The sequence below is a fragment of the Impatiens glandulifera genome, chromosome 4 (assembly GCF_907164915.1).
Source record: "Impatiens glandulifera chromosome 4, dImpGla2.1, whole genome shotgun sequence".
Classification (NCBI taxonomy): Eukaryota; Viridiplantae; Streptophyta; class Magnoliopsida; order Ericales; family Balsaminaceae; genus Impatiens; species Impatiens glandulifera.
Genome location: NC_061865.1, coordinates 19,260,518 through 19,332,606, shown reverse-complemented (window position 1 = coordinate 19,332,606; position 72,089 = coordinate 19,260,518). Strand labels below are relative to the sequence as shown.

The window sequence follows — 72,089 nt, the reverse complement described above, 5'->3', positions numbered from 1 at the left end:
GACTTTATTACTTCTGCATTGTCGACGGTGATTAATATATAAAGTCTTTGGTAGAGAATTACTAGAATTCACTAGGTAATGCCTCAGTTCTTGGATAGTTGCTAGGATGTTTGGATTGAGGCGACTAATATGATATGTCTACATATTTGAGTTATAATCTCGATTATGTTTTATTGGATTATCTGGTTTGAAATAAACCATTGAACCTTCAATTATTGTAGTCATCTAATGTATATCATCTCTATAGTACTACTATTATTATAATATTTTTTTAGATTCATTTTGAAAAATTGATGGAGTCAGTCGGAGAGTTAATCGTCATTTTCTCTGCAAGGTGTATAATCTATTGGGCAATGTGTTTATTTTCATATGTTGTGACATTTTATTTTATTTTTTATGTCAAGACTTTATAAACTGACTTAACCGATCTTCTAACTAACTGGCCGAACTGACCAATAAATCGAAATAATCATTTAGTTTGAAATTTTTCAAAACTCGACTGCTAACAGTTTAGTTGTGAATTTGAATGAACAAACCGACCAAATCGATAACATCACTACAATACACGCATAATTGTTTTTTATTATTATTTTGTAGATGTACGCTGAGCTGCAAGCGCTATCGTCTTTGATTCCTGTTCGGAAAGTAAAATTTATTCGATTCAGCAGACAGGTTGCAGAGGGAGTATGGGGAATGGTGGATGTATCTGTTGAAAATTCCCATGATATTTCGGAAACAAACCCAATTATAAATTGTAGGAGGTTCCCTTCTGGATGTATTGTGCAAGATATGCCCAATGGTGGCTCGAAGGTAACAAAATGTTTTAAATTTGTCTATGATTTATCTTTAAGAATTGTTTAAAATATGACCATATATACTATAAATACTTTAACTTGAAAGGAATTTATGTTTTGAAGGTAACTTGGGTGGAGCATTTGGACTTTGAAGAGAACGAGTTCAATCATCCATTAGGAGTCATGTGTTGCAGTTCGTCTTTTGGTGCTCAAAGGTGGCTTGGTTCACTCAAGAGACAATGCCTATGCTTGGCGATTATAACGTCTCCTCATGATCGAATTAGCGGTAAAATATATTTATTAATTAATTTTAGCATGAAGGTTTTTTTTTTCCTTGGAAACTTTATCTCTTCCTTTTCTTAGGGATGGTTAATCAGTCCAGGAAGAGAAGCATGGCTAATATGGCTCATAGAATGGTGAGTAACTTTGGATTCGGTGTATGCTCGACTGTGTACCAATGGCAGGTAGTCCAAGTAGGGGAAACAATGGTGACTATACGCAATAATAATCCGGGTGAGCCAACCGGGGTGGTGCTGAGTGCCTCAAAGTCGTTCTGCATGCCCATTTCCCATCAATCTCTGTTTAATTTCCTAAGCCACAAACATACAAGGGATGGTGAGTTGATGGAGGTTCATTCCACCATACCAATAATGCGAGAATTGGTTAGAATCGACAAGAACAATGGAGACCATCTCAACCGTGTCTCTTTTCTTGTCACCAAGGTAAGTAATTAACTTGTGTTTCAAACAATAATCACATTATAATAACATATTCATTTCTTTAATTTGACCAATTCTTTAAAAATAGGTTTTACATGGAAACAATCAAAATTCTGTTCCTATACTGCAAGAGACTCAATCAGATGGGTCGGGTTCATTGTTAGTGTATGCGCAAGTGACCTTAGAGGGGATGCAGACCGTGATGGAGGGCCGGGATTCGAGTTTGGTGGAAATACTTCCGTCAGGATTTTCCATCATCCCGAATACCAAAGTGTGTGAAAATGATGATGATTCGTGTATGATGACAGTTGCGTTCCAACTATTGACCGAGAATAGCCCAGGAAACATGAACATACCCAGGCAGACCATTGAATACATAAACAACCTGATGTCTAGCAGGATTCAGATGATCAAATCTGCTATTTACCGTGGCTAGCTAGCATACATATATTTGACTGTCTGTCTCTCTGTTTCATTACTTTTTTTTACTCAGAAATTTGGTCTTGCACTTTTTTTTCTTTTCTTTTCATGAATCCCGCTACTGCTGGCTGGCTGCTAGAGACATCATGTTTTTTGTTGAACATGCTTAAAGTTTGATGATATGGTTAAGATCTCTAGACAATACATCCTTCTTTTATCATAAGATTTTTTGCTTTAATCTGTGATGAAAAAATTGGGCACACAGAAGCACATTGCTTACACTACAACAAAACCTACTTTCAACCACATTTATATATACCAACGCATATTAATCGTGTTAAAAAAAAATATTTTACCAACCTTTATATACATATACAATCACCTTTAATTTTTTTATATATAAACTTTTTTAAAACCTTATAATTTAACTATTCTAATTTTTAATATTTTTTATATTTTGTTTTTAAACTTTATAAATATTTTATTTCACTATTTTAATTTTATAAATTAAATTTGACCTAAAATTTTATTAACATTAAAATTTAATTATGATTTTTTATATAACATAATTTTTAAACTTTTTATATCATTATTAAATTTTTTATTAATATCTGTCTTTTAATTAATTATTATTTAAATTTAATTTAATTAAAAGTAAAAAATAATATAAACTAAAAATAAATAAATTAAACATTATATTATATTTAAAAACAAAGATTGAACTTATATATTTTTTTTAAATTAGAAATCTTCTTTTCTCTAAAGGTAGAACAACCCAAGCTCAAGCCTAATTAATTTTTTGAAAACAGATCATTCATTTTCTAACCTAATTACCGACTCTCCCCAATCCCTTTCAGATATGTTGTAGCCATTTTCTTCCTCCTATCTCTAGAGCAGATCTTCATCATTATGATATATTCATGAAACCATATTAATTTCTGCTATGTCTTCCTTGTGGAGCTATTTCAAATTCCTCCATCTATCTAACTATGTAATCACTTACGACTCATCATTCTCCTGGACGTTACAATCAACGCACAGAACGACAATAACAATTGAGAGAGAACGTTTCGTCGAAATTTGGACACAATAATATTCCACCGATAAGTAATCATCACTTTTGTTTATCTTCTTCTAATGCTTTGAGAATACACGTTCGGAGAAAATCGATTCGAAGAAATTTCGTTAGTATGTATCGATTTCCCTCTTTTTTGTCAGCAATTAATGCTTAAAACGAAATTCGAGTTTCTTTTTATCTGATGAATTTATTGAATCCTATATTTCCGATTAATTAGGTTTATATTAGCTAGGAGAGCATAAATAGAAAATAGATCTGAGCTATATATATATATATATATATAAAAGAAACTGGACGGTGGTTTCAACCTTTGGTAGTAAGTAGTTAAAGAAATCAATTATCTTCTTCTATTGTTTCATGATCAACGTTTGATTAGTGATTTCTTCTAATTGTATTTGTTTTATGAAATCCATAGCTTCTCGATTGTCCTACATGGGTCATTGCTTATATAATTCTGTTTGAAGCTTCGTGGTTGAAGCAAAACTTTGAATATCTTGATTGTTTATGTCCTGGAGAGGCTTTTTGCACAAAATGGTAAGAGGGTAGGTGATAACTCTTGCTCTCTTTATCTTGAAAACTCAAGTTTTTTATATATTTATGTTCAAAAGAAAAACATAGATCAAACCAAGTCATTTATGGCTGGCTCAGAAACTGAGAATCTATAGTTCTTAAACTAATACTCTGTATACACACATTTATTCAGTTCGACCCAATTCATCAACATGTGTTTTTTGGTGCAGAGTGTTCTTTGCGCAGACACTAAAGATCTAAGATTAGTTTAAAAGGAAGAAAAGTGATACATTTGGAATGAGTTATCTATCATGGTCGAAGAATGAAGTGTCCCACCACCCCCAACATAGAAACTTATAGTCATTATTGATTGATTGTTTATTCATCATCTATACGGAAAGGTACCACTTATAACTATAAGTGGACTTCATCAGTTGCACTTACTCATATTCTTCTTGGCACTGTTTCATGTTATTATACATTTCATGTTATTATACAGTGCAGTTACACAGTTGGAGTTGCAAAACTCAGGGTATTTTAACTATAAATACAAACTAACAAAATTTGTATTATATTACAAAAGGAATGAACTTATATAAATTGTTTTTTATCTTCAAGATCTGTAGTTGAAAAAATTAGGAATCGGAGACTACATCCCTTGACTTTGAATTTTCCACCGGTAGGATTATTATTATTATTATTATTATTATAGGAATTTTGATTAAACGTTTAAAATTAAAAAAATTCTCTTTGCGGGTATGTACAGATCCTTCAAGATTCAGGCTTACCGATGAGACATCATTTGTTCGAGCTCACACTAATTTCTGCGGTCGGAGTCCATTCTTCTTCTATATTGTAAGACATATTTATTATATCTCTTATTGATTTCGTTGGTCCATTGATAACAATATATTGCAGGGATGCTACTTTCAATCATTTTTCAAATCGGTGACTAAGTCTGACTATTTAACGTTGCGAAATGGTTTCACAAGTGTAAGAGTTTCTTCTTTAGAATGAAATTCATTGAGAGAGGATGATGATGATCTTCATTTGTTCTATTGGTGCAGGTTCATGTGGGTCCAGGAAGTAAATTTTACTTTCAAAACTATATCCAAACGTCATTGGAGGATGATTTCAAAACAGTTGTAGGAGTAAGGTTATTATCTAAACAAATATGATTTTTTTAGATTAAAAAATACCTATTTTGCTGAAAATTGTATTGTTTTTAATATTAACAGTCCTGTCTTGTGAGCGTCATTTGTGATCTTCTTGCTCCTGAATATGAATGGTGAGTCATTGTTCTTTTGGGAATAGCTGTGGCTTTTCTTTCCAACATGAATTATGAACTCATAAAAATCTTCTTTTAGCATATATTGTTTTGGGGATCATTGATTCCTGTAGTGGTAAGGATTAAGGAATCTCTTTTTATGAACTTGTCTTGTTTATGAATTTAGATGTAATTTGTGAACTATATTGTAATTTTAAGATAATTTTGGTTTTGGAACAGAGCTTCAAGTTATTATGACAAAAATGGCTATGGAAATCACCCAAAGACATTGCAGACGGCAAAGGAGAATTTTGAGTTAGCCCTGGAGGTTGACAATTCAAATACACAAGCTAGATACTTTTTTTTTTATCAAAGTTACATTTTAAATATCATACACCTGGGGCATGTGTAGCTGTGTAAGTGATAACAAGCTCTAAACCTTTTTTCCTTTGTTTGTTTCATCGGCTTACTTCTTCCTTGATGTTTTTTATATTTTAAGGGATAACAATTGCATTCCCCTTTTTAGTTGAAAATTAACTCCATTTTTTCTTTTGACATTATTATATCAAATAACTGGATAGTTTATCTACTTTATACAAAGGGGCTGCTTTATTGGTTGAAGCTGCAGCATGGGTGATCCAGATGCACAATATGAACTAGGTTGTAAGCTTAGAGTTGATGTAATTTTTTTATTCCTTTTTATTTTTAATTGTTCTAAAGATCAGAAATATGTCCTTATCAAAGTTTTCTTTGTGTTGGAACATAATAAATATGTTCAGTCGGGTCGTCAAGAATTCTATTTGGAGAAGGCTGTTGATAAGGTACATTTTTTTTCCGCAAAGGTACGGGTTTATTATTTTGTTTGGAGAAGGCATACAAAATTTTTCATAGAAAGTTTTTTTTAGAATCAATATGACAAGGAATATCTTATATGTTTATTATTTTCAATAATATCTTATATGTTTATTATTTTATTTGTTTTTTATACTAAGACCAAGGTATGACAATTTTATACTTTTATGTTTGAGCTATAATACTTTTAAAGGAAAATTAAACCTCTGTATTTGGTTTTTTCTTTTGACAGTATTGATGACGGGTTGTAGTATTGTTGTTGGAACTTATTATAAGTTCTATTTTTGGATTTAATCCAATCCAGGTTTTTCTTGTCTATCTTTGTTTGATTGATGATTGATTGAATGTTTCTATATAACATATATGATATCTGTTAGAGATAATTGTTTATAGAAATATTTGTTAGTGATAGTTATATGCACCAAACATCCTTATTAATCGTGATTATCAACGAAATTCGACAATTATAATTGTCGATCTTGATATAATTAATAATATTATATATCAGTGACTTAAGTAGATTCACTAAGGTATTCTACTTTAAATAGTTTATACCCCATGTCTCATGATATTGGTTATTTCAAGTCTTTATTTTGCATATGAATTGTCTCATAGAATCTGAAAACATCTTTAAACTATGCATAGGTCAAGGGACTAGGGAGGTCGATCTTGGGCTCAGGAGGCTCGATCCCAAACTCAGGTGGCTCGATCGTAGATTTGGGAGGTTCGGTCCCAGGTCAAGTCCACCGGTAAAGGTGCTTGATCCTAGGGTTAGGTAGTTATCGGTCCTAGGTATAGGGTTAGGGTTAGTTTTACCAGTCCTAGGTTTATGAGGCTTGGTCCTAATCATCGATCCTAGGTTTAGGAGGATAGGTCCCAATCATCAGTCCTAGGTTAGAGGTTCTCGGTCCTAGTCCACAGTCAAAGGCTAAAGACTCTCAGTCATAGGTTTAAACAAGACCCAGTTTTAGGTTATAAACATTGGTCCTAGGCCAAGGGGGAACTCAGTCTAAGTCAAAAAAACTCGATCGATTTCCACGGTCCTAGGCTAAAACCATCGGTCACGGGGCTCGGTCCTTACTAAAGAACACTAGTCCTAGTCCTCGATCGGAGCTAAAGAACAACAGTTTTTGGTTAGAAATATTGGTCTTGGGATGCTTGATCCTAGGTTCATTTTCTCGGTCTTGGTTTTTGACATGGTGTTCATTTTCTCGGTCCTTGCTGAAGAATAGGACCGAGGATCACCGATCCTAGGCTAAAACCTTAGGACCGAGTGATCTTGTTTTGGTCTAAAATTTAAGAAGTCCATAACTTTTGATTGTGATCATGAAATCATAACCTGTAAGCTACAATAATTTCATATGATTGTGAAGAATAAAAGCCCTAACATAAATCACAATTTTGATGTCCTTACAAGGATCAATTTTAAAAAACTATTTTTAAGTCAATTTTTAGGATCTTTAAAATTAAGCCATTTCAAGGTCTAATGTTTACTCCATTAGCCTTAAAATTATAAAAATAGTTGAACACAACCACAAAATTAACATCATAACATCATTAAAACAGTTTTAGAAGATTGAATGAAAGTCCAAAAAATTTCAAAAACAAGATTTGATCAATCAAAGTAATGAAAAAGTTGATTGGATTTCATCCTAACATATTAACAAATATATAAACAACTAATTGGATAAAAAAATCTAGATTAAAAATAAGAACACAAAATTTTTAAAATTTCAGTTTAGGATTAATTTTTAAAAATTTCAGTTTGACCAAACATGATCAAAACGTGATTACAATTTCTTGGGATTCATTCTAACATGTTAACAAACATATATAGCAACTAATTTGATCAAAAAAATCAGAAAAAATGCAAGAACACATAATTTTAAAAAAAATCAAGTTTTAAGCTCAAATTTCTGATTTTTTTTATATAGGTTGATTTGATCTGATTTCTTTCAACATAAATTCACATATGATATATAGAATGATTCTAAACAAAGAAATTTCATAATTAAGCTTAAAAACAAGATCAAACCGATCAAACTTTAGAAATCTGAAAAAAAAAAAAAATCAAATCACAAATCATGATACAAATAATTTTGAAGCATACCAATAGTTGGAGAACACTTCTAGGAGATGTTGGATGCTTTCCCGAAGCTTGGATCACGACTGAGATCGCCAAAGACAATTTTTACTAAAACTATTCTCGGTCGGAATTTGAATCCGTCGATTGAAGTTGTAAGGAGCTATGATTGTTTGATGATTTGGTAGTGGAAGGGTAAGGGAGTATTTATACTACCCTAATGTCAATCGGGGAGGGGGATTGAAGTCTAATTTTCCCTTCTCCGATCTTATCCCTAATTCGTGGCAGCCTTATCTACGGTAGGATAAGAATGGAAGATAAGAAGTTTTTAGTGAGCCTTAGGTCCCAATGAAGAAGACGACTGAAACAACATCAATTCAGCTAACGACATCAGTGTTCCATCTATGGTCAGCAGTATTGACTATCGGGATTAATCCATCTCGTTATTGATCTGGTGCGGGCGAGCGCACGCGGGTTTTGTTATAGCGGGTGTTTGGCACATTCTGGGATGTTCATAAAATCTGAGCGCTTATATAATATTCTAGGATCCCGCTGCAAAGATTAGAAATAACTTCGACTACAAAGGATCATCAAATTTTATTTCTATTTAAAAGGTTTATTAAAATCGATTTTTTTAATTCCTTTTAAATTCATTTCTTCACCAAAAATTTCACAAAATATCTTTCTGGAATCATAATAAAAATTATGATCATAATTTATTATTTTGGTATTTTTGGGGTATTTTATTTAATTATTTTAAGTTATAAATTAAACATAATTCATGATTAAATCACAATTAAATATTTTTAACCTCTTCTTTGGTCTAATTTGGGTAAAATTAATACAATATTTTTTCCTCAAATTATTTTTAGACTTTTGAATAATTCTCCTAACTCGGGCTCAATTATCACAATAATTAACCATTATTTGGATTTAATTTCTTCTTTAAGTTATATTGAATATAAAAATTCAATATATTATTTTAATATTATTAAAAATAATAATATTATTTGAAAAATAGGGTAAGTCAAATTTTTATGCTTATAGAATGCCCCTCTCGAACCGTGTTTGAATAAAACAAACTTAGTTTTGGGAAAACTTGGGTTCGAGGTTTTATCATACAAATTTGTACCCTAACCAACAGTGAGATAGAAGGATAAAACTTGGATGGAACATGTTGCTGGTGAGGAGTCATAAAAATGACTCATGGTTGGGGATATTATGTGTTCTTCCATTGTCTGTTGTCTTCAACCGGGGATTGACTACCACAATAGTCTTATCATGCATTGAGAATACTACAGGGTGCTGCTGGGAATGAGCATGAGCATGACAATGGCTCATTGTTTCATTTGTTGAATCTTGCTAAGGATAGACTATTACAATAGTCTTACCATGTTGAGGAGTAAACAGGACTCCAACTAGGGATGGATTATTATAATAATCCTATCATAACAAAGGTTGATGATGTCTATCAACAGATAAGACTCACTTGGGAAGTGAAAAGAACTCTTCGTGGGGAAGAGTCTCATGCTAGTAAGACTACCTATCAAGATGTAGAACTCTCCTAAGGAATGCTTTCATTTCATGGGAATAAAATCCCACGGGGATAATGATAATAATCATACCACGTCCATCAACATATAGAATCCACTACTGAAGATTAATCATTAAAATGACTCTTGAGGATGCTTATAATGAGATAGGACTTACTGTAGTAGAAAGTATCCACAACTAGGACTTTTATGGGGAATGAAGAGAAATTTCTACTTAGGATAAAGGAAGATATTTGTGGTGACATGACAATAGTCACGCTAGGTGGTGATAACAATCACGTTATGTGGGGAACGTAGCAACAATTTCTCTATGGGGATGATAATAATTGTGTTGAGGATATAGGTTATAACAATGACCTATAGACAATACATGTGATAACAATCATCCTAATGGGACACGTGATAACAATCACTCTAGTGGGGATTTGTCATAACAATGACCTGCATTGATACCTATCAAGATAGGACTCACCCTTGTAGAGGATAGGTGAAAACACTCACTCTGAGGGGATGGGTTATAATAATAACCCTCATAGCCACCAATCTGCTGGGGATATATTACAACAATAACATATATAGAGTGTTGGGAATGTGTCAAAAATTTCTCTATGGGGATGATAACAATCGTGTTGAGGATATATGTTATAACAATGACCTGTAGACAAGATAGGTGATAATAATCATCTTGAAGGGACATGTGATAATAATCACTCTAGTGGGGATTGGTAATAACAATGACCTGCATGGATACCTCTATGGAGATAGGGCTCACCCTTGTAGGGGATAGGTGAAAACACTCATTCCGAGAGGATGGGTTATAATAATAACCCTCATAACCGCCAATCTGCTGGGAATAGGTTATAATAATAACTTATATAGATGCCTATCGGAATAGGGCTTTAAGAATCATAATCTTTTTCCCTTCAGTTTTATAAAGTGTTTTTTCACAACTTGGTTGACACATCGACCAATTGTTTTATTACTTTGTAAGGTGGGAGAGCATTAACAAAAGCTACTTGAGGAATGGACTATTCGCAATTCCGTCTTAGACAAGGTTTTAAAGTAGAAAAAATTCCCGGTCTTATCCATATAGTAGGGTGACTTGGATTCGAAACGTGTTTGGGGCTAGGATATGAGCATTCCTGTGTTGATAGGGATTGTCTCATTTTTTGAAAGATCCCGAGTTTCTTTATTCCTATGTTAAGATATATAGATTAAATATGTTAGTATAAGACTAAAATGACGGTGGTGGTATATATGAGATTAAAATATGTTGGTATAAGACTAAAATGACAATAATTATTAGATATGCAGATTAAAAAACATTAATAGATTGCTAGTTTGATGTGTTTGATTACATTTTAATAAGTCACTTGATTTGACGTATTTAACGACATTAGCATTATTTTTTTCATCTATAATATAAGCCCACATTTTCAATTTTTGTTACCTTAATTAGTGAAGAATCATGCAAATATTTATACCTTATATATTGCTATAATATTACTCACGGTTCTCATATTTTTTGTGAGTGTTTTGGTTTATACCTTATATAATGAAAGTTTGCAATATCTATGTCCAAGCGATGAAAAACATGCAACAAATTTACTAAATAATTTAAGTGGATGGATGCTTCATAATTTTCATTGACTTTATATAAATAATATTAATTACTTTTATTAATATAATCTTAAACTTTTTCTTATGATAATTTATTAGGACGACCCATCATTATTGACTCCTCATAAATGACCGATCGACTTATATGTAGTTAATTTAATTAGTAATTTGATTCAAAAACTAATATTTAAAACGTTTATCCATTGATATATCTTTGTGGTTTTTAAAATCAACAATATTAAATTTCAAACTTATATAAATGAGTTTTTGTAATTTTAAATATTTGATCAATTTAAAAATATATATTAGCATTAAATTTTAATTTTAATTAATTATATTTGAATAATATTATTTATCTCCAAAATATTTATACATAAATTTTTATTTTTTTATAATTTTACCTATGCAAATGCACATGCTTAATCCTGGTTTATTTAATATGTTTGTATCAAGATTTTAATATGGTTGACTTGATTAATACTTTGGCATGTTGAATATGTTCTTATCTCATTTAATATGTTAACTCTATTAACATGTATTTTACTAGTTTAATATATTTTCAACTCCTCACTTTGTTGTTAGCGTGAATGATATCCATGATGATTTTTTCAAAGGGGAAAATGGGGTTAGACAAGGGAATCACTTTATTCTTACCTTTTTGTCCTCATCATGAAGGTCTTTGAGTGCATTGATAAAACTCTTCTAAAGTAGCGCTAATTTACTCATCATCTATATTGTACGGAAGAAAGCATCACTCATATATGTTTTGTAGATGATTTATTCATCTTGGCGCATGCTGATGTTGAATCCGTCAATACTATCAAGGAGGTATTAACAATATTTTCTAGTGTTACAGATCTTAGCAATAATTAGAGTAAAATTCTGGCCTCCTATGGCGGTGCATATGAGGAAACAAAGGTAAGCATCTTCAACATCATGGGAATCAATGAAGGGTCGTTACTAGTTCGTTATCTTGGTATCTCACTCTCGTCAAAACAACTCTAAATCTCTCATTAAAGGTAATTTATTAAAAGTATGAAGACTCTATCATGGGATGGGCTAAAAAGAGATTATCTTATGCATAGGGGTAAATCTAAGTACAAGGCTGCTCGGACTATAGCCCGGGTAGTCCAAAATATTTTGTTTGTATTTGACAATAGTGACGGTAAATTACCGTCGTTATTGATGATTTCCTATTGTTAAAACTTGGTTTATTTTGTTTGTTTACTTGATATTATTATTATCAAACTAGCCTAGATAGATTTTTTGATAAAGAATTAGCCCGAGTATATTTCAAATTCTAGCTCCAACCTTGCTTATGTAGGACATATTGAATTATCCATGAGAGTTGTTATAAGTATCATCAGATACTGGGCGCAGCAGATGGTCCTCTCAAAGATAGTTTTGAAAGAGTTTGATCAATTGATGAGGAAATTCAGTTGGGGGACTTAAGGGCGCGGAGACAAAAAAGTGAAGTGACTTGATGTTTTTAAGCCAAAGGAAGAAGGTGTAATTGACATTAAAGACTGCGTTAATTTGAATAAAACTCTCACCTATATCATGTATCAAATAAAGAACAATATTTCACAACAATATAAAATAAAAACCGATTGAGAGAAAAGCTCTAGAGATTTCCGGCGAGAATTTTCTAGCGACGGAATCTTGAATTTCCCCCCCAAATACGTGCACATTCTCATATTCAATTAAGAATTGCGTCGGAATCAAGATTGTTGGCACGTTTTGTACAATCAGCATAATCAGCACGATCGACACGTTCGGCACAGTTGCTCGGTTGCGCAATTTAGTTGATTTGATTGTCGGTTACGGGAAACGTGGTTGGAGTAAAGATCGTCAGTAAGTCTGGCACGCTCGGCATGATCGGCACGATAGGTACGTCTGACACATTCGACACATCAGGGAAATATCGTCTAGGGTTTCAATAAATTCGTTTCAAGATTGTTGTTCTGACTTTAATCCCCTGTTCTGAAGTCTTATTGGAATATGGGTAAAAGGAAAAATAACAAGGCAAAAGAAATGGAGGATTTTGTTCTTAAAGGAGTCAAGCCCAAAGAAGTGTAGGACTTTGTTCTTAAAGGAGTCAAAGAAATTGTAAAGAATGAAATGAACAAAATAGCTGAAGAAGTTATTAACGAAAAAGTGCAGAAAATCAGCAAAGACCCAATTTCTGCCCAAAAGCCTTTGGAAAATAATGTAGGGATCAAGGAGAAGAAAGGAGTTTGAATGATATGGTATAATTAAAGGGTAAATTTGTTTGGACTAAAATCAAATCACCAAACTCCTGATGCATTCTAAGAAAGGAGAGATTGTACTCAGCAATGAAAAAATACAAAGCACAACCGTCCAGCTAAACATTCATTATCTCCAAGACTGGAATTTACTCAAAAAGGATGAATATGAAGTGATAGTAAAATGGTCTGGTGTAACAATGAGGGAGTTAACGAATGCTCCTAAATCAAAGACCTATACTATCACAAGTAATTCTACATGCAAAATCAATGAAGTCTGGAAAATCAACATTGGGAAAAAGGTTGAAGATCATGCATATAAAGAAAAAATTTATTTGGGCAATGTACAGACAAAAATGGAGGTACTGAATTCTCCTTTTGAATTTAAATTGTCTGTTATAGTAGAAGAAAATTGTGTTAGGGAATGGGAAAATATAGTGGTGGGAAACTACATAGGAAATAATAGAGTTTCCTTCATAGTCACCAAACAGACATTATGAAGCAATGGTAGGAAAAGGGATTGAAGAAAATTTTAGCAAATGTACATGATCTCTACTTTTTAAAATTTAAGAAAACCTACTATCATGGAAATCATTTATGAGTGGAGACCATACATATGCACTTTATGCAATACCTTCCAACATGCTAGCCCAAATTGTAATTTGGCTAAGGAAGAAGACCAAAAAATTCATAAAGGCCAGAAAGTAAAGATGTAGGAAAATGAAACAGAGGTGTCTATTATCAAATAGTAAAATGTGGTTAAAGATCATAAAATAGAAGATAAAGAAAATTATGTACAAGACGAAAGTAGTACGATGAAGGAGGTGGAACCTCAAGCAAATCATATTAAAGAGATAGTTGAGGATTCTCAGTCCAATCAAGTTGAAGTGGTTGCAAATGAAAATATAGAGGAAGATACTCAGGCTAATAAAGAGGCAGAAGAGTATTGTAAGGTTGATATAGAGGAATCCAAAGTTGCTGAGTTTCTAAAACAGAAACTGAAGAAAATAAAGACAATTATCTTGAAATTCAAGTTGAGAACAACAAGGTGAAGAGCTTAGAATTCCCGAAGAATAATTATTTTTATCAAATTAGAACGAGTTCATATAAAGAAAAAAATCAAAATGAGAATAGACAGTACTCATCATCATCTTTAGTTCACCCCTCTTTCATTACAAGAGGAATGAGAAGAGGAAGGACAAGGGGAAGAGAAAGACAACCTATTGAAACATCAGGCTGGTATGGAAATAAAAATCCTGATTGGGGTAATTAGAATTTAATACAATTTGTAATCTTTATTTGTAATCTCTGTTTTTCGTATGTTTGATGGCTACTAATCAATTTCTTTAGGGTCATTTGATTTTCATATTTTAATCATAGCTAGGGTTTGTCTAGCTTTTATTCTTGACCCTCCAACTTTTGGGATTTTTATGAAATGATTTTAACTGTTCCCCCCCAAAAAAAAACTCACACCTATTGACATTTTTGGGCATTGGAGAAAAAACAAGACTCGCTATAGGTCAGATGAGTTCATTCGAGTTTCATTAGATCATATCCAACCCACCTGCAAACTCAACTCCATTATAGGTTTTAACCCTCCAACTTACCTGCAAACTCAACTGCATTTTTGGTTTTCTTGCAAAATCTCTCCTCCAAACCCAAATATTCAAGGACACTGTTCACATTCTCAAAAGGTTTTCAAAACTTTTATTTCAGTCCTTTTAGATTGTTTTTAATTAATTTATATAACTTATTTATATTTTAATTTATTTATATTTTAATTTGTTTACATGTTTTATATATTTATATTTTAATTTATTTATCTAATTTATTTATATGTTTAATTAATTTTAATTTGTTTATATGATTAACTTATATTTAAATATGTTTATATTTATATTTTATATTTTTTTACGTATAATAAGTTGATTGAAAATAATATGTAAATTATTGACTTATAATTAATTTTATCAAAATTTTCTTTAATTGAATGAGAATTTAAAAGTAATTAATAAGTTGTTGTAAAGTTATGGGTTCAATTTGTAATTTTAGATATATATATAGATAATATTGAAAATATTATAAAAAGGAATATTCTGAAAATATTCTTTTGAGTTTGAGTTTGAGTTTTTGGGTTGGAGATGAATTACTGTTTGATGGGATATTTACTGCATTTTGGGTTTGAGAATATTTATTTGGGTTGGAGATGGTCTTAAAAAAAATCAATATTTGGACGTGTAAGATCAAGATGGAAATGAAATGGTTCCTTAAAAAAAATTTATGGCTCAAGAGATGGTATTGGTAAGATGATCAAACTTTAGATTGAGAATGAGATCTAAACTCTATTTTGGTATGACTATGGTTTGAGGATCACCATATTATTCATAATATTGTTTTCTCTCTTATTCGAAAAAGATGGAAATGTCAATTAGCTACTGTCCAACAAGTCAAAAACGAGGTATGGAATAACTTTCTAAGGGTAATTATAGAAGGTACGAGGATTATCAATACTTTGTCTTCCTTCACTATAACAATTGTGAGGATTCTCGAGTTTGGAGTGTTGAAAATGAAGGTAGGTTTGACTTGGGATCAACATGGAATATTATTCGCAATATAAAAGAGGTGGTTCCATGGTCCCATTTAGTGTGGTCCACACAAGTTATTCCTAGACAACAATTTACTTTGTAGTTGACGTTCCGTGAAAGACTTAACATGCACAATCGAATTAAGAAGTATATGAATATCCTGAATCCCAGTTTCCTTATTTGTATAGAAAATAAGGAGACCATTGACCATCTCTTTGGGGACTTCCCATTTGCTTCCTTGTTTTGGGATAAGTTCTCGACATCAATGAGTCTCCTTAACTTTCCAAAAGATTGAACTAATATCAAGGAAATTGTAATCATCAAGACAAAAAGTAATGACTTTAGTTCAAATGTCTTCAAGTATTTCTTTATCAATATTGTTTATCATATTTGGATAGAGAGGAACACAAGAGTATTTCAAGGGTTTAAAATGATGTGGAGTTTGTTTCGAATGAAATTATCTTTGGTGGAAATTCACTCATTCGAACGTGGAGGTGAATACCCACTTGTGAAAGAAATTTGTTGATTTGTCAAAGATGGAGTATTACATATGAGAAAGTTACCCTTACTTCTAATTTTAAGGCTCTCTAAGTTTTGTTGTTTGTGTTCTTCACTTTTGTTCTTATTCTGATGTTTTTTTTTTATTTTTATCTTGTTGGTTCATTCATTTTTGACAATTGTTCTGTTTGAATCCTGAACTTTTATAATTCTGGCCTTTTTCAAGTTTTTTTTATTGAATGACATTGTGTCATTTTCTAAATAATATATATATATATATATATTATATATATATATATATATATATATATATATATATATTTAATACATTTTGTCATGTTTTAACCTATAGTTAACCATATTAATAAATTTTATTATTTAACATGTTTTTTTAATGGATTAACATATTTGATAGATTAACATATTTTTTATCACAGGTGAAAAATAAATTAATAAATGAAAATAAAAAATATGAAAAATATATGATTTTATTTTAAAAAGGTGGTTGTGTAAATACATTGGATATTGTTTGTCACACCAGTTACCCTAAGATGAAAGCATAACAAGAGAATGTAACATATATGATGTCCATGAAAAAGACTATGATCAGTACTTTATGTGCCAAACATAAGAAAAAAGTAAAGAGAAAAAGAAAAACAACGGAAAAGGATTGAAAGCACGGAAAATATTGTTTATGTAAGCAAAAAAAAAAATAATTGGATTGATTATATGCATAAAGAAGTATGATTTCCCTAAAATAAAATAATGATGTGCTTAATTAATAGGCTCGGTAAATAAACTAATGTTAATTAAATAATTTTGACAAAATTAAAAAAATTATTAAAATTTTAGTATGAATAATAAGAAGATTAAGAAAATTCAAATTTGGTGTAGAAAAAAAAATTAAATGAAAGTGTGAACTAAGATAATTTAAAGCTAAGATTAATATTGATTTTAATGCCGATATTTAAGATAAGAAATGATTGAAAGAGAAATTGAAAAAAAAATAACGTGCCACAATTTAATTAACAGAAAAAATAATAAAATTTAATATCTATTCTCTTTCCTTATATTTTATTTTTTCATTTTACCGCCAATAACCATTGCCACTCCATTCATTATCCAATTTCCTCCCATAAATCCCTATCAGGTTTTTCTCACACAATTTTAATTCCAAGGTGTTCTTTTAAAATTGATGTTATACAATTTTTTTATTAAATATTTGACAAATCTTTGTTATATAATTTTTAAGGCAAATTACCTAGGCGGCCCTTTAATTATTCTGATCGCTCACTTTTAGTCTTTAAACTAATTTTTGAAATAAATCGTCCCTTCAAATTTTAGAAAGGTTACCAATGACCCTTCTGTAAACTTTTTAGTTAAACATAACGATTTAAGCTTAAAATATTATTTTTCAAAAAAAAAACTTAAGATAATTTATTTTTATATATTATCTTTAATCATACTTTTTATATTTATATATATATAATTATTAAATCGCTTATATATAATATATTATTATTTTTTATATTTATATAATTATTAAATCTCTTATATATATATATTTATATATATATATATATATTTATATATAAAATAAAATTTAAAAATAATTTTTATATATTATCTTTAATCATTAATTTTATATATATATATATATATAAATTTATATAATATATATTTTAAAAAATAATATGAGGGTTAAAAGTAATTATAATATATTCAATTATTTTTAAATCTTAAATTACTTTTTTAAATATATATTATATAAATATTATATATAAATTAATGAGTAAAGATAATATATATAAATTATATATATATTATATAAATTATTTTAAAATTTATTTTATATAGATATAATTAAAAATAAATAATATATATATTATCTATATATTATATAAAAGATTTAATAATTATATATATAAATATAAAAAATAAGATATATATATATATTATATAAATTATTTTAAATTTTAATTTAATAATATATATATATATATATATATATATATATATAATATGAGGAGCAATAGAGAGAGGAATAATTTAGTGAGGGAATGAGTTGGCATCACTTTATTGGTTTTGAAAATGTAAAAGTGAGAGGAAAGAAAGAAAAGAGAAAAGAGAAAAATTATTTGATTTTTTCAGCGAATAAAATTATGTCAGTCATTCTCTCACAAAATTCCCTCACCTAATCATTTCTCATATAATATTATATACAAACGATTTAATAATTATATATATAAATATAAAAAATAAGATTAAAGATAATATATAAAAAATTAATATTTTAAACTTAAGCTCTTATGTTTAAAGGTTGTCGGAAGGTTCATTAGTGATATTTTTAAAAGTTGAAGGGGTGATTTGTTTCAAAAATTAGTTTGAGGACTAAAAATAAGCGATCTAGGTAATTAAAGGACTACCTAAATAATTTGCCTATTTTTTTTATGGTTATCCATGCTAATTGACCCACAGTAGTTGTCTATACTTTTGAACTTCCTAATTGTGCCCTAGTAAAAAAAAATTTTATATCAGTCCATTCTAGGATTATCCTTGTAAGTTTAATATTTTAAACTTAACCAGTTATCTTTAATTAAAAGGCGGACAAAAGAGTCATTAGTGACATTTCTAAAAGTTGAATAGGTGATTTGTTTCAAAAATTAGTTTGAATACTAAGAGTAAGCGATATAATTAGAGGACCGCCTAAATTTGCCTATTTTTTTTTTATGATTATCCATGCTAATGCTAATGCTAATTGACCAACAGTACTTGTCTATACTTCTGAACTGATTTATATCAGTCCATTCCAGGATTATCCTTGTAAGGAATAATTACTTTATTAAGAGCAAATAAGTCTCCAACATCATTCTTGATGATTCCGTTCTACTTATTTAAATATTTAAAATTAAAAAAGTATTTATTTAATTTATTATTTAAAATAAAAATATTATATATTTTAAATTATTAATTTAATTTTATCATTATATACAATATTCTTTAAATATTTTAAATAAAATAAATATTTCAACATCATAACTAACAACTTTTTTTAAATAATTTAATTTTCTCACTAATTCAATAACACTAAGCCTAAAAATTAATAATTTATATATTATAACACGATTTCAAATAGATCTATATTTTTGAAAAACCTAAATAATAAAATTAAAGGAGAAAAATATAATAGTAGAACTAGGTGTAAATTTATTAGAGAAGAATATTCAGATATGAAAATATATATTATATTTAAAACACAACCAATTATATGAGTTTTTTTTTTTAAATTGACATTTTCTAATAATTATATCATAATCATAAATATTAATTTTCAAAATTGTTTAAATTTTTTATTATTATTTTATAGTCCTTTTATCTACTTTTCACCCAAAATAAAAATTTACATTAATTTATTTATATCTTTTATATAAAATATAAATAAAATAATTTTCACTTTTGACTTTAATCATTTTCAAATTTTCACTTTTTACTTTATAATTTTTAAAAGTGTTTTAAATAATTACTAATAATAAAAAATATTTATCAAAAACACATTTTATTAATAAACAAAAAAAAACATGTATATGTGTTTTCTTCAGTTATACAATTATTATTATATTTTTAATATAAAAAAATCAAACATGTCCTACACTATTATATGTAGTTAACTTTGGACCCAAATGAAACAACTTATATTATAAACCATCAACTAAATTGGGAGAAGAAGATATTAAATCCAAAAGAAGAAGATAGAGCCTTCTTCCTTCTAGTAGGTTGTCATTTTTTTCTTCTTTGTTTATTTAATTTTTGTATCGATACCAATTTGATAAAGAATTTGTTTGAAAACATCAGGATCCATTGTTAAAAAAACATACTTTTCTTAGCTTCTGAGTTCTTCCATTTCTTTTGTTAAAAAAACATAATTTTCTATGCTTCTGAGTTCTTCCATTTCTTTTGTTAAAAAAACATACTTTTATAGGACCACCGTCTCCTTATTTTATAAGTTGTATTGTTATTGCCTTCTTGTTTCTATTGGCTTACTCGGGTCTTCCATACATCATCTATCTATATAAGATGATAAATGAGGCTAGAGTTTTCCATTTTTTGTGTTAAAAAAAAATAGTTCCCTAGGACCACCCTCTCCTTACGTTATAATTTGTGTTGTTATTGCCTTCTGGTTATATTACAGAGTTTTATCTGAGCTTGAAAAAGGACAATTTGTGTGACTCCAGATCCCGTTTGAAACGCTATGGAGGAATCCCGTTTGAGACTCCAGATCCAACTTTTGAGAGATGAATTAAACAAGACGACGACTTTAGCACAAAGATGCCTTGGGAGGCAAATAACGCCTCTTGACCTATCAAACTCGGCTCTGATTGGACAAGGTCATAGTAACTACCACAACTCGATTGGAAAGTTACCTTTTCTCGATCTAGCTGAGAAAGCAATGAATGAATTGACCATTTTAGTTAATGTAAACAATCCTCTATGGATAGAAATCGTAGGCGAAGGAGGAGGAGTTATGGAATCTCTAAACCTCGGAGAGTACGTCAAGTTGTTCTCTCCTTGTTTAGAAATTAAATCCGACAACAATTCTACCCATTATGCCACCAGGGCGTCTGGCATTATTGCCGCCAACAGCTCCACAATCCTCAGGGCATTGATGGATGAAGTAAGTATATATATGAACTAATCATTTCTTAATTAAAACCATTTATATGTGATTAAATAATTTAAACTTTTATTTGTTATGTATGTAGAATCAATGGTCATATTTATTTCAAACCATAATTGGTACGAGTGCACTTATAGATATAATTCAAGAAGACAATGGAACAAACTTGAAAATGGTTATTTTCTTATTCTAATATTTAATCACATCGAATAGGGTTAGCATATCAATTTTAGCTGTTACAAATGTTTTTATTCTATTATTCTTCTTTATATTTTTGTGAACTTATTGTTGTTTTTTCAATAGAGTGTAGGTTCATTTTATTGAAGTCGTGACAATTCATGTTACAATTTAATTTGTATAGGTGATATTTGTCTTTGATACCTGTTATCTTTACCTAATGGCATTGGTTTAAATCAAACTGAAAATCAACCTAACTATCTGATCATGGTTTATGAATCCGCTAATCATAACCAAACAGTTTGGTTGGTCGATTTAGTGGCAGCCAAATTGTTAAACTCACTTATTAAGATTAAAATTAAATATATAAATATATATAAGTTATGTTATACTTATAATTGATACCAACTATTTTTTATAATTAAGTTTTAAACCACAAAACTTATCTGACCATTTTTAAAAAAATAAATAAAGTTTTTACTTTTGAACTAGAATATAGTTATTTTTTTTCAAAGTGAATTTTATGTAATATTTAAATATATATGCATGAAAAAATACTGTATTACGATAAATCGTTGTCGTATGTGTCAAAAAGATGTGAAATCGACGACTTTAGTACATTTGTATTGTCGATGGTGATTAATATATAAAGTCTTTTGCAGAGAATCACTAGAATTCACTAGGTAATGCCTCAGTTCTTGAATAGTTGCTAGGATGTTTGTATTTGAAGCGAATAATATGATATGTCTATATATTTGAGTTATAATCTCGATTATGTTTTATTGGATTATTTGGTTTGAAATAAACCATTGAACCTTCAATTATTGTAGTTATCTAATATATATCATCTATATAGTATTACTATTATTATAATATTTTTTGAGATTCATTTTGAAAAATTGATGGAGTCAGTCGGAGAGTTAATCGTCATTTTCTCTGCAAGGTGTATAATCTATTGGACAACGTGTTTATTTTCACATGTTGTGACATTTTATTTTATTTTTTATGCCAGACTTTATAAACTGACTTAACCGATCTTCTAACTAACTGGCTGAACTGACCAATAAATAATAATCATTTAGTTTGAAATTTTTTCAAAACTAGACTGCTAACAGTTTAGTTGTGAATTTGAATTAACAGACCGACCAAATCGATAACATCACTACAATACATGCATAATTGTTTTTTCTTATAATTTTGTAGATGTACGCTGAGCTGCAAGCGCTATCGTCTTTGATTCCTGTTCGGAAAGTAAAATTTATTCGATTCAGCAGACAGGTTGCAGAGGGAGTATGGGGAATGGTGGATGTATCTGTTGAAAATTCCCATGATATTTCGGAAACAAATCCAATTATAAATTGTAGGAGGTTCCCTTCTGGATGTATTGTGCAAGATATGCCCAATGGTGGCTCCAAGGTAACAAAATGTTTTAAATTTGTCTATGATTTATCTTTAAGAATTGTTTAATATATGACCATATATACTATAAATACTTTAACTTGAAATGAATTTATGTTTTGAAGGTAACTTGGGTGGAGCATTTGGACTTTGAAGAGAACGAGTTCAATCATCCATTAGGAGTCATGTGTTGCAGTTCGTCTTTTGGTGCTCAAAGGTGGCTTGGTTCACTTAAGAGACAATGCCTATGCTTGGCGATTATAACTTCTCCTCTTGATCGAATTAGCGGTAAAATATTTTTATTAATTAATTTTAGCATGGAAACTTTATCTCTTCCTGATCAAGGTTTGGATGGAGATGTTTAATTTAGACCTTTTCTCAGGGATGGTTAATCAGTCCAGGAAGAGAAGCATGGCTAATATGGCTCATAGAATGGTGAGTAACTTTGGATTCGGTGTATGCTCGACTGTGTACCAATGGCAGGTAGTCCAAGTAGGGGAAACAATGGCGACTATACGCAATAATAATCCGGGTGAGCCAACCGGGGTGGTGCTGAGTGCCTCAAAGTCGTTCTGCATGCCCATTTCCCATCAATCTCTGTTTAATTTCCTAAGCCACAAACATACAAGGGATGGTGAGTTAATGGAGGTTCATTCACCATTACCAATAATGCGAGAGTTGGTTAGAATCGACAAGAACAATGGAGACCATCTCAACCGTGTCTCTTTTCTTGTCACCAAGGTAAGTAATTAACTTGTGTTTCAAACAATAATCACATTATAATAACATATTCATTTCTTTAATTTGACCAATTCTTTAAAAATAGGTTTTACATGGAAACAATAAAAATTCTGTTCCTATACTGCAAGAGACTCAATCAGATGGGTCGGGTTCATTGTTAGTGTATGCGCAAGTGACCTTAGAGGGGATGCAGACCGTGATGGAGGGTCGGGATTCGAGTTTGGTGGAAATACTTCCGTCAGGATTTTCCATCATCCCGAGTACCAAAGTGTGTGAAAATGATGATGATTCGTGTATGATGACAGTTGCGTTCCAACTATTGACCGAGAATAGCCCAGGAAACATGAACATACCCAGGCAGACCATTGAATACATAAACAACCTGATGTCTAGCAGGATTCAGAGGATCAAATCTGCTATTTACCGTGGCTAGCATACATATATTTGACTGTCTGTCTCTCTGTTTCATTACTTTTTTTTTTTACTCAGAAATTTGGTCTTGAACCTTTTTTTCTTTTCTTTTCATGAATCCCGCTACTGCTGGCTGGCTGCTAGAGACATCATGTTTTTTTTTGTAGAACATGCTTAAAGTTTGATGATATGGTTAAGATCTTTAGACAATACATCCTTCTTTTATCATAAGATTTTTTGCTTTGATCTGTGATGAAAAAATTGGCCACACAGAAGCACATTGCTTACATTCAACCACCCTTATATATGTCAACGCATATTAAGCGTGGGTAAAAGTTAAAATAAAAAATATTTTTTCCTAAAGTACGTATACAATCACCTTTAATTTTTTTATATATAAACTTTTTTAAAACCTTATAATTTAACTATTCTAATTTTTAATATTTTGTTTTTAAACTTTATAAAATTTTATTTCACTATTTTAATTTTATAAATTAAATTTGACCTAAAATTTTATTAATATTAAAATTTAATTATTATTTTTTATATAATATAATTTTTAAACTTTTATATCATTATTAAATTTTTTATTAATATCTGTAATTTAATTAATTATAATTTAAATTTAATTTAATTAAAAGTAAAAAATAATATAAACTAAAAATAAATAAATTAAACATTATATTATATTTAAAAACAAAGATTGAATCTATATATTTTTTTTTAAATTAGAAATCTTCTTTTCTCTAAAGGTAGAACAGCCCAAGCTCAAGCCTAATTAATTTTTTGAAAACTGATCATTCATTTTCTAACCTAATTACCGACTCTCTCCAATCCCTTTCTAGATATGTTGTAGCCATTTTCTTCATCGTCATGATATATTCATGAAACCATATTAATTTCTGCTATGTCTTCCTTATGGAGCTATTTCAAATTCCTCCATCTATCTAACTATGTAATTACTTACGACTCATCATTCTCTTCCTGAACGTTGCAATCAACGCACATAACGACAATAACAATTGAGAGAATGTTTCGTCGAAATTTGGACACAATAATATTCCACCGATAAGTAATCATCACTTTTGTTTATCTTCTTCTAATGCTTTGAGAATACACGTTCGGAGAAAATCGATTCGAAGAAATTTCGTTAGTATGTATCGATTTCCCTCTTTTTTGTCAGCAATTAATGCTTAAAACGAAATTCGACTTTCTTTTTATCTGATGAATTTATTGAATCCTATATTTCTGATTAATTAGGTTTATATTAGCTAGGAGAACATAAATAGAAAATAGATCCAAGCTATATATATATATAAAAGAAACTGGACGGTGGTTTCAACCTTTGGTAGTAGGTAGTTAAAGAAATCAATTATCTTCTATTGTTTCATGATCAACGTTTTGATTAGTGATTTCTTCTAATTGTATTTGTTTTATGAAATCCATTGCTTATCGATTGTCCTACATGGGTCATTGCTTATATAATTTTGTTTGAAGCTTCGTGGTTGATGCAAAACTTTGAATATCTTGATTGTTTATGTCCTGGGGGAGGCTTTTTGCACAAAATGGTAAGAGAAGGGTAAGAGGGTAGGTGATAACTCTTGCTCTTTTTATCTTGAAAACTCAAGTTTTTTATATATTTATGTTCAAAAGAAAAACATAGATCAGACCAAGTCATTTATGGCTGGCTCAGAAACTGAGAATCTATAGTTCTTAAACTAATACTCTATATACACACATTTATTCAGTTCGACCCAATTCATCAACATGTGTTTTTTGCTGCAGAGTGTTCTTTGCGCAGACACTAAAGATCTAAGATTAGTTTAAAAGGAAGAAAAGTGATGCATTTGGAATGAGTTATCTATCATGGTCGAAGAATGAAGTGTCCCACCACCCCCAACATAGAAACTTATAGTCATCATTGATTGATTGTTTATTCATCATCTATACGGAAAGGTACCACTTATAACTATAAGTGGACTTCATCAGTTGCACTTACTCATATTCTTCTTGGCACTGTTTCATGTTATTATACAGTGCAGTTACACAGTTGGAGTTGCAAAACTCATGGTATTTTAACTATAAACACAAACTAACCAAATTTGTATTATATTACAAAAGGAATGAACTTATATAAATTGTTTTTTTATCTTCAAGATCTGTAGTTGGAAAAATTAGAAATCAGAGACTACATCCCTTGACTTTGAATTTTCCACCGGTAGGATTATTATTATTATTATTATAGGAATTTTGATTAAACGTTTGAAATAAAAAAAATTCTCTTTGCGGGTATGTGCAGATCCTTCAAGATTCAGGCTTACCCATGAGACATCATTTGTTCGAGCTCACACTAATTTCTGCGGTCGGAGTCCATTCTTCTTCTATATTGTAAGACATATTTATTATATCTCTTATTAATTTTGTTGGTCCATTGATAACAATATATTGCAGGGATGCTACTTTCAATCATTTTTCAAATCGGTGACTAAGTCTGACTATTTAACGTTGCGAAATGGTTTCTTAAGTGTAAGAGTTTCTTCTTTAGAATGAAATTCATTGAGAGAGGATGATGATCTTCATTTGTTCTACTGGTGCGCAGGTTCATATGGGTCCAGGAAGTAAATTTTACTTTCAAAACTATATCCAAACGTCATTGGAGGATGATTTCAAAACAGTTGTAGGAGTAAGGTTATTATCTAAACAAATATGATTTTTTTAGATTAAAATATACGTATTTTGCTGAAAATTGTATTGTTTTTAATATTAACATTCCTGTCTTGTGGGCGTCATTTGTGATCTTCTTGCTCCTGAATATTAATGGTGAGACATTGTTCTTCTGGGAATAGATGTGGCTTTTCTTTCCAACATGAATTATGAACTCATAAAAATCTTCTTTTAGGATGGCATATATTGTTTTGGGGATCATTGATTCATGTAGTGGTAAGGATTAAGGAATCTCTTTTATGAACTTGTCTTGTTTATGAATTTAGATGTAATTTGTGAACTATATTGTAATTTTCAGATAATTTTGGTTTTGGAACAGAGCTTCAAGTTATTATGACAAAAATGGCTATGGAAATCACCCAAAGACATTGCAGACGACAAAGGAGAATTTTGAGTTAGCCCTGGAGGTTGACAATTCAAATACACAAGCTAGATACTTTTTTTTTTATCAAAGTTACATTTTAAATATCATACACCTGGAGCATGTGTAGCTGTGTAAGTGATAACAAGCTCTAAACCTTTTTTCCTTTGTTTGTTTCATCGGCTTACTTCTTCCTTGATGTTTTTTTATATTTTAAGGGATAACAATTGAATTCCCCTTTTTAGTTGAAAATTAACTCCATTTTTTCTTTTGACATTGTTATATCAAATAACTGGATAGTTTATCTACTTTATACAAAGGGTCTGCTCTATTGGTTGAAGCTGCAGCATGGGTAATCCAAATGCACAATATGAACTAGGTTGTAAGCTTAGAGTTGATGTAATTTTTTTATTCCTTGTTATTTTTAATTGTTCTAAAGATTAGAAATATGTCCTTATCAAAGTTTTCTTTGTGTTGGAACATAATAAATATGTTCAGTCGGGTCATCAAGAATTCTATTTGGAGAAGGCTGTTGATAAGGTACATTTTTTTCCGCAAAGGTACGGGTTTATTATTTTGTTTGGAGAAGGCATACAAAATTTTTCATAGAAAGTTTTTTGTAGAATCAATATGACAAGGAATATCTTATATGTTTATTATTTTCAATAATATCTTATATGTTTATTATTTTATTTGTTTTTTATACTAAGACCAAGGTATGACAATTTTATACTTTTATGTTTGAGCTATAATACTTTTAAAGGAAAATTAAACCTCTGTATTTGGTTTTTTTTTGACAGTATTGATGACGGGTTGTAGTATTGTTGTTGGAACTTATTCTAAGTTCTATTTTTGGATTTAATCCATTCCAGGTTTGTCTTGTCTATCTTTGTTTGATTGTTGATTGATTGAATGTTTCTATATAACATATATGATATCTGCTAGAGATAATTGTTTATAGAAATATTTGTTAGTGATAGTTATATGCACCAAACATCCTTATTAATCGTGATTATCAAAGAAATTCGACAAATATAATTGTCGATCTTTATATAATTAATAATATTATATATTAGTGACTTAAGTAGATTCACTAAGGTATTCTACTTTAAATAGTTTATACCCTATGTCTCATGATATTGGTTATTTCAAGTCTTTATTTTGCATATGAATTGTCTCATAGAATTTGAAAACATCTTTAAATTAGATATTTGTATTTCCAATGCTATTATTTTGCCATTTTTACATTGGAAATACTTTTTTTTTTGTCTAGATTTATATAGATAAACTATTGATGGAACTTTTTCGAATTGAAATTATAAAAAATTGGGTTATTTGGTGAACAAACTTAACATTTATTAGTATTTTGGTTGATAAATTAATTGATGAGAGAATAGGTAAAAGTTTTTAGATGATTTAAATAACCCAAATCGATTAGTCATTGTTAAACTGAAAAACTTAGTTATGTTTCTGTCTTAATCTATATACAAAACTAGATATAAAATGTATTTTTAAATTGGGTTATAGAGAATTCTAGGTCATGCATATCATATAATTATTTAGGGCATGTGAAACATAATCCAATGTAGATTCATATTTGGTTGAAATGGTATTTTCAAATCGGTATATTGACCTTCAAGAAATCTCAAAGTTTATTTTTGAAATTTTGTAATAAAAATCTTAATATCTAGATTCCAATAATTGAAGATCAATTCATTTCCCTTTTAGTGGTTTAATTGTGAAGAATGAATGATTCAGGTGTTATATGCTCGTCTTCATCCTTGAGCTGTCAATTGAATGAAGAAGCAACCATGTCTTGTTTTTCAAATTTTGTATCGATTTAATTTACATCAATATACCATTTTCTTTCATATTTTAAAAATAACCTCTTTCACATAATTGCTGTTGGGTCAAATTATTTTGACTAAGTGTTGAAATAATTTAACCACCGAGATTTTGATGATGAAATGACTTATGAGTTTTGATGCAGGTGTATTGAAACAATATTTCATAAGACTTTTCTCTAATGAGGGTCATTAGACCGATTTTGGCATTCAATGCATAGAATTAGACGTACAGTCTAACTCATCGGAGTTAGACATGTAGTCTAATGAATGCATAGAATTAGACGTATAGTCTAACTCATCGGAGTTGGAAGTGTAGTTTAATAGACGTGTAATTAGATGGATGGTCTAATAGATACACGGAATTAGACGTAAGTCTAATGTATTCGAAATTAGACGTACAGTCTAACTAACCAGAGTTAGACGTGTAGTCTAATGAATGTAAAGAGTTAGACGTAAGTCTAATGAATACACAGAATTAGACGTAAGTCTAATATGTTAGAAATTAGATGTACCGTCTACTCACCGGAGTTAGACGTATAGTCTAATAGACTTATAATTAGACGGATGGTCTAATAGATATTCGGAATTAGACATACAGTCTAACTCACCGGAGTTAGACGTGTAGTCTAATATATTTACAATTAGACGGATAGTCTAATTTGTTCGGAATTAGACGTGTAGTCTAATTAGTGAAAGTTAGACGTGCGTCTAACTCCTTCAGATAAGTCTGAGGTAAAACCAGAATTAGACGTGCAGTCTAACTCAGTGGAGTTAGACGTGCAGTCTAATGGTTATTTGATAATTAGACGTGTAGTCTAATTAGTGAAAGTTAGACGTGCGTCTAACTCCTTCAGACAAGTCTGAGGTATAACCGGAATTAGACGTGCAATCTAACTCAGTGGAGTTAGACGTGCAGTCTAATGGTTATTGGATAATTAGACGTGTAGTCTAATTCGTGAAAGTTAGACGTGCGTTGTTAGATAAAATTAGATCGATTAAACAAAACTTAACAAAAACAAATCTCTTGTGCATGAATAGACAAAGAATTCAACTAGTCAGATTACTCAACTGGTTAAGAAACTTAGCCGGTCAAGAAATCAAACCGACCAAAAACCTGACCGAACAAGAAAGACAAGATCGGTCAAATCAGAAGGCCAGAATCACATAACAGTCGGTCAATCGGAAGATATGGAAAAACCGGAAGTCATCCGGTTAGCATAACCAACCGACCAATATAAAAAGACACTTCGGGTATCTATTGAGAATGATACCGAAGGAACAGACTTAGTATTGCCATATTCATACAAGTCTAAGGAAAGTCTGCAGGCTGCAGAAGATCGTCCTACAAGAATTTTCGACTTCAGGATAAATCAGAAAGGCAATCTTCCAGGTACAGGCAACTGTCCAACCGACAGTTGCCATATTGAGTAAAAGACTAACCTAGCCGGTGACTAGACCGCCAGGTCTGAAGACTAGACCGCCAGGTCTGAATCACTAAACCTCTGCTCAACCAATCAGATTCAAGGAAATGAAATGTGACCGTTGTCACATTTCACCTATAAAAGAAGGAGCTGAAGAGGAATAAATGCGGGTCACAAGTTCTGAATTTTCTACAGCCTAAGCAAAAGATTGTGTTCTATCTCTAGAAAGCTTAAGCGCTTATTTGAAGTGTATTCTACAATTTCGGTTAAAATTGTACGGGTGTTATCGAGCAGAAATAAGTCTCGATCGGATTGTGTTTGTATTCCTTAGTGAATATCCTTCTCGTGGTTTCGAGAGGAAGGGGTGACGTAGGAGTTTCATCTCCGAACATCCATAAAAACCTGTCTTGTTATTTACTTTCCGCCTGCTTTACTTTATAACCGATCTGTACTAACCTACTAATACCGCTCCAACCGATTCAACATCACCTAAACCGAATTACTAAGTTCTAAAACCGACCCAGCAATCTCCAAACCTGTCTTATTCAAATCCGGTTCTTCCTTTCTCGTGTGTGTGCTGCTTCAACCTGAAACAAACCACTTCCGCGCTTGAACTCGGTTCAAGGGTTTGTGACAGTTTGTGTAGTATTGAAACCCCGATATTAATCTTTAACCGGATTAATCACCACCTTTGAGTGAGACGCGCAAACCGGCCAACCCCGATCCCCCAGCCGCGACCTAGATCCTAACATGCATCTAACTCCTTCAGACAAGTCTAAGGTAGAACCGAAATTAGACGTGTAGTCTAACTCAATGGAGTTAGACGTGTAGTCTAATGGTTATTGCAATTAGACATAAGTCTAATTCTATTAGACCAGGCGGTCTAATAGACGTTATTATTAAAAGGAGATGTGTGATTTCATTAGACTGATTTTACAATCCGTCTAACTGAAATACGTCTAATGCTCAGTTTAAGCAGTATGCTTGAAGCTAGCATTTCACCTACCCACGTGCTATAGCTGTACTCTACTCATGCTCCACTTTCTAGTGAAGATTAATACAACAACTATATGCAACCAACCAAGGAATGCCACATAAGAGAATTTTCCTCACATTACTTGTTTTGCAGGTACATTCCCGATGGAATATTCGGCGCAATACTAGTGATGTACGACCACGGTCCTTGTGCTCAGAACCTGCTGTGTACAATGGAGGCTTTCCAATGGAAGAGTGTCACGTATCGTTCTTGAAGATTCGACCGTTAGCTCCTAATCAGTATTTAACAAATCTAAAGGACAACGGACAATCTGTCTCAAAAATTTGCCTTAACGAGAAGAACTGTTATTCTTACGAACTTGCCAATCTTGAGAGAATTCAAGCCTTTGAACATTCATACTGTGAAGTTGCTTTCTGATTGTATTGTTTATGAATCAAGAGAGAGCTATAATCAAAAACACTTTTAGCTGAGTGATATTCTTCATCTTGTAATTGAACAGAAAGTGTTCTGTTCAATAGTGAGCTAAGTGTGTGTAAATTGTATTTGATTCGAATCATATTATAGTGAATCCTTCTGGTAGTTGGAAGAAGGGGTGACGTAGGAGAGTTTCTCCGAACATCCATAAACAAACTGCTGTGTTCTTTCATTTCTTTATTTATATTATAATTTGTTTACATGTTTTATATATTTATATTTTAATTTATTTATATGTTTAATTCATGATAATTTTAATTTGTTTATATTTATATTTTATATTTTTTTACGTATAATAAGTTGATTGAAAATAATATTTAAATTATTGACTTATAATTAATTTTATCAAAATTTTCTTTAATTGAATGAGAATTTAAAAGTAATTAATAAGTTGTTGTAAAGTTATGGGTTCGATTTGTAATTTTATATATATATATATATAATATTGAAAATATTAAAAATTATTATAAAAAGGAATATTCTGAAAATATTCTTTTAAGTTTGAGTTTGAGTTTTTGGGTTGGAGATGAATTACTATTTGATGGGATATTTACTGGATTTTGGGTTTGAGAATATTTATTTGGGTTGGAGATGGTCTTAAAAAAAATCAATATTTGGACGTGTAAGATCAAGATGGAAATGAAATGGTTCCTTAAGAAATTTCTAAAGCTCAAGAGATGGTATTGGTAAGATGATCAAACTTTAGATTGAGAATGAGATCTAAACTCTATTTTGGTATGACTATGGTTTGAGGATCACCATATTATTCATAATATTGTTTTCTCTCTTATTCGAAAAAGATGGAAATGTCAATTAGCTACTGTCCAACAAGTCAAAAACGAGGTATGGAATAACCTTCTAAGGGTAATTATAGAAGGTACGAGGATTATCAATACTTTGTCTTCCTTCACTTTAACAATTGTGAGGATTCTCGAGTTTGGAGTGTTGAAAATGAAGGTAGGTTTGACTTGGGATCAACATGGAATATTGTTCGCAATATAAAGGAGGTGGTTCCATGGTCCCATTTAGTGTGGTCCACACAAGTTATTCCTAGACAACAATTTACTTTATAGTTGACGTTCCGTGAAAGACTTAACATGCACAATCGAATTAAGAAGTATATGAATATCCCGAATCCCAATTGCCTTATTTGTATAGAAAATAAGGAGACCATTGACCATCTCTTTGGGGACTTTCCATTTGCTTCCTTGTTTTGGGATAAGTTCTCGACATCAATGAGTCTCCTTAACTTTCCAAAAGAATGAACTAATATCAAGGAAATGGTAATCATCAAGACAAAAAGTAATGACTTTAGTTCAAATGTCTTCAAGTATTTCTTTATCAATACCGTTTATCATATTTGGATGGAGAGGAACATAAGAGCATTTAAAAGGTTTGAAATGATGTGGAGTTTGTTTCGAATGAAATTATCATTGGTGGAAACTCACTCATTTGAACGTGGAGGTGAATACCCACTTGTGAAAGAAATTTGTTGATTTGTCAAAGATGGAGTATTGAGAAAGTCACCCTTACTTCTAATTTTAAGGCGCTCTAAATTTTGTTGTTTGTGTTCTTCACTTTTGTTCTTATTATGGTTGTTTTTTTTTTTATTTTTATCTTGTTGATTCTTTCATTTTTGGCAATTATTCTACCTGAATCCTGAACTTTATAATTCTTGACCTTTTTCAATTTTTTTTTTATTTAATGACATTGTGTCATTTTCTAAATAATATATATATATATATATATATATATATATATATATATAACTCAATTAATACATTTTGACATGTTTTAACCTATAGTTAACCATATTAATAAATTTTATTATTTAACATGTTTTTTTAATGGATTAATATATTTGATAGATTAACACATTTTTTATTACATGTAAAAAATAAATTAATAAATGAAAATAAAAAATCTAAAAAATATATTATTTTATTTTTAAAAAGTGATTGTGTAAATACACGATATTGTTTGTCACACCAGTTACCCTAAGATGAAAGCATAACAAGAGAATGTAATATCTAGGATGTCCATGAAAAAGACTATGATCAGTACTTTATGTGCCAAACAAAAGAAAAAAGTAAAAGAGAAAAAAAAACAACGGAAAAGAATTGAAAGCACCGAAAATAGTGTTTATGTTCCGAAGAAAGAAAAAAAAATATTTGAATTGATTATATACATAAAAAGTATGATTTCCCTAAAATAAAATAATGATGTGCTTAATAGGCTCTTTTAATAAACTAATGTTAATCAAATAATTTTGACAAAATTAAAAAGATTATTAAAATTTTAGTAGGAATAATAAGAAGATTAAGAAAATTTAAATTTGGTGTAGAAAATAAAAAGTTAAATCAAAGTGTGAACTAAGATAATTTAAAGCTAAGATTAATATTGATTTTAATGCCGATATTTAAGATAAAATGATTGAAGGAGGAATTTGAAAAAAAAAAACAATGTGTCGCAATTTAATCAACGGAAAAAATAATAAAATTTAATCTCTATTCTCTTTCCTCACAAATTCCCATCAGGTTTTCCTCCCACAATTTTAATCCCACGGTGTTCTTTTAAAATTGATGTTATACATTTTTTTATTAAATATTTGACAAATCTTTGTTATATTTTTTAAACCAAATTATCTAGACGCATTTTTAATTATTTTGATCGCTCACTTTTAGTTCTCAAACTAATTTTTGAAACAAATCGGCTCTTCAAATTTTAAAAAGGTTACCGTGAACTTTTTGGTTAAACATAACGGTTTAAACTTAAAATATTATTTTCCAAAAAAAGAACTTAAAAAATAATTTTTTTTATATATTATCTTCAATCATATTTTTTATATTTATATATATAATTATTAAATCGCTTATATATAATATATCATTATTTTTTATATTTATATAATTATTAAATCTCTTATATATATAAAATAAAATTTAAAAATAATTTATATATATTATCTTTAATCATTAATTTTTTTTATATGTATATATATAAATTTATATAATATATATTTTAAAAAATAATATAAGAGTTAAAAGCCATCTTCCAACTATATACTCAATTACTTTTAAATCATAAATTATTTTTTTAAATATATATTATATAAATATTATATATAAATTAATGAGTAAAGATAATATATATATAAATTATATATATATATATATATTATATAAATTATTTTAAAATTTATTTTATATAGATATAGTTAAAAATAAATAATATATATATATATATATATATATTATCTATATATTATATAAAAATTTAATAATTATATATATAAATATAAAAAAATAAGATATATATATATATATATATATATATATATATATATTATAAATTATTTTAAATAGATATAAATATAAAAATTAATAAGATATATATAATATTATATATAAATGATTTAATAATTATATATATAAATATAAAAAATAAGATTAAAGATAATATATAAAAAATTAATATTTTAAACTTAAACCGTTGTGTTTAATTAAAAGGTTGATAGGAAGGGTCATTAATGACATTTTTAAAAGTTGAAGAGGTAATTTGTTTCAAAAATTAATTTGAGAACTAAAAATGAGCGATTGAGATAATTAGTGAACCGCCTAAATAATTTGCCTATTTTTTTTAGGTTGTCCATGCTAATTACCAACAATACTTGTCTATACTTTTTGCCTTGTAACAAAAAAAAATATTATATCAGTCCATTCAAGGATTATCCTCGTAAGGAATAATTACTTTATTGAACAAAAAGTCTCTAACATCATTCTTGATGATTCGGTTCTACTTATTTAAATATTTAAAATTAAAAAGTATTTATTTAATTTATTATTTAAAATAAAAAATTTTATATATTTTAAATTATTAATTTAATTTTATCATTATATACAATATTCTTTAAATATTTAAAATAAAATTAATATTTCAAAATCATACTTAACAACTTTTTTTAAATAATCTATTTTTCTCACTAACTCAATAATACTAAGCCTAAAAATTAATAATTTATATATTATAACACGATTTCAAACTGAACTATATTTTTAAAAAAATTAGATAATAAAATTAAAGGAGAAAAATATAATAGTACGTAGAACTAGGTCTAAATTTATTAGAGAAGAATATTCATATATAAAAATATATATTATATTTAAAACACAACCAATTATATGAGTTTTTTTTTTTTAAATTGACATTTTCTAATAATTATATCATAATCATAAATATTAATTTTCAAAATTGTTTACATTATTTATTATTATTTTATAGTCCTTTTTATCTACTTTTCACCCAAAATAAAAATTTACATTAATTTATTTATATCTTTTATATAAAATATAAATAAAATAATTTTCACTTTTGACTTTAATCATTTTCAAATTTTCACTTTTTACTTTATAATTTTTAAAAGTGTTTTAAAAAAATTACTAATAATAAAAAATATTTATCAAAAACACATTTTATTAATAAACAAAAAAAAAAACATGTATATGTGTTTTCTTCAGTTATACAATTATTATTATATTTTTAATATAAAAACAATTAAACATATCCTACACTATTATATGTAGTTAACTTTGGACCCAAATAAACAACTTATATTATAAACTTAGATGGAATTGGGAGAAGAAGATATTAAATCCAAAAGAAGAAGATAGAGCCTTCTTCCTTCTAGTAGGTTGTCATTTTTTTCTTCTTTGTTTATTTAATTTTTGTATCGATACCAATTTGATAAAGAATTTGTTTGAAAACACCAGGATCCAGAGTTTTATCTGAATTTGAAAAAGGACAATTTGTGTGATGACGCTATGGAGGAATCCCGTTTGAGACTCTAGATCCAACTTTTGAGAGATGAATTAAACAAGATGACGACTTTAGCACAAAGATGCCTTGGGAGGCAAATAACGCCTCTTGACCTATCAAACTCGGCTCTGATTGGACAAGCTCATAGTAACTACCACAACTCGATTGGAAAGTTACATTTTCTCGATCTAGCTGAGAAAGCAATGAATGAACACGTGTAAAAAAAGGAGCTTTACCGACGGTTTTTTCCGAAGGTTTTGTAAACCTCTCCTAAATACTCCAGAGAGGAACAAATCCTTCGGGATTAAAAATAGATTCCGAGTGGGGTGTAAAACCTTCGGGTTTATTAATTATTACCGAAAGTTCTACAAAGAACTTTCGGTTTTTACATTCCCAAAAAACCCAAAAAAATTCTAAGTGTTGGGTGTAGGTTATTTGCGAAGGTTTTAGGAAAAACCTTCGGTTTTGAAATCCCTTGGTTTTTTAATTGCGAAGGTTATTCAAAGACCCTTCGGTTTTGCCTTTTTTTAAAATTTCATTTCCGAAAGTTTTACAAAGAACCTTCGGTTTTGCTCATTAAAAAAAAAATCAAATTTTTGAAATTGGTTTTTCCGAAGGTTTTATAATGAACCCTCGGTTTTGACTAATATCAAAACCGAAAGTTTTATGAAAACCTTCGGCCTAAACCTCTATAAATACAAACCCTAACCCTTCTCTTTTTCATTCCGCTTCTCTCCTTTCTCTCTCTTCCGCCTCCGCCGCCGCCGCCTGCCTCCTCCAAGCCGCGGGTTCTTCTCCTCTCTTCAGGTAATTTGTTTGATTTGTTTTTTTGTTTTGTTTATTGTAAGATTTAGATTTTTCTTAAGTTTGTATATATATATATATTATAGATCTAGATTTATGTTAGTTTACGTTATTTTGTTTGATGAATATATATATATATATATACATATATCTGAAATGCATTTAGGATATGGGTGATGATTCGACATGGAAGAGACTTCGGCGTACACCGGAGAAACTGCATCCGTGTTACTAGAATCTGATAACACAATCAGAAATTGCGGCACGTGAGGAAGAGGTCAGAAAGATGACGCTGGAAATGGAACAAATCCGACTAAAGGATGCCGAAAGAGGTCGTTTGCTGAGTGAAATCAATGCGGACCGGGCCGAAATGTCTCAGAGATTAGAGAATCTCGAACAAGAACTTGTCTTGTTGAGGAGTCGACTGAATCAACCACCCGGTCCTTCCACCCCATCTAATAATTAATTTGTAGATTTATTATGGATTTATTATGGGTTTATGACAGTTATGTTTTAATATTTATGAATTATTGTTATTATGTTTGTTTGGTTTGGTTTAATATGTTTTATTAATTAATTATGTGTTTTTTGACTTTTCATATTTTTTTAAAGAAAAACCGCATCGCCAAAACCGAAAGTTTATTTGAAAACCTTCGGTTTTGACCCATTTTTTTAGGTAAAAACCGAAGGTTTTCAAATAAACCTTCGGTTTTGACCTTTCATTAAAAAAATTAGTTTTTTTCTAAGTATGGGGAAGGGTAAAAACCGAAGGTTTTCAAATAAACCTTCGGTTTTGACCTTACATTAAAAAAATGGGGAAGTGTAAAAACCGAAGGTTTTCAAATAAACCTTCGGTTTTTACCTTACATTAAAAAAATCTGAAAATTTTCTAAGTATGGGGAAGGGTAAAAACCGAAGGTTTTCAAATAAACCTTCGGTTTTTACCTTACATTAAAAAAATCTGATTTTTTTCTAAGTATGGGGAAGGGTAAAAACCGAAGGTTTTCAAATAAACCTTCGGTTTTTACCTTACATTAAAAAAATCTGATTTTTTTCTAAGTATGGGGAAGGGTAAAAACCGAAGGTTTTCAAATAAACCTTCGGTTTTTACCTTACATTAAAAAAATCTGAAAATTTTCTAAGTATGGGGAAGGGTAAAAACCGAAGGTTTTCAAATAAACCTTCGGTTTTTACCTTACATTAAAAAAATCTGAAAATTTTCTAAGTATGGGGAAGGGTAAAAACCGAAGGTTTTTAAATAAACCTTCGGTTTTTACCTTACATTAAAAAAATCTGATTTTTTTCTAAGTATGGGGAAGTGTAAAAACCGAAGGTTTTCAAATAAACCTTCGGTTTTTACCTTACATTAAAAAAATCTGAAAATTTTCTAAGTATGGGGAAGGGTAAAAACCGAAGGTTTTCAAATAAACCTTCGGTTTTTACCTTACATTAAAAAAATCTGATTTTTTTCTAAGTATGGGGAAGGGTAAAAACCGAAGGTTTTCAAATAAACCTTCGGTTTTTACCTTACATTAAAAAAATCTGAAAATTTTCTAAGTATGGGGAAGGGTAAAAACCGAAGGTTTTCAAATAAACCTTCGGTTTTTACCTTACATTAAAAAAATCTGAAAATTTTCTAAGTATGAGGAAGGGTAAAAACCGAAGGTTTTCAAATAAACCTTCGTTTTTTACCTTACATTAAAAAAATCTGATTTTTTTCTAAGTATGGGGAAGGGTAAAAACCGAAGGTTTTCAAATAAACCTTCGGTTTTTACCTTACATTTAAAAAATCTGATTTTTTTCTAAGTATGGGGAAGGGTAAAAACCGAAGGTTTTCAAATAAACCTTCGGTTTTTACCTTACATTAAAAAAATCTGAAAATTTTCTAAGTATGGGGAAGGGTAAAAACCGAAGGTTTTCAAATAAACCTTCGGTTTTTACCTTACATTTAAAAAATCTGATTTTTTTCTAAGTATGGGGAAGGGTAAAAACCGAAGGTTTTCAAATAAACCTTCGGTTTTTACCTTACATTAAAAAAATCTGAAAATTTTCTAAGTATGGGGAAGGGTAAAAACCGAAGGTTTTCAAATGAACCTTCGGTTTTGACCCTTGTTTAAACCGTGAGGTTTCCTTAAAACTCTCGGTGACACGCAAAAAACCGAAAGTTTTACTATTAACTTTCGGTGTTACCAAATCATAATTTGGAAAATTATTTGTTTGATACACTCCAATCTAGAATCTTAATTAATCTAATAAAGTGTGTGTTGTTTTTTAAAAATTAAGATTGTGTTTAATGTTAAAATGTTTATGATTGTGTTTGATTATATAAAGAAGTGTATTTATATGTTTGTGTTTATATATGATGACATGAATGTGTATAAAGTTTGATCATATGGGTGATGTGTTAAGGTATTAAATGTGTTAAATTAATAATGTTCAAATCCATTAGAAGATTAGGAACCAATTAATTTAACATTTTGTGACATAGAAATTCCGAGAGTTTTGGGTAAAACTTTCGGAAATACCCATAAAAACCGAGAGTTTTATGATTAACTCTCGGAATTAATATGTCCCAAATTGTTAAATTAATTGGTTTTTTTGGTTATAATCTAGACTCCTAACTAATATTATCAAGTGTGTGTTTTATTTTAAAATTTTAGTTTGTGTTTAATGTTAAAATGTTCAAGAATGTGTTAGATCATAAAGAGAAGTGTATATGAATGTTTATGTAGGATTATTCTATGTATTTGTGTAATGTTTGATCATATGGATTGAGAAATGTTTTCAGGATATCAAATGTGTTAAATTCATGTTGTTCATCGTTATTAGAAAGTGAGAATCCAAATAATTTAACAATTTGTCATGTTCTAAAACCGAAAGTTAAATAAATAACTTTCGGAAATATGCATAAAATACGACAGATTTACTAAAACCTCTCGGTTTTGTGCATTTAATTTTAATAGTAAAAATGTAAACAAATAATCAAAACCGAGAGTTTTATGAAAACTCTCGGAATTTAAATATCCAAAAACCGAGAGTTTTCTTATAACTCTCGGTTTTGATTATTTTCATAAAACCGAGAGTTATATGAAAACTCTCGGTTTTTGGATATTTAAATTCCGAGAGTTTTCATAAAACTCTCGGGAATCAACTATTTAATTAAAAAAAAACCCTTCTTTCTTTCTTCCCCGTTTTTTCTTCTTCGATCCGACTCTCTCTCTCCCGCCGCTTCTCTTCGCCAGCGCCGCTCTCAGCCGACACCCTCCGCCAAGACGACACCCTTCGATCCTGAAGAAGACGACGCCGCCTTGAAGCCGCCAAGACGCCGCCATCTTGAAGCCGCCACCGGTCGAAGATCTGCCGCGGACCCGATTGAAATTCTGCTGCCGCGCCTCCGCCGCTCTCAGCCGCGCCTCAGCCAGCCTCCGCCGACGATTGAAGGTCAGTTCTTGGATTTCAGGTTTATTTATATATATTAGTGTTATATATGTTAGGATTTCAAGTTAATTTATATATATTAGTGTTATATATGTTAGATTTTAGGGTTAGTTTTTAGGATTTGTTAGAATTAGGAATTATTAATCTTATTATTGAATCTGATTGAATCTGTTTGAATGATTGATGTTATATATGTGAGATTTGGTTTGGATTTGTTGATTTATGTTACATTTTGTTTAATTTAGGATTATGGTTTGATTTTTGTTTGACTTAGTTTAGATTGGTTTGATTTTGGTTGGAATGAGGTTTGATTTTTGTTTGATTTAGTTAAGATTGGTTTGATTTTGGTTTGATTGAGGTTTGATTTTGGTTTGATTTATGTTTGATTTTGGTTTGATTGAGGTTTGATTTTGGTTTGATTAATGTTAACAATAGGTTTATATTGGGTTTGATTGATGTATGGTTAATTGGTTTGATTAATGGTTATTGATTTTGATTTAGGTTTGGTTATTAGGTTTGATTAATGTTAAAAATTTGTTTATATTGAGTTTGGTTTAGGTTTGGTTATTTGGTTTGATTGATAGTTATTGAGATTATGTTAGAATTGAATTGCTTGGATTAGATTTGATTTTGGTTATTAGATTTAGTGTGAAATTGTTTGATTAATGTTGGATTCATGTCGAATTTAAGTTACATTACATGGTTTGATTGTGTCTGATTTTGGATTAGGACCGTCTGTCTCTTGAAGATCGCCGAGGTTATTCCACCTTCAACTGCCTCCTCCACCGTCCCCGCGCCTCTCCACCGTCGCCGCGCCTCTCCAGCTAAAAAAGGTCAGTTTTTAAGGATTTTTATGTTGTTAGGATTATATTGGATTTTAGGTATGAATTAAATTGTTTGAATTATGTATGATTGAAATAGTGTTTGACTAGGTTTGATTAGTTTAAAAAATTGGTTAGATTAATAATGATTGGTTATTTGAATTAGGCCAGATTGGTTTGGATAATGTTAGATTAGGTTTGAAATGTATATGAATGACATATTAATGTTTGTTTAGGTGAAATTTGGCTTGGATAATGTTAGATATTGTTGAAATGTATATGAATGAAATAATGTGAAATTAGGTTTGAAATGTATATGAATGAAATATTGTTTGTTTATGTGGAATTGGGCTTCGATAATATTAGATTAAATTGATTATTGGTTGGATAATGATAGATTAGATAGAAATTATGTTAGCATTATGTAAGCCTAATTAATTTAGACAAATATAAGTAAATAATAATCCGGGTTGTTTTCCATTTTATTAGAAATATGGAAGTACCCGATAAAAGATGGATGACCTTACATCGAGATCATCCAGAATACGAGGAAGGTGTTGACAAATTCCTCGAGTATGCTGTTAGGAATACATCCCGACAAACCGTGAAATGTCCCTGCGTGAAATGCTTGAACACGCCGTTTATGGAAATAGACAAAGTGAAGACTCACCTCATCGTTTATAGAATAAATATTCATTATGAGTATTGGTATTTTCATGGAGAAAAGAGACGTACTACTCAAGTGGTTAATGAAGATGTCGATGAAGATGCCGATGACTACGATGATGATGACGACGATGATCAGTCGGAGGATGCCGTGCCGGAATTCAACGATCCGAGACAGGAGATGAATAATACAGTTAATGAACAGGTCAACGAAGAACGTTATATGCACGAATTTATAAACGATATGTTCCCCAACGTTAATGACGTCCCGAGCAACGATGAACCAGTCGAAGATGCGCAAAAATTTTATAAATTGCTTGATGATTCCAAACGGCCATTGTATGAAGGTGCTCGAATAACGAAATCATCGGCACTACTGAAACTACTTCACATAAAAAATGTATGTCAATGGACGAATTCTTCGTTCGATATGTTGCTGCGTCTGCTTAAAGACTACATATTACCGATTGACGCTCAATTGCCAAACTCGTACTACGAAAGTAAAAAATTCATTACTGATATCGGGCTTAAATATGAGAAGATAGACGCATGTAAGAACAACTGTATGCTATTTTGGAAGGACGACATAAATGAAGATTCGTGCAGAGTTTGCGGTCTTTCAAGATGGAAAGTCGACCAAACAAGTGGGACAGTTCGGGAGAAGCAAAACGGGAAATTCATTCCAAAAAAGGTGGTGAGATATTTCCCTTTAATACCAAGACTGCAAAGACTATACATGTCCTCAAAAACGGCTCCAATGATGAGATGGCATAAAGAAGGAAGAGTTGACAGTGATACGTTGAGACACCCCGCTGATTCCTTAACTTGGAAGACGTTTGATGAAAATTATACAGATTTTGCTTCAGAATCTCGAAACGTAAGACTTGGTTTATCAAGCGATGGGTTTCAACCATTTGCAAATGGGAAAAAATCATACAGTGTTTGGCCGGTAATTCTAGTACCTTATAATGTGTCACCCACGACTTGCATGGATTCTAGCAATTTCATTTTATCTATGTTAATTCCGGGTCCAAAGAGTCCGGGAGATGCAATTGACATATTTCTCCAGCCATTGATGGAAGAGTTGCATGAACTGTGGCAAACAGGTGTGAGAACGTTTGATGCACACACCTCGCAATACTTTAACATGCGAGCGGCGTTGTTGTGGACCATTAACGACTTTCCCGCATACGCGAATTTATCAGGCTGGAGTACGAAAGGTAAATTTGCTTGTCCTTGTTGTAACAACGACACGGTATCCCTTCGATTGGTTCATGGTTCCAAACAATGTTACTTGGGTCACAGAAGTTTCCTTCCACCGAAGCACAAATACAGAAGGGATAAAGAGTCGTTTGATGGTCGAACTGATTATAGGGATCCCCCTAGATTGTTAACGGGGCAAGAAAGTTATGAGCAAGCACGAGACCTAGAAGACATTATTCTTAGTGCGGATATGAGCAAGAGAACCAAGATATATCATGAAACGCGGGGAGACAATTGGAACAAACTTAGCATTTTCTTCCGTCTACCTTATTGGAAATCGCTATTATTGAGACATAATTTGGATGTGATGCATATTGAGAAAAATATCTGTGATAGCGTGTTGGGAACAATAATGAATGTGAAAGAGAAGACTAAGGATGGTCCTAAAGCTCGTAAAGACTTAGAACTCTTAGGCATAAAATCATGGTTACATCCTATAAATGATGAAGGAGTTGTTCATTATCCAGAAGCGCCTTTCACTTTGACATCCGAAAATAAAATACGTCTTTGTAACTTCTTGAAAGATCTCAAGTTGCCTGATGGGTTTTGCTCAAATATCGGGGGTTGTGTAAATTTGGAAGAGAAAAAACTTTCGGGATTAAAGAGTCACGATTGTCACATCTTGTTGGAATATCTAATTCCTTTAGCAACTCGTGGATTGCTTCCAGAGTATGTGTATGATGCGTTAGTAAATTTGTCTCGTTTCTTTCGGTTGTTGTGCTTCAAAGAGTTGATTCAAGAGGACCTGGAACAATTGTACATGGATATTACATTGACACTTTGCAAATTTGAAATGATTTTTCCGCCGTCAATCTTCGACATCATGATGCATCTCCCGGTTCACTTGTCATTTGAGGCTTTGCTTGGAGGACCTGTTCAGTATCGATGGATGTATCCCTTTGAACATTACATGGGTACAATGAAAAGATATTTGCGGAATAATAACCACCCCGAAGCCTCTATAAGCGAGAGCTATCTTGTTAACGAAAGTATTAGCTTATGTGCCAGGTATATGGAGGAACAAGATCAAGAAAATGCACAACCTGAAATCTCGGGGATTTCAATATTTGCATCATTGGAAGACCTATCCAACGGAAAAGTATACAACTTGGATTATATAGATCGAGTGACAGCTCATTCTTACATTTTGAAAAATTGTCCCGAAGCAGAACCTTTTTACATGTAAGTTTCAAAGTTGCTGTTACTAATTAGCATTAAAGAGTGTTACTAATTAACATTCGATCTATTTGCAGAGATTATAACAACGAGTCAAGTGGAGAAACGTTTGCCGCATATTTCAAACATCGAGTGAGTAAATTACAAACCATATATCCTAACTCTTTTTATTCATATTAACAACTTTATTTCGGATACATATATAGGTCGCCCATTTAGCAGAAATGAACGACATATCAAGAGACCTCAAGATCTTAGGAGAAGGTCCAAGTATGTACTCGTCTATGTATATTTGGTGTAAAGTAAACGGATTCAAATTCTGTACAGAAAAACACGACGAAGGTTTGACAACTCAAAATAGTGGGGTGGTTGTTGAGGGGTACAACGGATCTGAAACTATGTCATACTACGGAGTTTTGACGGATATAATCGAATTACAATATTATTCTCACAAACGAGTTGTTTTATTCAAATGTAAGTGGTTTGATACACACTCGGGGGAACTAGGAGTGAAAGTGGACAAATATGGCTTCGTAAGTGTAAATGTAAACCGAATTTTGAAAACCCAAAGTCAAGACCCGTATATATTGGCGAGTCAAGCAAAACAAGTATTCTACGCCCCTGATATGTCAGCCCGACCCGGTTGGAAGATTGTGACAAAAATAAAACCACGGTTTACAAACATATAGTTCAGATTAATTAATTAGGTAGATTTAATAATGTTTTTAACTTTATATTCATTTTTATTACTACTTTATTTCAATTATTCACTCATTTTTATTAATGGTGTGAATTAAGAATGTCAGAAGGTCCTAAAACAACTTGGAAGAGTATGAGGAAGACACCCAAGAAATTGGATAAGAGTTACCAAAACCTACTTGCCCAATCCGAGTTGTTAAAGCAACGAGGATCGTCTTCGAGAGACCAACCACCGATTCCTGTGGTCCCGATAGCTACTGCGCCTCCCCGAACATACGAGACTGAAGACGATATTGATGACTTCGCAGAGTATATAGAGAGCACATTCGCGGATAACCTGCCTACCGATGAGGCTGAAGACGAGGGTCTTGAGGAGCCTATCGAGGAGCAGGATGACGAGGAGGAGCACGGGACCACTCCCGACCCATCATCGACAGGTATTTCGTTTACAAATTAGTTAGTGTTTCAATTGATTGACATATTTAATTAAGATTTTGATAATTTTGAAGAATCTTCTGCCCGTAAAAGACGGGGGAAGAACAAGAATATTGCGCTGTCTAAGAGGCTAGCGGGGACGAGGATCCCTCTAACGTTTAGAGAGAAGGATGGGAGGCCAGGCGGTACAGACGTGGGAAGGACAAGGTGGTCTAGACATGTGGGGTCGATTATCCGGGACCCCGCAGCCGTCTCACACCGTCTTCTCAAGTGGAAGGCTTTAAGTGCAGACCAATTGGATTCACTGTGGACTGCTATCAAGGTAATACTTATAACTTGATTAATATACATTACGTCATTAAATAATTATTTGTAACATTTGGATGTTATTTTTTTCAGGATCCGTTCGAAGCGACTAATGGCGACATTGAGTATTTTCGAAAGACCGGGTTGGGACACGCCAATCAGATATGGGATAGATGGCGGTCGGATTTGAACAAGAATTATATCCGCGTCCACAAAGGAGACGAGGCGGCGGTACTGGCTAATCCTCCACCGGACTACGATCGAGATGATTGGGAGTTTGTGTGTCGCAACCATTTCTTCACAGAAACGTTTAAGGTACGGTTTCATAATTCAAATAAAAGTTGATATTAATTAATCTAACTTCATTTGTTATTTCAAATACAGAGACACAGTTCTACAAATATGATGAATCGGAAGAATCTAAAATTCCCGCATCGAACGGGAAGTAGACCGTTTGCACAAATTGAAGACGAGTTGGTAAGTACATTATTTGTAATAACTTAATATGTAGATTGTTATTAATTATATAAATCATTTATTTCAACAGGCGATTGAAATGGGACGGCCACCGTCTGTAATTGAAGTATTCAAGAGGACCCGTACACCAAAACCGACACAAGAAAACCCAACACCCGTCCCGGACGAACACGTGCAAGAGAAAATTGTAAGTGAATTGAATAAGTCTAGTTTTTTATTATAGAAATGATATTTTATTTGAATTGTGCAGGCTGAGATGGAAGAGGTTGTTAGTAACGAACCGGGAATATCAGATTTTGAATTGACGGAGAGGGTGTTCGGACAACAAAAACACGGGGTAGTGTTCGGAATGGGATCAGGCGTCCGGCCCACACACTTTCGTGAGGATCGTCGTAGTGGAAACAGTTCACAGCGAAACAGTGAGCGATTGTTAGAAGAGAATCAAATAATGAAGCTCAAGTTGGAGGAACTGGAGAAGAGAGATGAAGAAAGAAGGCAGAAAATGGAAGAATTGCAATCGGAAAAGCAAGAAATTGTGGAAAGAATGGAGAGGGAGAAGTTAGAGATTACCGAAAAAATGGAGAGGGAGAAGTCAGAGATTACCGAAAAAATGGAGAGGGAGAAGTCAGAGATGAACGCGAGAATGGAGAGAATCGAATTATATATGAGGCAACAACCACCTCCTCCCCCCACAAGCTAAGGTAGTTTCGATTCAAAACATGTTTTCATTATAGGTTGAATTTATAACAGATTGTTCGGAATATTAGTTTGGTTTCGAATTTTGTAATGTTCACGATCAATTAATGTGATCGTTTAATGTATGCTGCATTTCTTTTATCATTAATATATTGGTTTGGCTGAACAGGTTTTGGTTAGGTTTTGGTTGCGAGCAAAATAATCCGCACATTTTTAAAAATTTAGGGGAAAAAACCGAAAGTAATATTGAAATCTCTCGGTTTTTCTCTTTTTGGAAAAAACGAGAGATATTAGAAACCTCTCGGTTTTAAGCCAAAGAGAAAACCGAGAGTTATATGACAAACCCTCGGTTTTTATCCTAAAGAGGAAAACCAAGAGTTATTTACAAAACTTTCGGTTTTCCTCTTCGGGTAAAAACCGAGAGTTTTAATATAACTTTCGGTTTTCTTGAAAAGGAGAAAACCGAGAGTTAGTGGAAAACTCTCGGTTTTACAAGAAGAGGAAAATCGAGAGTTATTTACAAAACTTTCGGTTTTAACCGAAGAGGAAAACCGAAAGTTTTGTAAATAACTCTCGGTTTTCCTCTTCGGGTATAACCGAAAGTTCTTTGCAAAACCCTCGGTTTTTCCACAGAGAAAAACCGAAAGTTATTTGTAAAAAGAGGAAAACCGAAAGGTCTTTATAAAACCCTCGGTTTTTCCACAAAAGAGGAAAACCGAGAGGTCTTTGTAAAACCCTCGGTTTTTCCAAAAAGAGAAAAACCGAAAGTTCTTGTAAAACCCTCGGTTTTTCCACAAAGAGAAAAACCCGAAAGTTTTCATATAACTTTCGGTTTTTCTCCTTTTCAAAGTCCCGACAGTGTCAATACCGAGGGATGGCGAGGGTTACTAAAACCTTCGGTAAGGTGTCTTCACCGAAAGTTATAGGGTCAAAACCGAGAGTTTTAACTCTCGGTTTTGACCCCTTTTTCACCAGTGGAATTGACCATTTTAGTTAATGTAAATGATCCTCTATGGATAGAAATCGTAGGCGAAGGAGGAGGAGTTATGGAATCTCTAAACCTCGGAGAGTACGTCAAGTTGTTCGCTCCTTGTTTAGAAATTAAACCCGACAACAATTCTACCCATTATGCCACCAGGGCGTCTGGCATTATTGCCGCCAACAGCTCCACAATCCTCAGGGCATTGATGGATGAAGTAAGTATATATATGAACTAATCATTTCTTAATTAAAATCATTTATATGTGATTACATAATTTAACCTTTTATTTGTTATTTATGTAGAATCAATGGCCATATTTATGTCAAACCATAATTGGTACGAGTGCACTTATAGACATAATTCAAGAAGACAATGGAACAAACTTGAAAATGGTAATTTTCTTATTCTAATATTTAATCACGTCGAATAGGGTTAGCATATCAATTTTAGCTGTTACAAATGTTTTTATTCTATTATTTTTCTATATATTTTTGTGAATTTAGTTTTTCCAATATAGTGTTTTTAGCTGTTACAAATGTTTTTATTCTATTATTTTTCTATATATTTTTGTGACCTTATTGTTGTTTTTCCAATATAGTGTAGGTTCATTTTATTGAAGTCGTGACAATTCATGTTACAATTTAATTTGTATAGGTGATATTTGTCTTCGATACCTGTTATCTTTACCTGAATGGCATTGGTTTAAATCAAACTGAAAATCAACCTAACTATCTGATCATGGTTTGTGAATCCGCTAATCATAACCACAGTTTGGTTGGTCGATTTAGTAGCAGTCAAATTGTTAAACTCACTTATTAGGATTAAAATTAAATATATAAATATATCTAAGTTGGTTATACTTATAATTATTACCAACTATTTTTTATAATTAAGTTTTAAACCATAAAACTTATCTGACCATTTTTAAAAAATAAATAAAGTTTTTACTTTCGAACTAGAATATAATTATTTTTTTTCAAAGTGAATTTTATGTAATATTTAAATATATATGCATGAAAAAATGTTGTATTACAAAAAATGTTGTATTACAATATATATGCATGAAAAATCAGTTCTTGGATAGTTGCTAGGATGTTTGGATTGAGGCGACTAATATGATATGTCTATATATTTGAGTAATAATCTCGATTATGTTTTATTGGATTATCTGGTTTGAAATAAACCGTCGAACCTTCAATTATTGTAGTTATCTAATATATATCATCTATATAGTACTACTATTATTATAATATTTTTTGATATTCATTTTGAAAAATTAATGAAGTCGGGAGAGTTAATCGTTATTTTCTCTGCAAGGTGTATAATCTATTGGACAACGTGTTTATTTTTCTATGTTATGACATTTATTTTCAAAACTCGACTGCTAACAGTTTAGTTGTGAATTTGAATGAACAGACCGACCAAATCGATAACATCACTACAATACATGCATAATTGTTTTTTCATATTATTTTGTAGATGTACGCTGAGCTGCAAGCGCTATCGTCTTTGATTCCTGTTCGGAAAGTAAAATTTATTCGATTCAGCAGACAGGTTGCAGAGGGAGTATGGGGAATGGTGGATGTATCTGTTGAAAATTACCATGATATTTCGGAAACAAACCCAATTATAAATTGTAGGAGGTTCCCTTCTGGATGTATTGTGCAAGATATGCCCAATGGTGGCTCCAAGGTAACAAAATGTTTTAAATTTGTCTATGATTTATCTTTAAGAATTGTTTAAAATATGACCATATATATTATAAATACTTTAACTTGAAATGAATTTATGTTTTGAAGGTAACTTGGGTGGAGCATTTGGACTTTGAAAAGAACGAGTTCAATCATCCATTAGGAGTCATGAGTTGCAGTTCGTCTTTTGGTGCTCAAAGGTGGCTTGGTTCACTCAAGAGACAATGCCTATGCTTGGCGATTATAACTTCTCCTCATGATCAAATTAGCGGTAAAATATGTTTTTAATCAATTTTAGCATGAAGGTTTTTTTTTTCCTTGGAAACTTTATCTCTTCCTTTTCTTAGGGATGGTTAATAAGGGATGGTAAACATATTATAGTTATTATTATATAATTAATTTATTAATACTTATATACCTAATTTATATAATATATTACATCATAAATTTAAATGTATAAATTAAAATAAATCGTGTGTAATAATTAATATATCATTTTCTTAGTTTTTAATTTAATTGTAACGTAGCTATCTATGAAGTTAACCTTATTAATAATTTATAATATTGAACAAAATAAATTTTAAATTATAAAATTTGACTTTCATTAAATTTAAATAATTTATAAATTAAAATTAATTTTTTTTATTAATGAACAATCTAGGGTGGTTTTAAGTTAGTTTAATTTGTAAATTTATGGGTGAGTCGGTATCGTATATTTTAATTTTTTATTCATATTTTATACTTAATCAAAAGTTTCAATATATGAAAATTCTTACATTTACCGTACCTTGATTTCGGTATAAATTTATTTCGGTACGGTATATATATATATATATATAGATATATAAAATAATCGTTTTGAATATTTTTGAATGAATTTATCAAAATAGTTAACTCCGAAGTTAAAATCTAATTAAAAAATTAATTGGATTAATTGTTGTAATAATTAAATCTTAAATTAATTAAGGGTAATGGCCAAATACAATAATTTTGGATAAATGTTCTATCCATGTTATCTCAATTTAATTTTAAAAAAGTTAAAGGGATTAAAACAAATAATTTATGATAAATGTTGTATCCATTTTATCTCAAATAAGTTGTTTATTTAAACTCAAAATGACAAAATAAATGTCATATTTATTTTAAATATTTTGTGTATTTTAAAGATTTAAAAATAAAGACGGTAAAAATTCAATTTCAAATAAACCCTTAAGGTTTTAAATAAAAAACAAATCTATAATCGGGTGTAGCCAATATCCGAGAGATTGCTATAGCCGAAACCGCGATCTTCGGATAGGCGCTGGATTTTCATTCCACGCTCAGGAACACGTTGTGTCACCCAATGCAACGGACGCGCGAAGCAGCGAACAAATACTTTAATGTCGTCTCCTCTAATGCTAATAGAATGCCCGCACGCTGACGGAATGCTCTGCGTCCGCATTTTCTCCCAGAAAGACGTCGTTTCGCCTGAGATCTTCGTTTTCATCGCGACGCTGGGAGGATAAGAACAACAACCATTTTTGATTTTTTAAAGATGGAACTATGTCATTTCTTTATCATTTGGACTGATTCAAAAAGTGAAATGATCACCCTACTTCAATGATCAGTTTCCCTACATCTAGGATTGTAATTAGACCTACATTGGCAATTGGCCGGAAGAACAATCAAAAGACCATTGATATCTTTTGACTATTTGAGGCTATAAATGGCTTCCTTGATAAATTTGAAGGCAAGAGATTCACTCTCAAGCCCTCAATCAAGAAATTTAAGAAATCTGACATTAAAGCTTCAAAGCTTTTGGATTTTCGGAAATTTTGTATAAGAAATCAAAGCTTGGATTCAGACATCCCTAAAACTTTCCTATAATTTAAGGAGTTTTCTTAAATCCTTAGTAAGCTTCTAATCATCCTCTATATCGAATTATCAGTTTGAATTGGAATTTTTACATTTCAGTTATGATAGTTCAATATATTGCCTGGTTAATCGATTTCTTGATTGAGAAATGTCTAAGGATCATTTGTGAGTTTTCTGTTCAAGACAAACACAATCAATCGATCTAAATTAAAAAACCCTAAATTTGAATTTAAAAAATTCAAAATCGTGTTTTATGTTCTTGAGCTAATCATCAAGAACAATAACCCAGAAAGCTTTCTAACAAGTTTATAATGATGTTGGACACTTATTTGGATCATGTTTGATCCATCCCGATCATGTTTGATTAAAATAAAAAAATTTCAAAATAAATGAAAATTTTAAGTTTTTGAATGGGTCAAAACTAATAACAAGCATTCATGTTTGGTAAGAATCAATCATATGAAGTATAAGGAAGCTATTGGCAAGCTCTTTACACTTATTACAAAACAAAAAGCCAATTTTGGTCCCTAAACAATTATGATTAAATCGACATCATCCAGGTTAAATCAAACTTTGAGATGATGTTCCTTAGAACTTTGTGAAGGTACTCAATCCCTTGGATCAAAGGATTCGGTCCTAAATTAAAACTGCAAAATTTATATTTTTCATGTTCCTAGATCGATAGGTTTGACTAGGACCGAGAAATCCAACTGAGGATATTCGATCAGGATTGGGAGATCTGACCGAGGCTTTTTGACCAAGACCGAGATTTTTCAACAAGGACTGAGAGGTCTGACCGAGGATATTTATATCCGACCGAGAAATCGAACATTGCACCGTGGACTCTCTCACCCAACTAAGAACTCCCGAACCTAGAACCGGTGGCTTCCGTTTGGGAATTTTAAACTATTTATATAAATTTCACTAATGAATGTAAAGTATAATATAAGTAATAAAATCAAATTAAATTCACACGAAATTCAAATGTGAATTATTGAGTGAAATTTGATCGAAATGTAAATGTTAATTTGTTGAATTAACATTTAATAGTTTGATGATCAATTAACAGATTGAATAAAATAAATTTAATGGTGTTAATTTTTATTCTAACCTTAATGAATTGATTTATATCAATTTATTATGTAACAGGTCTTTTTTTAAATGAAGAGAAAAAGTAAGGGTAATGAAGAGGTAGTCAAAATCGCGCGTTGGATCAATATCTAATGGATGCTTTTATTTATTTAAGTATTTATTATAATTTATGATAGAATCAGGATCGCCAATAGACGACCGGAGTCCGACTAAAAGAGAACGCTTATACACTCACAATGGTTGGTACTAATCCGGTTAGAGATTAATATCGGTCTCAACACTACACAAATTGTCTCAAACTCTTGAATCGAGTTTAAGTGCGGAAATAGTTTGTTTCAGCATCGCCGATAGAGGACCGGGGTCCAGCTAAATTAGAACACTTATACACTCACAACAGTTGGTACTAATCCGGTTAGAGATTAATACCGGCCTCAACACTACACAAGTTGTCGCAAACTCTTGAACCGAGTTCAAGTGCGGAAGTAGTTTGTTTCATCTTGAAGCAACACACACAACTTGGACAGCAATAGGAAAGAGTGAGATGGATCGGTTTGGAAGATGCAGAAAGAAAAGAACACAAGACACAGTATTTTATGGATGTTCGGAGCAAACTCTCCTATGTCACCCCTTCTTCTCAAACCTTGAGAAAGAAATTCACTCCGAATATTGAAACACTTTACAACGCTTACGTCTAAGACCCGAGACTGATTTACTACTCGTTATTGATCTCTCAATAATAGCACTTTGTTGAACAAAAAACTTCTGTAAATTTACAAAGTCTCACTACTCACACAGAATCAATTAGATTGTAATACTAACACACTCCGATTTTGAAGGCTTGAATGATATCAATAAGATGCAGGCAAGAGGAGATTGAAATTCAAGTTATATATATATATATATGTATTGTCTGTATTTATTTGTCTCTGTGTCTGTATCTATCTATCTGTCTCTGTGTATTTTAGTTGGACTCCATTCTTCTTTGTGTCATATATCTTCAACGGATACTTGTAACGGTCAAATTTGTTTCATAAGACATGTTGACAGTCTTCCTCTACTGCATCTGCTCCTAGGCAGTTTTCAGACTTATACTAAAATGACAATGGATCTTCACTTCAGGTGCATTAAGTGTCGGTACTAGAGGTATTTTGCTCAGCTTCTCTGAAATAGCAAAACTTTAAATATTATTTGCAGCCAGTGAGATTCGATCACTGGTCACCTGTGTGACAGACAAGAGTGCATATCATTGCGCTACAACACCTTATTATTATCTTTAAAACAATTAATATATACTTGATATGACTTAGCAATTTAACTTATATGTCTAACACATGCCTAGTCAAGCATCAAATTCAGTGACTTTATTCTTCGTATACATTTCATTTATTTGTAACATCATATGTATATATATTTTTCTTTAAATTAAAGATAGATTTATAACAATTTTAAAATAGGTTCTTTGTGCTAAGATATTTAAGAGATTGCACCATAAATTTTTTTTGTTTGGTTTTCAAAAATTAGAGTTGCGATGTTGCAAAAATAATGATGACTCATTTCAACAAGTTGAAGTTGTTTATCTTAAGGAATAAAAAAATCAATAAATAAAGATAAGTTTTTATTATATATATATATATATATATATATATATTAATTATTAACAAATCTGTTCTTATAATCTTAAAGCTTAATTTTATGAGTTAAGAATGTGATAGGTTAATTATTAACTAAGGAAATATATTCAATTTATATATGTATATATAGATTGTTTTATATATTTATCTTTTGATTATGATACGAAGTTATATTTTTTTTATAGAGTATAAGTCAAAAGGAAAAAAAATGTATGTTCCTTTGAAAAAAAGACAGGTCGTAAACAGTAGTATAAGAATGAAAGAGTGCACTGATGCAGTGGTTTGAAGTTCAGACGCAAGGATGCAAGGAAAAATGTCCCCAGTTTGAATCTCATTTTAGCCAATGATTTCTTTTGTAAAATTTGATGTGTTATAAAATGACTATAGTCATTTATGTTGGAACTATTCAAGTTTCTTGTGTAGAAATTAAGAGATGAATGGATAGTTGATGATCTCTTAATAAAAATCAGACTAGTTAAAATGACTTTACTCATTGATGTTGAAACCAATCTATTTTCTTGTGTACAAATTATGAGATGAGTGAGACAATCAGTGATTTCTTTATAGAAATTAGACTTGTGAAATGACTCTTCTCATTAATGTTGAAATCATTCCAATTTCTTGTGTAAAAAAATATGAGATGAATGAGATCCGTTAATTGATTTTAATCATGGATGTTTGAATGATTCTAATTTATTGTGTGAAAACTATAAAATGAAATAGGGCACTTAACGATTTTTTATATAGATATTTAATTTGCTAAAATAACTTTGTCAATATAATATGAAGCTTTTCAATTTATTTATAGAATTGTGTGATTATAATATTAGATGAAATATAATGAATGTCATTTGTGTTATAACTCATTATATTAATGCATTCAAAGAGATAACTATGTGAGTTAAAATTATCTTAGCAATCATAATCTTGGTGAGAACGACCCCATATTTGTTTTGAGCATTGTCGCTTCACGTGGATTATCGGTCGAAACACGATAATGTAATTATTTCGACTTAGTTAAGAAAAAATGATATAAATAAACATTATATAATTATTATATATTGAAAATAAATTAAGTAAAAGATATTCTTAATTAGATATATATATATATATATAAAAAGAGGAAAAAAATAAAAATAAAAATATTTTTATTAATATATTTATATAATATATTGAGAAAAATTATGATAATAAATTTAATAATTTTTATTATATATAATGTTATATCATTATTAATAGAAAGATGTGCATTTAATATTAGTATAAGAGATATAATCATTTATAATTATTCAAAATCTAACTTACAAAATATATATATACATACACAAAATTATAAAATTATTTCAACAATCATAATTGATCTACAAATTAAAGTGTTATATTTTATATACTAGAGACTAAAGTTTGAATCCTTCAAAAAGAAGTAATTATTATATGTGAGTGCGCGAACATTGGTGGCGAGAGTGCTGTCTTGAGTAACACAAACATTAGTGAAAAAATATAAGGGTTCGTCTATGAAAGATATGTTGCTTGAGTAATGCAAACATTGGTGATAAAACCTATGGGTTCGTCCATGGAGGGAATACCGCTTAGAGTAAAAAAAAAAAATTGGAGAGAAAGCCTAAGTGTTCGTCAATGGAGGGTGATTTAGGGCTTAGGATTATTCCCAAGAATGTTTAAGAATGTACCCTCGAATTTGATTATTAAATCATCAAAATCATTATAGATATAAAAACTTACATGAATTGCTTAGTTGATTTTTTAAATATTTTCATTTTTTCAAATAAGTATATAATAATAAGTTATATTAGACCCCAGTTGATAATTTATATAATTATTCAAAATCTAACTTACAAAATATATATACATACACAAAACTATAAAATTATTTCAACAATCATAAGTGGTCTAGCGAATGTTGACATGAGAAACATTGGTAAAAAAACCTAAGGATTTATCCATGGTGGAAATGTCCACTTGAGTAACACAAATATTGATGATAAAAAAATCTAAGAACTTATGCCTAAAGGTGTAATCGAATGTATAAGAATGCACCCTCGAATTTGGTTATTAAATAATTAAAATCATTATAGATATAGAAAATATAAATACTTAAATGAATTGATTAGATAATTTTTTTAAAATAAGCTAGTTATTTTAAAAGTAATGATTTTGAAGAGGTGGAGATTTTTTTGGTAAAAAATTTAATATATAATAATATTTTAAAACATAGGGTATTTTAATATTTTGTTAATAAATTGAACAACGTGATTAGAGGTGTTCAATATTTATTTTGAACTAAATATCTAACCGAATTCGAATTTTATTCTCAGTTTTCGAATCGAAGTTTAAATCAATTCGAATTCAAATGCGATTTTTTATTTGATTTTTGAGTTGGGCTTCAACTTTAAAATCAAACAAAAACCTAATTTATTTTTTATTAATTATTTTAATTTTATATCATATAAGTTATTACACATAATTAAATGATTATATATAATTTATTATATATAATTTATTATATACTATATTAAAATATTAAAATTCAGTTCGATTTTATTAAAATTTATTTAATTTGGTTCTGTTTTTGAATTGATTAAGAAGTTAGAAAAACTCAAACCAAAGAACTCGAATAATCCGAAAACCGAATCGAACATAAACTAAACTTAAACAGCCCTTAAGAGAATACAGTGTGATTCATGCTCAGAAACAATAAGAGGTCTCTCCACCGTGTGTCACTCCCTCCCAACATCAGGTTAGAGTCTCCTTTATTGCCAGCTTTGTCCTACAACAATGAGAAAAAAGAAGGCGGTTGGAAGTTCGAGCCAACAAATACAAACAGGGTCGGTGGTTACTCTCAAACTGGAAGTCGTTGCTTCAGCCGATGCCAATTCATTTGTTGTTGATGCGATTTTTTTTAGGACCGGAGATGTTTGGGCTGTACCGGAGCTACATGATGCTGCAAAGGTGACCTCGCCGTCCAGATCAATGATCACAACACATATACAATAACTTTTGGCCCTATTTTGGTATCTTGTTGAATGATTATGGAGGAACTATTTTGGGATAGATATAGAAACCAGGTCGCTAAGGTTGGCATTGGATTGAAGAAAATGGTGAGAAAACAAAATTAAATGTTGGTATAGTCGAATTGGAGGCTCTTTGTGTGTGACAGTTTTTGCGATCTCCACTCTGCTCAACTTTTGGCTGCTCAATCGTATGTAGCAACTGGAACAGTTGGAGGGTAACATAATGGGAAGTTTGGTCTTTTTGACATAAATGGAGGGAATTTTTGACATAAATGGAGGGAATATTAGACATTCGACCTAGGATAAGAATATTGTTGGGCCGTAGAGGCCTCAAAATCTCAGTTTGGATCGAGATGTTTAGGAGAACTAGATGCGGTAGTAAATGTAACTGTAACGGAAACAAATTTATTAGAATGGAGCGAATCGAATGATGTCAATGTCTATCAAGGATGTAGCAAATTGAATGGATTCTAGTGACATGACCTAGTTGAAATGCCTAATGCCCAGGGTGGTGGAGAATGAGAGTATTGTATTATTGTCCCACTAGCCAGGACTCTTTTAGTGTAGTCTCAACTCAAGATAAATTAAAAACTATATTTTTCAAGTGTGTTAAAACACGACACAACAGAAAATGCATGTAGAGAAATTCTTTTTAGGGCAATATATATAGTCTCTAGAATTTCATTGTAAAGTATTATGAAATAATATAGAAACAATTGTAATGAAAATGGCATCTTAGATTGAACAGAGAGTGTGAAATGAGAAGGATAATGCATATTAAAGAGGCTAGAGAAGATATGACTAAAAGAGTGTATTTTTTTTTAAATATCCATTTAATAAAAAAAATCGTTTAAATATAACGACATGAAAAAAGTTATCTACAAATTGAATACATTAGAATAATTGATTGACTCATAAATCTTCAAAAAAAGCAATAAGATCTCCAAACGAATTCACTGGTTTTCTGAATCCAATCTCAGTTATCGTCATGATAATGACATTGTGAATAATCTTTAACCGCCTACTTTCGCTGTTAAAAGTTCTCCGATTTATTTTCAACCAAATAATCCACCATAAAATTATAGGGATAGAGACACATCTTCTAAGTCTCGCATTTTTAGTCCCTCAATCAATGTCTCACAATAGTTATTGAAAGTTTCCGGCATAACTCATTATATTACAGTCAAATCCTACAAAACTTCATATATACTTGCAACAACGTGACAGTGTAAAAATAGATAAGAAGTTGTCTCAACCTCCTTGTAGCACATACGACAACGACTCACAATAATAATGCATTTTTTCATACATCTATCGTCAATGAGAATTTCGTCGTGAATAAACAAAAAAATGAGATCTTTGTAGGCATATTAGACTCACATAAATTTTCTCAACTAAGATCAATCAGACGAACTTTAAACAAAGTATAACAATGTCTCACATGAAAGTTATTCAGATCACGCCACCGCATAGAATCCCGAGAAGACGGGTTTAACCCATTATTTTTAACATGAACAAAAGTCTATCATTTGACATGTTTTCCTCACTGTTCAATCTTTTTCTATTTCTGATACAGTTAGCAAAACTACTAGACCGAATGTCAAACATATCTTTAACCGATTAATCTCTACAAATAGAAATAGTATTAAGCTCGGGGAAAACCTTCGTCAAACACTTAATTACCACCACACCAAGTGTCATCCCAGAATCGAGTCAAACTTCCATCACCCACAATAAAAATCGAATGCTCCTAATAAACCTTTCACATGGCATAAATATCACCCAAATATTGTTTTCTTATTAACAATGATAAATTTGAATACTTTTGAAAAGTACATTGATGATCAAGTTTTTTTCATAAAATGTCAAATAAAAAAAATATGACTAAATTATAAGTCAAGAGCATTCAAACCTCACACAATCTGAAAAGACAGAAACAGTCTATTTTAATATTGGTTCATGTTGATCTAATAATATTCAAATAATTTATACTAATCAATTATATTATAACTTAAACTAAACCGTTCTTTTTATGGGTTTTCATCATTAAGTTGGGATATTTCTCTATTTAATGAATTATTAAAATGAGTTTTATCCTGTAAGAAAATATTAGAGCATGCATACATATAACACGAAAAGTATAGGTTAAGGATAAGAAAATATACCTTTTGCTTCCTTGGTTGATCAGCATGCCATACTATTAAATATTAAGCCTATTTCTATTACTCTTTTGGTCTTTCCTAAACATTCTGCACATAAAATGGAGAATTACAAATCAACCAAATTATAAGAAGATTGCAAATCAATTTTTGTTCAACTTTGCAAAACTACTCACTCTACTCATATAAATCTCAAGCGTTTTGAACTTTTATTATCATAATTTTGTATTCTCTTGTTGAAATCATTAGAAAATATTGTTATTAATGGATTTCTTATTACATAATGTTTACCAAACACATAGTCATGTCATCGTATAGTGTTGTTTTTATAAATAACAATGTTAGCAAAATTGAACTTTCATTACAAGAAGATTCATTTTTCTTTCTCAACCATTTCCCTGTCATTTTTAATGTTATCTCAATTGTATTAACACTATTTATTTTCATATTCATCCATTTGACAGCTAAATATCAAATTTATACATATTTTTCTAGTCCAGTGAGCTAAACTTTTGCTTATCCATTTTGAATGTTAAAAAACTGTACTCTGGTGTAGCAATGTGTTAGAAGCTGCTTACCAAAGTCTCGGTCCTAAAATATTTGCAGCACTCGTTTCTCGGCCCTAGTGTGCATATGGGTCAGTTTATGTCTTTTGCTTAATAATTATGTTTTATTTCTCTTCTCTTATATTTCTCTCAAACCGAATTCTGTTATTTTTACAAGTTGTTGTAACAAGTTTGTAACCGATTACTCTTGGGTAATTCAGCCGCTTTAAATGCTGATGCCCACCCCACTTTTTGGGCTATGAATTGAAACTTGTGAAAATTGTTACTCTAAGTTATTCTCTCGGCCTTGAACCTCTTTCTTGGACTACTAGGTGTATTCTAGTAGTATTCTCTTCTCACCCCAGTTTCTTCTCTCTTTAACCTCGAATTCTCTTATCACATTGTATCCGCTGCGCTTGATTAAAGAATTATATACTCGGTCACATCAATCAAGAACACGTTTCTTGAAGTAAAGAACTCATAAGGTTAAGTTATAGTTTAAAGCCTAACACAATGTTAGTTGTATGAAATAGATATTTTTATTATACAATGCTTTCAATTACCTTCCTAATGAATGTTCTCTTAAGAAAATATATAGTTTGTCAATATATATAGATCATTACCATTTTGCCTGCAATTTGTTATAACACTCATTCATTATTTATCATGAATATCTAAACAGGGTCGGTCTGCTTCACCTATGCATTTGTTCAAAGGAACACCTAGAAGATATTTACAAATATATTTCTACAAATATTTGAAGAGTTCACTTATAATCACTAAGCTTATACACAAGATAACTTAACAACTAAACTAAGTTACTTCTATTGTGATTTAATCTCAAACTAATAGTAAATATATATAGATTTCATATTAAAACAATTCAATAGTTAACCAATAAGTTAAATTCAAATAGTTCACCAATTAAAACATCAAATAAAGTTGAGTACATACAAAGATCAAACAATCAAATGTCAATTATCTCTAAATAAACTCATCTCCAATTATATGAATTCTAATTAAGAGCAGAGTAATGCAAACAGAACAATTGTCTAGCAATAAATGAGTAATAGATAATGAAAACAATGTTAGATATTTTTAGAGTTCCATCTTCTTAGCACGAAACCTCCAGAAGAGCTTCTTTGAGAATCTGTACTCTAAACATTATAGATGAGTCGTTACTCGTATCCATAAGCTCGAACAAGCAAACATCTCCCAATTTTAAATTATTGTAGATGGCAAATATCTTCAAACCATTGAATCTTGTCGTCGCCTGATTTCTTCCGTTGTAGTATATTTTCCACTTATTTCCCAAACACTCTAAAATCACGTACACATTGTCATTGGGAAGATATGGACCCATTTTCTCAGGAACATCCTAGTTGCAAATATATAATTATTAAGAAGACAATTATAAAATTTGTTAAAAAACAAGTAACTTAGTTGTGAATCTTATATAAAAAACAATTTTTATATGAAGTTATTATATGAATAGAGATGATTACCAATGAATAAAACGGTTCGAGGTTACGTTGAGTTATGCTAACTTGAAAGTATGATGTTCCTAGTAGAGGAAGAATTGGCTCCTTCTCTATTTCCGGTATCATTGATCCCGACAAAGGTTGGGTCGATGACATCTCAACATTCACCGTAAGTGTAGCCAACAACGCTTTCTTAGCGTCTTCCGTTGCCATGATCTCCTTTATTGATCTATACTGTTGAAGATAAGTAATACAAATATTTTAGAAATTAAAAGGTTTATAGTAAAAATTTAGAAAATCTGTAATCTAGTGAGTTATAGATTTTGAAATATTTTTCTCTTAAAATGTCACAATTAGAAGTAGATTATGAAAATATTCCTTAGATGATGTAAGATATTGATTATTTAAAATTAAAATAAAAACTTAAGAGATTTAATCAAGATTATATTTTTTATGATAAATATTAAAATTCAAAATTAATTTTAAAGCTTATTTATGGATCATATATTCTACAATATTAGAGGATGTATTGTGCTTCATGCTCATAAACAATGAGAGAAAGCAGGAGATCTCCCATGAAACCACTTAGTAAACTTATCTTGAACTAAATAGATAAAATAAAATAAAAATATAGCAGTATATGTTAAGGATAGGAAAAAATACCTTTTGCTTCCTTGGTCGATCAGCAGGTGACAATTCTGGATTCTTTTTTATAACTGTTCTTTTCACTTGCTTTGCATTCATTTCTTGGACCTTGTTACTATCTTCACCAATTAAGCTGTAAAATAAGAATTTATTTGATTTGAGAAATGAAATATAGAGAGAGTTATAAGAGAAATAAAAGTCAATGAGAACAAATTATAATATTTTATAAATTCACATTATTTTTAAAATAGACTAGTGTATATAAACATATCACATGGCAACTAAAAGAAACACATCAACCACAATGATTGATAAGAAGATTGCAAATCTCCAATATTTGCACTTTGTTTGTTATCATAATTTTGTACTCTTATTGAAATCAATAGAAAATATTATTATGAATATATCAATGGATTTCTAATCACATATTTTTTACCAAACAGTCATGACATCATATAAGAAAGACATTTATATATGCTCAGATTGCAAAACAAACATAAAAATATAACTACTTAATGTATATTATAAATAAAATAAGAACTATATTATATATAACTCAATAGTTCAAGTGTCCTGTATATTCATTTAATAACTATTCAACAATTCACTTTTGTGATAACTAAGACATTTTTTTAATTGTTTTCCGGTATCAAGAAAATCACACACATCTAGAAACCAAATAATTCTAAACATATTTAGCAAGAATTCAATAGTACTTGCATAAAAATAGCTTCATGAAATAATTGATAATAAATGTTAAAAGTTCATCAAATAATCTAATGAGAAGAAGACATAATTCAAATACTGTCATTCAATTTCGTTATTTTTGGAATGGAATGATACATTTAATTTATACTTGAATTCAGCCCAATTTTATATTTAATTGAAATAAATTCTTAGAATCAAAGCAAAAGGAGTAGAGATTTGAACGGATTTCAAAATCAGCTATGTTATTAAAATTTTGATTATCTAACTCTATCGGATTTCATATAACAATTTATCATTTCACAATCTCAACTAATTTATAAATCTTGTCAACAAGCTTTGTAGTAAACTATACAAATTCAAGCTTTGAAAAAATTTTAAATATCAAGATTGATAAAAAAAATTACCTTTGAGATATAGGTTCGAGCTCGTTTTCCCGTATATTCTTCTTCTCTTTCTCGACCTTATAAGTCCGTCGAAGACTATATGGCGCTGATCTTCTTGGTTTTCCGTCCATCTTCCTTCTTTCTTTTTCTCCCTTGTGGCACCGCCTTCTTGCTAATCTTATTATCGCCTTTTGTTATTAGCTTTTAAAAGCCTAGGGTTAACATATTGGGTTAAATAAAAGGATGAGTCCTCAATGGTGCGCCAGTAGAAGTGTTTAGACGAGAAAAGTTGAAATTAAATAACTTTAGCACTTTATTTCAAATTTTATAATAATTGATATTGAAATATAATATAATTTTTATATTTAAATAAATTATAAAATTATTATTATTAAGAAATTAATTTTATTTATTTGTATATATATTTATAACATTTTTAATATTATATTAATATATACAAATCATAAAATTAATAAAATATTTTATTGACTATTATTGCTTTAATAATAAAATAAAATTGGTCCTACTTATGGTTTTGTAGGATAGGACAATTATAGGTAACCATGAAAAAGTGTTAATGAGACAAGAACAAAGATTAAGGTGTCTTAAGGTATACCATGTCCTAACTCCTAACAATATTAAATTTATAAGATTAATTATCTTATGAATTATATAGAAATACCTTAACAATAATTTTGTAAAAATAAAACTTTCTACTCTATTAAATGAGATTTAATAAATCATGTGCAAAACACACATTTAAATATTGTTGGATAATATTAATTAGTCTAGTCCCAAAACAATGGGTTAGTGAACATGTGATCTTTTGTAACAAATTTCAGACTTTACTATCTAATGAAAATTGCAGATTTGATAATATGAAATGTGACTTAAAAAAAACAAAAGAAAAACGCACACATAATTAATTGTCTTGATCTCGGATCTCATAAATGATGAGATGTGAAACCAAAAATAACGAGTTAATCAAATATTTTTTTTATAAATCTTTGATTTCAGTGAATATCACTCAATTTGTCAAAATAAAAACTAATATCAGTATTTTAGAAAACACAATTGAAAAAATTATTTATTTGATTGGGTGCTTTGTGACCCTTGGAAAATGATGAGAGCTCGTCCTTCGTGCCCATCTTTTAACTGTCTCTATTATTAACTTTTTTTTTTAATTTTTCAAAACGGTACATTTACATTTTATTATAAATCCAAACCTAACATAATTTTTAAAATAATTTTTTTCCTACCATGTGTCTTAGTTATATATCATTTTATTCTTAGAGAAGAAGAGGGTACCAACCAAATAATAAAGTAATCCCAAAATAAATACTGAAATTCAAGGACATCAAGTTAAGAAAAATCAAACTAAACTTAAAAAAATCTTTTATATTTTAAGTTATTTAGACTTGGTAGTTTTAAAGATATTTTTAACACAATTTTGAATAGTTTAGAGACCGAACTAGAGATATGATTAAATTGACGAATTTGTAAATAAACAAATTATTTAAATTTTTGTGCAAAAACCAAGTCACTGGAGTAATATTTGAATTTTTATGAATTTTGAACATGTCATCAAATATTTCTTTTAATTTAAAAAATTTCAAACCTACTTTGTGAGCACCATAGGTCTACTTCTTGATAAAATCAATCGGAAAAATATAAAGAATATTGGTAGATGTATTTGTTGTTCATTATGTGTAAATAATTTATCCAATTTGAATCAATATCCAAATCATAATTAATAATCTACCAAGATGTATGACATATATAATGAAGAAATTCCGATTTTGAAAACTTTACTTTCTTGCCTCATAAGAATAGATGAAAATGTTCCCACACAAAATTATAGATATATGATTCATCTAAGTCATATAAAACATTATGAGAAATTGGTATTGATATGGGCTCATAATTGAACATCCAAACATGTCTATTAAAAGATCAAAACCATTTTAACCAAGGACATATTTTATTGTAATGTTCGATAGACACCTTTATAATTCGAATTTGGAAATACTATGATTGACACAAACTTGTATAGAAATGGGTAATATAACCCAAGAAGTTAGGGTTAGAATTTAAACAATGAATATAAATTACTTTTATAAGTTTAAGACCTTATTTGAACATTTGAATCAACCAATTTAAGTCTAATTTTAAACTTATTAAAAATTATACTTAAACAAAGTTTTAAAATTAAAAATCATAAATTAACACATAAGATTGAACAAGATTCATCTATTATTGTTTCTTATGATATATAAATCAATTATGAACATTCAATTCAAACCAAGAATGCTTCAAGAAGATAAAATTTCAAATTAAACATTTTCTTGAATTTGAATTTAATTTTTTTTTGATTGACACAATTTTAATGAGTTCTTGGAAGGGAAAATGAATTATTATCATATATGGATGAAGTAATCATCAATGGAAAGAAGGAGGAATAAGGTGTACACAAATTGAACAAATGACTTAAATCGGGTTTATATTATATCGAAGTACGTGTTATATATATTAAATGGAGCATATAAGTTATTGACTTGTTCTATATGCATTAAAGAACAATCTATAACTAACCTTAGAAGCTTGGATGATCCAAAACCGAAATCTCCAATTTAAAGCTTCTTGAAGACCAACAATGGTGAAATCTTCCTTGTACCTCTCCCCTCTTGTGCTTTGAAACTTTGTATTTATATTTCCTTGGATATAGGCCTGGTTCTCTTTGTGTTTTTTTAAAAAATTTATTCAAAATCAATTTTTAATCAATCATTTCTCAACAATTACGTAACTCATTTTATTAACCAAAATACTAAAATACGCTCTATTTTAAATTATTATTTTTTATTTTATTTATATATATATCAATACCTTTTAAGTCTTTTTTACCAAAAATAATTATCACCTCTTAAAATCATCACTAATCGTTACTTTTTTCCCTATCTAGGTTTTTCAAAAATTCAATCCCAATAAAGCATATTAAATCTAATGGTTAAATAACAATGGTTAGTTCTGAATTTTTTCTTTTATGTTCTTGAATTTTAAATGATAAATTCGTATTAATTGATCAATTAAATTCGACGATTTCTTACGGTGATCTCTATCATTTAATATTTAAATGACTTCAAATAGTTTCGAATTTTGCTTTAAATGGAAAGTTATATTTTTTAAATAAAATAAGGCACCGTTCATCTCTTTCAGCCTTCAGGTGTTCCTCTAGCGTCGCCACCCACGTGCAAGAGACCGAAGCCCTAGACCCACGATTCACGTTGACCAGGCCTATCCCACGTTGACTCCGCCCTAGGGCTGGCGCTGCCGGACGCCGGATGCTGTTCTCAATCTCACCTTCTGCAAGCCTTCATCTTTCAATCACAATCGAGACATTGTTCCCTCAATCGAAACCGCTTATGGTCTAGGCCGTCAATGCCATCTTCCGTTGAAGTCAACGTTGGTCCGATTTTGTCCGCTTTTTCATTGGAGGAGTTGTCCGCATCTCAGATCCTTTATCCAAATCAAAGCTCTCACACTTGGCGTTCTCGAGATGGAAAGGGAAAAGCTTTCAGTTGGAGCTTCTGAAGCACCCAAAATACCTTCTCGCCCTACTAAACCTGAGTTGGTTAGTTCATTGATTCTTATTTCTTAGATGTGATTTGAGGTTTATTTGTGAAAAATATTTAGGTGTCCCCAAAGGCAATTCCGCCTCCAAAGTGTTCAGGACTGCTCCTTAATGCTTACATGCTCCATAATCGTGTTCACGTCGAGCTGAATGCTTTTGCTTGGGACACAGTTGTTCGGTTTTCACCTTATGTTGTATCATTTTTTGTTTTCCATAATCTTCTCTGGAGAGAATGTGAGAAATCTGCAAATAATGTCCATAAAGCATGTATTTTTTTCTTTAAATTGTCTTGTGGATTTTAATTTGTCAAATTTATTGCTTTCCTTATACTGAAGTCCATAGCCACCCTGAACAAGAGAATGACAAGATAGTCAAAATCCTATATTGAAGTCCTCAAGGAGATGAAAGCCACAATGAACACATCAACGAGAACGAAACTGATCCCGAGCCCACCAAGCCCGAAATCGTGGTCCTTTTCCCACTAATTAGGTTCAAAATGCCCGGTGTCGACGTGAATGATAGCAAAAGTCAAAGCAACTCGGAAACCATGAGCTCCGAAACCAAAGAAAACCGCAACTTTGTCAAAGAAACCACCTCAAGGGAAACAACTCTACACCCAACTCCAAACTCAAGCCCAATAGAAAAAAAAGTGACAAGAGATGCTAGCAAAGACGAAGAAGCCGATATTCTATCCAAAAATTTATCCCAAAAATACCTAAGGGTGACAAGAAAGAAGAAAAGAAAGAATAAGCGCAAAGACAAGAGAGACGAGGCCGAGAAAGTCAACCCTATCATTTTGTTTTAGTTGATTGATTGCTAATTTCATCCCTTATTCAATTTTGTACTTTGATTTAATGTCCGTGTGCGTTTTCTAGGCCAATTGTGAATTTATCGTGGCATCGTGTGTTGATTTTGAGCAAATTGTTGTAAGCTGAATTTCAGCTCTTGTACTACTTTACCCTTCGCTGGTCTTTTTTTTTTAATGTCTTTTAGGTACGAAAAATTACCTCCCAAGGAAAGAAGATGAGAAAACGCAGAATCAGTTAGCATGCATAATCTCCATGGAGCAGGAGAACTCGAGTTTGAACTCGTGGACTCCAAAGTGATTGGAACCTCTGAAACTCGGTGAGATCCTTGGAATGCCAGCGGAAAGAGCTATGGGAAAGAGTTAATTGCATGGTGTGAGATCTTTGATTCTCAATTTGATATCAAATGAGTTTACAAATTGAAACACAACAGATGTTTTGAAGCATGCCTCTCGAGAATGGAATAATGCACTAAGCAACAACTTATTGGTTTGTGGATTTTCGCAATCTTGTTGTCATGATAATTGACTCTTCACTAAATTAGGTTTGATTCATCTTAACTTCCTAGGATTGGTGTCCTTGTAAAATGCCCAACTGGTGAAACACTTGTCTAGAATATCTAGTTTTATCAGTTTTCAACTACATATGATATTTATGCTGGAAAGGAAAATATGGGTTATAGAAAAGTTCAGCATGTGGAGCAAATACGAGTCATTTACAATCCATTTGAATGCACATAAGCAACTAATGATAGTTCAAATGACAATTGCCTTCTGCAATTATGGACATGATATAACAGTTAGCACTTGATGCTATACATTTTTACACAATTTGATGGCATTTCTGAGCTAGCTTATGCAGCAGTTGGGTATGAAGCCTGCATAGCTATGCCGCACAGTCCTTCCTTAGCACTAATACCACGTTCCATTCTGATGTATCCGCAGTGCCATAGACCACTGCTGTTACACAGTGGTCTAGAGAGGTTCGACATGCACATGTGAAGACACCTCCCGAGTAGAACTGAAAACCGAACCCTCCTCCATCAATATGTCTTCAAATCCAGTTATCTTAGCCGCTTGGTTGGCTGCCTTTTTTTTGCTGCATTTGTCATCAGTTCCAGCGTATGACTGGTAATTGGATTCGGTTGTGAGGCCTCCGTTGATTTTTATGAACTTGAAAGCATCATCCATAAGACCGCCGTTGCAGCCTTGATCCACTCCGTTTATGTCGCAATCGACTAGCTCTTGCTCAGCCAGGGAGATCAGCTTACCAGTCGTTAGCTTTGTGATTCCTTCCATGGAAGCCACAGCCAAAAATGCCCAGCTGTCCCTATCGATTGATCAATGAGTGCGTTTTTCTTTTGTATAAGTAAATCCTACCAAAGTAAACTTAAAAGCTAACTCACCACACTGGCCTTGGTCCTTAACTGGAGTAACTGCACCTTTCTTCCTCCAGTCAGTGGTAGCAGGCACTACTGAAATGTTCCCATATCGGAAGGAATCGGTTGAAGAGGAGCAGACATGGCTCTTGAACCTATTCCTTAGGTTGAACTATTAATTCGTTAGGTCGGCAAACCGGTTCACTCCGAGTTTGTATGGAGTTTTCCGGCTTTGTTAAACAACTCAATCTGCTCCACGCTCTCTTTGAATACGTTGAACTGAGTGTAGACATGATTATGTTTCACCATCCATTGCTCGTGCGTTGAGCATTGAGGTGTCAAAGAGAGACCGTGACCGACGTGACGTAGTTTGAGAAACGAGGGCTGCGAAAATCAAGAGTAAAGACATTCCCATGTTCTTAGAATTCATCTTAATTCAAATGTTGTTAACTAGTAGAGGTAGATTTTGCTTTCTAAACTCACATTGTTTTATACCGTGCCTTTTGAAATGTTCTATTTCCCTTTTACCTTTCTATTGCCCCTATTTTGTTTTCAAATATTCACTGAAGAATAGGAACACTCCAATTTTACTAATATATAGTACACCTGAAATTGATTGCACACATGTTTAAAACTTATTGTATTTCTCATTAGAAACTAATCCCTATGTAACAATATATAATTGTATTTAAATAGTATATTATGTAGTTGTTGTTTTGAATATTAATTGTTTAAAAATTTTTAGTTTCTTTTTTTTAGAAGAGGGTGTGTGTTTGAACATTGGGAGATAATGTAACAATATATATATAATCAAAGAGTTCGGATGACCAGGTCGAGAGCTGTGATTAATTTGAATATATATATGTGATAGTAAATGAATATTTAGATCAGATTGTGGGTTGACCTATCTATAAACTTAAAACAGTTAAAAATAAAACAAAAAAATATTATATGTATGTTTCGAACTTGCAATATAACCAAACAAATACAACCATTTAACCAACTAGGCTAATAAGACTATATTTTTAATTAACACCAAATTTGATGAATGTTGAACATTATTCACAATATATATAGGTTCAAATTTTTAACTAACTAATCAATATATATAATTAGGGGTGAACAAACGGGTAAAACTAATCAGTTTTGTCCGATCCGTATTAAATCCAAACTAAATTTATCCAATCTGTAATCCAAATCATTTTACTAATTAATACGGATCGGATATGAATTGGATGAAATATGGTTTTGACAATCCAAACTACAAAAATATTTATATATTTCTTAATGTCAACTTGAAATTATTTAATAATTTTAAATTCATTAGATTATTCAAATCAAATCCGAATTAACTCAATCTGAATTTAATCCAACACAAAATAGTTAATTCAATCTTGTAATCCGGATTCGATTCAGATTAGTCCGTTAAATGCTCAACCCTTGATTAAAAAATCTAATTACTTAATTTATTTTTTAAAGTTTAATATGTTTAATTATAAAAAAATAGTATTAAATTTTGTATTTTATAATTATTTTTTTATTTATAACTTGAATCTGAAAAAAAAAATCTTGTTGACTAAACGATGTAGAAATAAGTAAAAATAAAGTGAAATGTAATTTAAAAAAAAACAAATTGAAATTTATATTTTTGTTTAGATAGTTTGGATAATTTGGATAATTTGGATAATTCTAATTCAATCCGATTTAATTCGATCAATACTCAATCCAATCCGAAATATCCAATCCGAATAAGTATATATCGGATTCATATTAGATTGGATTTCGGATTAATCCACTCATTGCTCACCCCTATATATAATGCTTAATTTCAATGTGTCTAGATTGCCGGGTCAAAAGATGTGGTTAATTTGAATATATATGTGAGAGTAAAAGAATATTTGAGTTGGATCGTGGGATGATCCGCCAATAAACTTAAAACGGTTAAAAATAAAATTAAAAATATTATACGTATGTTTCGAACTTTTAACTTAACAAAACAAGTACAACCCTATAACCAAGTGTGATTGGGATATGATTTGCCTAAAGATCATAGGCCGATAACAATTGAAAGAAATTAAAAAAATATGAATCAAATATTTGATTAACCAAAGTGAGAGGTCACGATGCTAAATGTCAATTAAGATTGGTAGATTGTTTTTTAAGGATAAGAGACATGTTAAAGTGTGATTGTGATGTGGTTTGTCGAGAGATAAGATGTCGGTAACAAAGGATTGTGAGGTCATGAGATGAGTGGTCGATTGATATTAATGATTGATTTGTTAAAGGATACGAGGTCTGTGAAACTTTAATTGAGATTGATGGTTGATATTTACGAGGATATTAATATATTAATGAGTGAAAAAACGAGTTTAGTTAATTAAAAAAGAAATTAACATAATTTTTTGTTTTAATAATAAATTTAAATAAATAAAATTAGTAATTCAAAATTTATTTAAAACAATATTACAAAATTTATTTAAAACAATATATATATAATAATATATATATATATATATATATATATATATAGAAAAGAAATTTACACATTTCTTTATTTTTTAATTCAAAATTTATTTAAAATAATAATAAAAAATCAATATTAATAGTATAATAATAATCCATTTATATATATATAATAAACCTTAGTAAAAAAATTAATAAATTTAATTTAAATATAGTAAAATAATAAGTATTTATTAAATATTTTAAAAATATAAATATATATATATATAAGTATTTTTAAATTGTTAGTCATTTAAATTATTTATGCATACACAAAATTATAAATATAAATCAATAATCTTAAGTGGTTTAAAGGTTAAAGTGTTATTGCTACATAATAGAGACCATGGTTCAAATCCTGTTAGGCACAATTTCTAAATTATTAGAAAACATTGATGATTAATACGAGAAATAAAAACGTTGATTTATCGAAGTGAAGAGATAGCTGGATGCGAATGATATTGGTTATAATTTTCATGAAATTGGTTGGTGGGTAAATGACATTCACAAAATTAGAGATTGATATGG

At 30.5% G+C, this 72,089-nt stretch overlaps 3 protein-coding genes and 1 pseudogene across 3 annotated transcripts in view; 3 read left to right on the top strand and 1 right to left on the bottom strand.

Annotated features, from left to right (window-relative positions):
* The window catches only part of LOC124934887 (homeobox-leucine zipper protein HDG1-like), a 7,168-nt gene extending 1,290 nt beyond the window's left edge, over positions 1-5,878 (top strand). The window contains exons 3-14 of the mRNA XM_047475378.1: positions 598-810; positions 918-1,080; positions 1,158-1,210; positions 1,259-1,516; positions 1,602-1,784; positions 3,427-3,545; positions 4,026-4,053; positions 4,589-4,672; positions 4,760-4,809; positions 5,370-5,421; positions 5,514-5,609; positions 5,873-5,878. Coding sequence (XP_047331334.1) covers positions 598-810; positions 918-1,080; positions 1,158-1,210; positions 1,259-1,516; positions 1,602-1,784; positions 3,427-3,545; positions 4,026-4,053; positions 4,589-4,672; positions 4,760-4,809; positions 5,370-5,421; positions 5,514-5,609; positions 5,873-5,878 — 1,305 coding nt within the window. The remainder of the gene's footprint in view (positions 1-597; positions 811-917; positions 1,081-1,157; positions 1,211-1,258; positions 1,517-1,601; positions 1,785-3,426; positions 3,546-4,025; positions 4,054-4,588; positions 4,673-4,759; positions 4,810-5,369; positions 5,422-5,513; positions 5,610-5,872) is intronic.
* A 14,596-nt stretch (positions 5,879-20,474) lies between these two features.
* LOC124934886 (homeobox-leucine zipper protein HDG1-like) lies at positions 20,475-23,649 on the top strand. Its single transcript, XM_047475377.1, has 7 exons — positions 20,475-20,897; positions 20,986-21,075; positions 22,281-22,493; positions 22,601-22,763; positions 22,858-22,910; positions 22,959-23,216; positions 23,302-23,649. Exons 1-7 carry the CDS (start codon positions 20,475-20,477, stop codon positions 23,647-23,649), a joined length of 1,548 nt encoding a protein of 515 aa, XP_047331333.1.
* A 12,679-nt stretch (positions 23,650-36,328) lies between these two features.
* LOC124934885 (homeobox-leucine zipper protein ROC4-like) lies at positions 36,329-50,008 on the top strand. The gene is made up of 6 exons (XM_047475376.1): positions 36,329-36,483; positions 41,238-41,341; positions 48,068-48,243; positions 48,332-48,421; positions 49,509-49,721; positions 49,829-50,008. Exons 1-6 carry the CDS (start codon positions 36,329-36,331, stop codon positions 50,006-50,008), a joined length of 918 nt encoding a protein of 305 aa, XP_047331332.1.
* An 18,455-nt stretch (positions 50,009-68,463) lies between these two features.
* Positions 68,464-72,089, bottom strand: part of LOC124934884 — a 10,899-nt pseudogene continuing 7,273 nt past the window's right edge.

Coding starts and splice junctions, on each gene's coding strand:
- LOC124934886 (XM_047475377.1), top strand. CDS start 20,475: ATGGAGGAATCCCGTTTGAGACTCCAGATCCAACTTTTGAGAGATGAA. Junction 22,494..22,600: donor TGCCCAATGGTGGCTCCAAG/GTAACAAAATGT, acceptor TATGTTTTGAAG/GTAACTTGGGTGGAGCATTT. Junction 23,217..23,301: donor TCTCTTTTCTTGTCACCAAG/GTAAGTAATTAA, acceptor CTTTAAAAATAG/GTTTTACATGGAAACAATAA.
- LOC124934885 (XM_047475376.1), top strand. CDS start 36,329: ATGACGACTTTAGCACAAAGATGCCTTGGGAGGCAAATAACGCCTCTT. Junction 41,342..48,067: donor CGCCTCTCCAGCTAAAAAAG/GTCAGTTTTTAA, acceptor CTCTATGGATAG/AAATCGTAGGCGAAGGAGGA. Junction 48,422..49,508: donor ATGGAACAAACTTGAAAATG/GTAATTTTCTTA, acceptor ATTATTTTGTAG/ATGTACGCTGAGCTGCAAGC.